This window comes from Panicum virgatum, chromosome 3K, assembly GCF_016808335.1.
Source record: "Panicum virgatum strain AP13 chromosome 3K, P.virgatum_v5, whole genome shotgun sequence".
NCBI classification, from domain to species: Eukaryota; Viridiplantae; Streptophyta; class Magnoliopsida; order Poales; family Poaceae; genus Panicum; species Panicum virgatum.
The window spans coordinates 8,345,092-8,414,783 of record NC_053138.1 but is presented as its reverse complement, the minus strand read 5'-3'; the positions used below and the strand labels follow the sequence as shown (position 1 = coordinate 8,414,783).

At 46.2% G+C, this 69,692-nt stretch overlaps 6 protein-coding genes, 1 long non-coding RNA gene and 1 pseudogene across 10 annotated transcripts; 4 read left to right on the top strand and 4 right to left on the bottom strand.

Moving 5' to 3' along the window:
• The first annotated feature begins 8,491 nt into the window (after positions 1–8,491).
• Positions 8,492–9,468, top strand: LOC120701192 (LOB domain-containing protein 1-like). Its single transcript, XM_039985330.1, has 2 exons — positions 8,492–8,774; positions 8,900–9,468. The coding sequence occupies exons 1-2, from the start codon at positions 8,526–8,528 to the stop codon at positions 9,284–9,286; spliced, it is 636 nt and encodes a 211-aa protein (XP_039841264.1). The 5' UTR covers positions 8,492–8,525; the 3' UTR covers positions 9,287–9,468.
• A 7,141-nt stretch (positions 9,469–16,609) lies between these two features.
• On the bottom strand, positions 16,610–20,699 carry LOC120697306 (tetraspanin-3-like). The gene is made up of 2 exons (XM_039980476.1): positions 19,895–20,699; positions 16,610–17,383 (listed from the first exon to the last, which is right to left on the bottom strand). Exons 1-2 carry the CDS (start codon positions 20,426–20,428, stop codon positions 17,036–17,038), a joined length of 882 nt encoding a protein of 293 aa, XP_039836410.1. The 5' UTR covers positions 20,429–20,699; the 3' UTR covers positions 16,610–17,035.
• Positions 17,812–19,851, bottom strand: LOC120697307. Its single transcript, XR_005684428.1, has 2 exons — positions 18,574–19,851; positions 17,812–18,526 (listed from the first exon to the last, which is right to left on the bottom strand). It is a non-coding gene; the product is annotated as an uncharacterized LOC120697307 (long non-coding RNA).
• Positions 20,700–31,072: 10,373 nt separating the features above from the next.
• On the top strand, positions 31,073–31,811 carry LOC120701191 (low temperature-induced protein lt101.2-like). Its single transcript, XM_039985329.1, has 2 exons — positions 31,073–31,315; positions 31,405–31,811. Exons 1-2 carry the CDS (start codon positions 31,235–31,237, stop codon positions 31,486–31,488), a joined length of 165 nt encoding a protein of 54 aa, XP_039841263.1. The 5' UTR covers positions 31,073–31,234; the 3' UTR covers positions 31,489–31,811.
• A 493-nt stretch (positions 31,812–32,304) lies between these two features.
• LOC120697305 (interactor of constitutive active ROPs 2, chloroplastic-like) lies at positions 32,305–37,893 on the bottom strand. 3 transcript variants are annotated; one of them, XM_039980472.1, is made up of 4 exons: positions 37,770–37,893; positions 36,173–36,229; positions 34,538–34,712; positions 32,305–34,342 (listed from the first exon to the last, which is right to left on the bottom strand). In XM_039980472.1, exons 2-4 carry the CDS (start codon positions 36,190–36,192, stop codon positions 32,705–32,707), a joined length of 1,833 nt encoding a protein of 610 aa, XP_039836406.1. In that variant the 5' UTR covers positions 36,193–36,229; positions 37,770–37,893; the 3' UTR covers positions 32,305–32,704. The 3 variants fall into 3 exon arrangements, with proteins under 3 accessions (XP_039836406.1, XP_039836407.1, XP_039836408.1); XM_039980473.1 differs by lacking the exon at positions 37,770–37,893 and adding an exon at positions 37,043–37,148; XM_039980474.1 differs by lacking the exon at positions 37,770–37,893 and adding an exon at positions 36,396–36,976.
• Positions 37,894–45,227: 7,334 nt separating this feature from the next.
• On the top strand, positions 45,228–47,188 carry LOC120701190 (annotated as a pseudogene).
• Positions 47,189–47,413: 225 nt separating this feature from the next.
• Positions 47,414–54,650, bottom strand: LOC120697303 (E3 ubiquitin-protein ligase UPL4-like). 2 transcript variants are annotated; one of them, XM_039980470.1, is made up of 16 exons: positions 53,913–54,650; positions 53,059–53,169; positions 52,836–52,952; positions 52,544–52,702; positions 52,301–52,435; positions 51,825–51,977; positions 51,622–51,743; positions 50,564–51,527; positions 50,261–50,318; positions 48,999–50,131; positions 48,573–48,905; positions 48,410–48,490; positions 48,267–48,335; positions 48,046–48,174; positions 47,868–47,951; positions 47,414–47,772 (listed from the first exon to the last, which is right to left on the bottom strand). In XM_039980470.1, the coding sequence occupies exons 1-16, from the start codon at positions 54,276–54,278 to the stop codon at positions 47,707–47,709; spliced, it is 4,080 nt and encodes a 1,359-aa protein (XP_039836404.1). In that variant the 5' UTR covers positions 54,279–54,650; the 3' UTR covers positions 47,414–47,706. The 2 variants fall into 2 exon arrangements, with proteins under 2 accessions (XP_039836404.1, XP_039836405.1); XM_039980471.1 differs by having other exon boundaries at positions 50,276–50,318.
• A 3,531-nt stretch (positions 54,651–58,181) lies between these two features.
• LOC120697302 (probable sugar phosphate/phosphate translocator At3g11320) lies at positions 58,182–60,170 on the top strand. The gene is made up of 4 exons (XM_039980469.1): positions 58,182–58,799; positions 59,075–59,178; positions 59,266–59,494; positions 59,650–60,170. Exons 1-4 carry the CDS (start codon positions 58,287–58,289, stop codon positions 59,794–59,796), a joined length of 993 nt encoding a protein of 330 aa, XP_039836403.1. The 5' UTR covers positions 58,182–58,286; the 3' UTR covers positions 59,797–60,170.
• Positions 60,171–69,692: the final 9,522 nt, after the last annotated feature.

Below are 69,692 nucleotides of genomic sequence, written 5' to 3'. Positions count from 1 at the left end.
GATCATACACGTATTAGAAATAATCATCTTCATCGGGATTAGCTGGATCATATGTCTCATCATCATTATCACGCAAGTCGAGAAGTTCAAACCCGTGCTCTAACGGTGGAATTTCATCCTCATTGTCATTGCCTAATTGTAATCACTCAAGTAATTCTAGGTCCTTCGCATTACGAACCTCCTCACCAGCGTCCTCGTCATCAACCATTTCATCATCGTGTACTTCCATTTCGATCACTCCGGTTAAGTCTATCTCAAAATGTCCTTCAAGCCCATCTTCTTGAAAGAATTCCCCATCATATGTGTTTGGGTCTATGTTGTAATCCTCATTATTTGGAATAGGTACTTTACCGTGTGGTGATACCTTGTACACAACGTCCCAACCCATAAGGCGATCGTCAGTTTTGCACGGATATGAGAGATAATAAACTTGCGTGGCTTGTTGAGCCACAATATACACATCGTCTCCTGGATACACTGATGACTGGCGAATTTCGACTAGGCCGAGATGTGGGGTCCGTTGCACTTCGTTAGGATCAAAACAATGGCATTTGAATATGACAGGCTTAAGAGGTTTGCAACCATGAAATGTGAGTTCATAGATTTCTTCAATTATGCCATAATACTCGACCCCATCAAGGGTTGTCGTACAAACTCCGGAATTTGTTGTTCTTCGATTGGGTCGACTCTGCTCGTGGCTTCTTGTGTGAAAGCGATATCCATTAACGTCATAATCGGAATATGACAAGACCCTATAGGCACAACCGTTGGCAACCTGTCTCAACTCGGGACACATAGACGCATCATTTTGGGCCTACAGGTAGAAGCATGATGATTTGTCATACTATTCGCACGGATAAGAAACTTCAAATGTCTAACAAGCATGATGGTTTGTTATACCTTGTGCTTGAACCAAGAAATGAAATCGGGGGCTCTTTGTCCCGCATCGGATTTAAGAAGGACGTCAACTTCCTGCGGGGTTGGATCTCTTCGGCGACGCCAGAATTGTTGAGTAAATTCCCTATATAAACGAGAGGTAAAGGGGGTTGGATGCAGAATAGTTAATACTCGAGGAAATAGTTTGTTGAGAACTTACTGTATGTACGGCTCGACTTCCACTAGGTTCGTCAACACATACATCATGATAGTGTGCAACTCTTCATAGAGCAAGGCCTTAGGAGTCGCACCACTTGCACTTCCAAGTTGCCCTTTGAATAGGCTGAGGTTCGTTTCATTTTCGGTTTCATTGTAACGAGTGAGTGGATTGTGCACGCTTGGAAGGGTTTCACTATAGTATTTTGTTGTGTAGTTCGAGACCTCATCCAGAATATATGCTTCTGCAATGGAAGCTTCTATTTTGCATTTATTTTTGCATTTGGTTCGAAGGATTTTTTGTTGTCTCTCAATCGAGTAGCACCAACGTCCCTGAACAGGCCCCCCCATCCGTGCCTCATACGAGAGGTGCAAAATCATATGCTGCATCGGATTGAAGAAGCCGGGTGGAAAGATTTTCTCCAACTTACAAAGCAACACAGGGGCCAATTTTTCCATTTGTTCAACTACAGCCCGAGACAACTCCTTAGCACATAGCTGGCGGAAGAAATTGCTTAACTCCGCCAGCACTTGCCAGACATGGTCAGGGAGATAGCCTCGAACCATCACTGGAAGAAGCCGCTCAATCCATATGTGGTAGTCATGACTCTTCAGCCCATTGATTCGCATAGTAGATAAGTTCACCCCTCTCCTTAGATTCGCTACATACCCATTGGGGAACATTAAAGTCTGGAACCATTCTAGTACTTCTTTCCTTTGGTGCTTCTTCAGGACGAATTCAGCTGCAGGCTTTTTCCATTTCTTACCATCTTTGGGTGGCAGAATATTCAGTTTTGGTCTATCGCATAAACTAGCTTGATCCACTCGGGCCTTAACATTGTCCTTTGTTTTATCAAGAATGTCCATGATTATACCCCAGAGTGCCTCAGTAATATTTTTTCCGAGTGCGTCATATCAATGTTATGAGGAAGAAGAAGATCATCCATGTAGGGGAGCCTCCACAGGCCCGACTTCTGAGTCCAGGCATGTTCTTCGCCATAACCCACAAAACCACCACCTTCTTTAACCCTCAGCGACTATAACCACTCACGGACCGCGACACTTGACATCATCTGTGGTGGAGGTTCATCAACCACAACACCTTTCGTAAAGTTCTTGATGTCATGTCGGAATGGATGGTCAATAGGGAGGAATTGTCGGTGCTTGTCAAACGAAGAATACTTGCCACCCTTCGCCAACCAGATAAACCTCATAGCTGCCTTGCATACTGGGCAAGGGAACTTCCCGTGCACACACTAGCCGCAGAATATCGCATACGCTGGCAAGTCATACAGGGAGTACATGTACCACACTTGCATTTTGAAGTTTGTCTTTGTAGCTCGGTCATATGTCCATACACCTTCCTCCCAAGCATGGAGCAAATCATCAATAAGAGGCTCCATATACACACTCATATTATCCCCCGGATATCCAGGAATTATCAACGACAAGAATATGTTCTGCCGTTGAAAGATAACTCCAGGGGGGGTTGAGGGGGATAACAAACACGAACCAACAACTGTACGGGGCAGCCGTCATTCCATAAGGATTGAATCCATCTGTTGCCAACGCAACACGTACATTTCGAGCCTCCAGAGCTTTCATTGTGTGACGCCTGTCAAAATGTTTCCATGCTTCACCATCGGATGGATGTATCATCTTCTCAGGACGGTAGCGTTTGCCGTTTTTGTGCCATCTCATATGTTGTGCTGAATCCTCGGTCATGAATAGATGTTGGATTCTCGGTATGAATGGAAGGTACCGTACGATTTTCACTGGGATTTTAAGCTGTTTCTTTTGACCATCACCAGAATCTACCTCCAGCCACCGAGATGATTTACATTTTGTACAGTAATTTGCGTCTGCATGTTCTTTCCTAAACAATATGCATCCCTTCGGACAAGCATGTATCTTCTCATATGGCATCTTAAGACTACGAAGAAGTTTTTGTGCCTCGTACATGCTTTTTGGAAGAATGTGTCCTTCCGGAAGCAGACTACCAAAAACCGTCAACATTTTGTCGAAGCCATCTCGACTAATGCCACACTCAGACTTTAGGGCCAGTACGCGTGCAATAGCATCGAACTGAGAAACATTGGTATGCTGGTGAAGTGGTTTCTGTGCCGCATACAACATGTCGTAATACTGCTTTGACGTAGGCTCTGGCGGTTCCTCTCTAGGTCCTTCTTCGAAGTGTGCTTCATGAAAGTCTGCTAACATGTCTGCGCAACCGGCATCAGCATCATAATCATCAATGCGTTGTCTGACTACCTCTTCTCTAGCACGATGGGCTTCACCATGGCAGATCCACCGGGTATAGTTTTCCACAAACCCATTTGTGATAATATATTTACCCATAGTGAGTTGTGATTGATGTATCCTATTTTGACACTTGGTGCATGGACACGACATTCTACTCTGTCCTCTATCAAATGCCTTTTCTAAAAAGTCATTGACCTTTAGAGCAAACTCAATATACTCGTGTTCGCTCTGCCAGCCCTTGTACATCCACTCACGGTCATCCATCCTTTAACATACGAGCGAGAAATTTAAAAATCGATTTCATATACACGATATCTAACAAACTCTAATAGGTGAAGATAGGTTCTAATCCCACCCGAGGATGCGTAGATATGGTTGGTTTCCATGATCCACTCCTAGCTGAGACAGAATTTCGGCAGCACCTCCCCGCTGCTCTCCAAATACACATCCTGTCAAGGACATTGTGTATCCGGAGAACAACAGGGAGGTGATGCCAAAACTCTGGCACGGATCGGAGTTGACCATGAAAACTAACCATATCTACGCACCCTTGGGCTGTCCAAATGACGTGGACAATTCGAAGCACATACGGTTCCATATATGCAAAGAGCTGCATATTTCGAACCGTATCTCTTTCGAACGGGAGACGCCTAGGTTACGTGAAGCACAAACAAGATAAGTAAATGAAAGTCTGTGATGACTCACCTAACTATCCTGCAAAGTGACGAGTCAAGAACAGTGCCACAACCTCTCCTAAAAAACAACTACATAGTATCAATAATTGAACATTTCAGTTTCAAATTCTGCAAAAATAAAATAGCACAGTGGTCGACAACCAACAAACATGCCTCAGATATATTCCCTTTCATTTGACCTTGAACTTGAAGCATAAGAAACCTAAAATAAATTCATGACCGCCATTAAACCATGTGACACATCCAGCCCAATCTTAATATCATCGCACCCGAGTTGTTGCTTGGGCATGGATATGTCACATGGTTTCATGACAATCATGATAAGCATATCCATAGAACAGAAATAACACACTTCGACTAACACTCATACTCAAGCTCAAGGTCAATATATATATAGCATATATCATCACAGGCAATACAATTTTCTATCCAAAATACTCTCCAGCGGTGGCGAGAGCGGCAAAGTGAGATACAACTAACTACCAACAAACTAACTAAAAGCACTACCAAAATACAGGATGCGAAATTTTTGTTCAAGTCCTCACCTAGGAGCTTAACGGTGAGCGACCTTCTTCTTCTCCTGCAACGGCGAGCGGCGAGAAACGGCCGGCTCCTCTTCCTTCTTCTCCCCACGGCCGCCGCCTCCTCTTCCTGCTCTTCTCCCCACAGCCGCCTCCTCTGCTCTTCTATGTTCGGCCGACTCCTCTTCCTCCTCTCCTCCTCCTCCACTTCCTCCTCTCCTGCTCCACCTCCTGGGCCCGCCGGCAGGGGCGTGTGCCGCGCGCCTCCTCCTACTGGGCCCGTGGCCGGCGGGGGCATCGGGCGGCCGGGGCGTCGGCCGGCGGGGGGTGCGTGCGGCCGGGCCCGGGGGCTGGGCGCGTACGGCCGGGGCGTCAGGCGGAGCTCGGTTGGCAGGGGCGCGTGCGGCCGCCGGGGGCGCATGCGGCCGGGGGCGCATGCGGCCGGGCCCGGGGGCGGAGCTTGGCCGGCGGGGGCATCGTGCGGAGCTCGGCCGGCGGGGGTGCGTGTGGCCGGGGGCGTCGGTCGGAGCTCGGCCGCCGGGGGTGTCGTGCGGCTGGGGGCGCGTGCGGCCGGGGGCGCGTGCGGCCGGGGGCGCGTGCGGCCGGGGCAGGGGGCGGGGCGCTTGCGGCCGGGGCAGAGCTCGGTCGGCAGGGGCGTCGGGCGGAGCTCGGCCGGCGGGGGCGCATGCGGCCGGGGGCGTCGTGCGGCCGGGGGCGTCGGGCGTCGGGCGGCCGGCGGCGTCGGGCGGCGGCGCGTGAGCTCGAGGGCGAGCTGAGTGAGAGAGAGTGAGCGGGCGCAGCACAAGCGAAACGGCTAAGTGTCCGCTTGTTCTCCATGTGTCAGATCTAGGACACACGGCGAACACGGGGGCACACGGCAAAACTTGTGTTCGCCGTGTGTCCTGGATCTGGGCCCACGACAAACTTTTTTTTATTTTCAATTTTAAATCAGTCTATGGAAAAAAATACGGCAAAACACCACTTTGCCGTGTGCCAGGGGTATGGCACACGACAAAGAAGTACTTTGCCGTGTGCCGTATCCCTGGCACACGGCAAACTTTTTTTCTTTTCATTCAAATTTGGAAACATGTTTCACTAAGTTTAACGAAATGTATGTTGCAAAGGATTATTAAATTAACTAAACATATCACTAGAAGTCCTTATTTCAAAATTTTGTATTTTTCTATGTGTGTATATCTCAATTTGAATATTCCGACTTTAATTCTAAGGGTACTAAAAAATCAAAAAATGGCAAACAAATTCAGAAATTTATCATGATTGAACATGAACTACTTTTATGTGGTGTATTGCCCATATAAAAAGTTTAGAACTCAAATTAATACTTGCAAATCATTACGCATACACACAAAACTTAAATATTTAAAAGTATATGGATCTTTTCCGGAGAAACAACAGTTTGTAAGCAACATTTGTGAAAAAAGTGAATAATCCAACCATATTTTTACCAGAGACTCTATATATGATGACATGAGATCATGACAAATTTCATAATTTTTAGTTCACATTTCAAATTTATATAATTTATAAATGTTTATCCATAATATTTCTATTCATGAGCTAGTTCAGTGGTTCGTGCTGTTTACTTTTATTTTGACGTGTGCAATAGGGCCAGCACACGGCAAAACCTAATGTTTGTCGTGTGCCTGTCTCTAGCACACGGTAAACACTAACCTTTACCGTGTGCCTAACTCCAGCACACGGCAAAGGACACGCCGTCCACGAGACGTTATTGAAGCGTCAACGGGTCCATGACGTCGCCGTGTGCTGCCCCGAGGCACACGGCAAAGAGTAAGGTTCGCCGTGTGCAAACCTATGGCTCACGGCGAAGTTTGACGGCGTTGAGCCGCAACCCACGGCCGTTAACGTGGACGGCCGGCCGGCGCACGTGGAGCCCGCTTCACCGTGTGTCGTGGTTGGGGCACACGGCGAACTTAATCTTCGCCGTGTGCCAGTCCGGGAGCACACGGCGAACTTAATCTTCGCCGTGTGCTTTTGTTTCGCCGGGTGTTTCATTTTCTACGCACGGCATATTGACTCTTCGCCGTGTGCCCGAGAAATAGCACACGGCAAACCTTTAGGCACACGGTGAACTCGCGGTTTCCGGTAGTGGCAGGGCCCAGCTTTAGAGGCACGCAGTGCAGTCCCTCCACCAGAAAACTCCTATACGTTGAGGAATCCCAGCTAGACTCGTGGAAGCATGCCGACGAGGCACCGGACGCGTGAAACCCTCTCAGGCGATGGGGAGCCATCACGGTTTAAGAAAGGGAAAAGTCTGTTTTTCAACCCTGAACTATCACGATAGTCCGATTTTGGCCCTTGAACTACGAAACCAGACATCCTACACCTCCAACTAACGAAACCGTTTGAAAAACAACCCTGGCTTAGCCAAAGGTGGTTTTGCTACAGTAAAATTTCCGAATTTCTGGAATTTCACACCTCTCTCAATTAAATAATAAAGAAAGCATAGTTAATATTGTCTAAAAATCATGATATTTTTTTGGGAGGTAGATAAAAAGACAAGAAATCTATTTTGGCTAGATGTGCTACAATAGACATAAAGGAATTTGAATTATAAAATTTTAAAAATAGGTAGAATTCAAAATTCCTTGAATTTTTAGGTCAGCTAAACCTATGATAAAAATGCATTAAAATATGATAATTCATAATTTTTTATTTAGTTTAGTTAGGTACTTTTTATTGGCCCAAGTTCTATAGAAAATTCATAAATTAAAATTTGAGGAATCAAATTTGATTCAAATTTGAGCATTGCGAAGGAATTCAAAAACTTTCATAAAAACTTGGGCCAATAAAAAATACCTTATTAAACTAAATAAAAAATTATGAATTATCATATTTTTATTTCATTTTTATCAAAGGTTTAGCTAACCCAAAAATTCAAGAAATTTTGAATTCTACCCATTTTTAAAATTTTATAATTCAAATTTCATTATGTTTAATGTATCACATCTAGCCAAAATAAATTCCTTGTCTTTTTATCTACCTCCCAAAAAAATATCATGATTTTTAGACAATATTAACTATGCTTTCTTTCTTATTTAATTGAGAGAGGTGTGAAATTCCAGAAATTCGAAAATGTTACTGTAGCAAAACCACCCTCAAAACAGCTTGCTACAGTGCTCGAGGGGGTGATTCGGACGGTTTTGCCAGTTCGAGGGCCTAGGTTACCCGGTTTCGTAGTAGGAGGTTGAAAAACGAACTTCTTGACTAGTTCCAGGTTGTAAAATAGACTTATCCCTTTAAGAAACCCGATGAAGGTGATTTGGGCCACAACAATGTGATTAGGTACTGAATTGAACTAAGAATATCATGTGAATCTGAAATTTCGTTGCACTAGAGCCTAAAACTAGGAGAATGCACACTGGTTGTTGGACTCTGCAAGACTAGAGTGTGGTAGGCTGGTAGCCCCCGATTACTCCTGCTAATGGGGCGGGATTTGACGGATTTTTTGGGTGGGTTTTAATACGGGTACTATTGGATGGGTGGAAACGGGTGACACTATAAAACGGGTTGGGGCGGGTTGGGTTGACGACACAAACAGGTTGGAATGGGTTGGGGCGCTATGGTAGTAGATCGGCGCGTAAGTCGCATATCATCTTTTGTCGTGACTTCGGATTGGGGCGGGTTGGGGCATTGGGCCGACGGGGTGGGTCGGGGCGGGTGGTAGTTAGAGCTCTTGAAATATGGGTAGGGGCGGATTTGGGGCGGGTTCAACCTGGCGTACCCCCGATTGGGCCGAATCCTTGGTGCCTAACTGGCAGACCAATGAGTCATCAGTCATCACCCCCTGCTCACTGCTCAGCTCTGCTCGTCTGCTCGTAGCTAGCTCTCAGTCCCTCTATAGTCTATATATACACAGGTTGCCGCCAAACTTCCAAGGCATCTCCCTCTACCTCTGTCGCTCACACGAATCGAAATGGACTCCTCCAGCGACACAGCTGCCACCGCCGCGCTGCCGCACGGCGGGGCCTCGACGCCTCCCACGTCGCCGCCGCCGCAGCAGCAGCCGGCGGTGGTGCTGAGCCCCTGCGCCGCGTGCAAGATCCTCCGGCGCCGCTGCGTCGACCGCTGCGTGCTGGCGCCCTACTTCCCGCCCACCGAGCCCCACAAGTTCGCCACCGCGCACCGCGTCTTCGGCGCCAGCAACATCATCAAGCTCCTCCAGGTCAGCCACCAGGCGACCACTCTCTCTCGCCATTGAAATTAATTAATCCTTGTGCTGACCGACTGAGAGCGAGCGAAGCCATTATTGTTGACGCCTATCGAATAATGGCTGTGGTGATCGAGCAGGAGCTGCCGGAGGAGCACCGCGCCGACGCGGTGAGCAGCATGGTGTACGAGGCGAGCGCGCGCATCCGCGACCCCGTCTACGGCTGCGCCGGCGCCATCTGCCAGCTGCAGAAGCAGGTCAACGACCTCAAGGCGCAGCTGGCGCGCGCCCACGCCGAGCTCGCCGCCGCCCGCGCGCAGCACGCGCACCTCCTCGCGCTGCTCTGCGTCGAGGTCGCCGCCGCGTCCTCCCCCGCCTACTGCGCCGCCGTCAACTACCCCTCCGCGCAGCTCGTGGCCGCCGCCCCCGCGGCGCAGGCAGACGCGCTGTACGTCGTCGACGGCGGCAGCGGCCTGCAGCTGCAGGCCAGCCCCGTCAGCTGGGCCGACGAGCCGCTCTGGACATGAGAGGTCATCAGCCCGAGAGCGAGCGCAGGGTGTTCGATCGGTGTCCAAGTATAGTTAATCTAGCTGATCCTCCGTATATGCATAAGTATACAGTTACATATACAGTCCATATGTGTACGGGTGTATGATTTAATCCTTGTCATAATTCCAAAGTTAACCAAAGGGTTAACGTGGTTGGGGTTCGAAGAAGCAATCCCACCCCCCCCCCCCCCCCCCCCCCCGAATTAATGAGCTTTCGTTTCATCTGAAACTTTCCTATACTCCTGTACCGTGTATGACACTACCACTACTCTTAACATTATTTCTGTGTATGGAAAGGTATGCCATGATTCCTACTTGGATGTCTATTAACTCTGGATAGAATAATTAAGGCCACATTAAGATTTGGTTCGCAATTGTGCAGAATTTGTTTATTACTATCTAATAGCTAGCTATAGCAACTATACATGGTTTTTGAAAACAAGCAAAGGTTCATCAGACGTATGCTGAACTTGTAAAAGTTCGATTTGCCAATCATTGGGACAGGTGCTGTTGCTTGTTTAACATTTATGTTTCTTGGCTACGGAATGATTCCAAATTCCAAACAATTGTTATATTCAAATTGAAGGACTACTACCTAAGAAGCTATTCTATAGCTACTCCTATATATATAGTATGTTCTCTTGTGCAGAACTGAAGGTACACACACTATTTTAAACCTGCTCATCATTGGCCCGACGTACTAAACGATTAATCGTTGGAATGTGAGAGATTGAGGCTACCAATAGTTTAATATGGAATCAAATTAATCCCTAGTAGCTGTGCTCAACTGCTCATCCGAGTGTGCTGAAATGTACGAGCTAGCATGCCACATAGTACTACATGTAGTACAGAACTAATACAGATGAATCATATTTTCAGTGAAAACGCGTGCTTTTTTCAGACATATACTTGGCCTTGCATTAGGTATTGCTTTGTTTGGCCCGCGTCCCTGATGGATGATGAATAATATTATATTGTCAAACAACTCAATATATACACATAGGTCTCAAGCAATAATAATAATGCAGTTTACATCATGTATTAATTGGTCAAAACAAAGTGTATGACGTATGCCACTAGTATAATCTGAACTAGGAAGACCACCCGTGCCGGCTAGATGTTATCATCTCTAGTGCTACATTTGTATTTTTTTTATTTTTTTCTATTTGTTACTTGTGCTGCTACTTTTTTTATATATAAGGTTACACTTTTTTTGTGAAGACCGGAAGACGCTGGGGAGATTAATCACCAATGATTGCAAGACACCGGCGCCGAAGAGAAATCAATCTATGACTTCAAGACGCCAGAATCAAGCACCTGAGAGGCTACATGGTTGAAACAACTTCGATGAATCATAGCCGATCAAACATCAGTGGTTCGGACGGCTATCGCCACGGTGACCGTGGATGCTCTGCTTGTTTCCGCGTGACTGGGGACAGAACTACGCTGGCGAGACACGTCCGCTGATGTCACCAAAATATTTAAAATAAGTAAAAATATCTCCTATATATACAGACATATGATGATACAATGTTGTCTCCTAGCTAGGTGACTCACGCAATCAATACAAAATCTCCTAGCTACGGTGCGTATTTTTATTTTAATTATTCAATAATGATAATGGTGGATATTTTTTTAATTAGACATAGGGGTATTTTAGACCAGTTTTTATCGCAATGGTAGTGATGGGTAATTTTTTTCTTTTTTGTTTGATTAACGTGAAAATTTATAGACCTTCAGAGCAAAGGTGAAGGCTCCTTTTGTTAACCAAATAATAAGATAATAGATGGGTTAGAAAGCTACGTAGCTAGGAACAGATTACCACATTAGTAAACATGAATGAACCTGTAGCAATGTAGCTTAATACTAGCTACTAGTAGATAGCAGAACACATGCGTTGTACACTGACCTAACTTACTTGATTAAGATTTTAAACTATAAACAAATGTAAAAAAAAAACTCCTCCAGCACAAGTGGGAAGTTAATCTACAGGGACCTCTCCTTTGTCCCTGCTGAAAATAGGACTCCTAGCTGCTAATAATTAGTTACTAGGTCTCATGCAAGTCCAATTTACAGTCCTTAACCTCTTTCAGTTACGTCTAATCATATAGTAGGACAATGGGTAGACAAGAGAAAAAAAAAGTAAATTACAAATGAAGTTAACCTAACTAACGGCCTTATCCGGACTGGACCAGATGCATAGCAGATGGTTCCAAGTCCAGTGCCAAACTAGCTAGAGCATGTACGTGGCACATGATCCAGTGAAGTGATGCTCATCTAAGAGGTGTACCATAACCATATGCAAGATGAAGATAAATCCTAGTTGGTCAACTTCTATATTTGTACCTAAAGTTGGCCCAATCGGAAATGTACTGTCTTGCAGCAAGTTTATCTGCTGACGCTGGCGCAATATTTCAAAAAAAAAATCTGCTGAGGCTGGGCAGAAGTATTTCAGTGGTCTCTCCGTCTCTGCATTGGCTGAGATGAGAGAGACTAGCTAGGACTATTTGGCCCTGGCCATTTGATTTGAGTCCTTGACATGGCTTTTGAATTATGACAGCACGCAACTGGACGTAGCAGCAAATGGTTGCATTCGTGCGATGAAATGTCAGGACAGGTACTGCTATAGCTGGAGCGACAGCCAACATTCCTGTGCTTTCAGGTTTGAGCCTGCTGCACAGGAGGATCGAAGCTTCTCTCTTCATGCCCAAGCTGACACTTGAAACTTGGCTTGGCTCCATCTGCACCTGCCAAGCTATGGTCCATGGTCGACATGCGACTGTCGGCATGGAAGCCGAGAAGCAGATTTGCATGGCGCCCATGCGTGCCGCCGTTCGTGATTTTTCGGTTCACATATCTACAAAATAAGTTGATGGAAATCGGTTTGTCGTCTACCAGGAGACATATAAAGATATCTGAACATTTTAATTTGTCATCTGATCAGCGTCAACAAGAATAAATGCCCAAATGCCCGATCGGCGCTTGTCTGTTCATAGGAACTTCGCCGAGGCTCTGTCTTGAGAGGCTGAGAGGTCATGCTCCGGCCGAACAAAGCACTGGTCCTCATGTGGAGGTCATTCAGGTTTCAGCATAAGATCAAACATCAAAAGTTCACAACGATGTTGACAACAATGAGATGATCTTTTTTTTTTGCTTTGTTTACATCCAAACTAGAGTTCAAAGTGTTGGTATCTAGTAGTACACTTACCCTGAACAGAAGGCTGAATCATCTGCTTACTGGGCGTTGCCATGCAGATGCAGTCGGAGTGAAACTCAGGTATACACGAAGAACGCAGTTCACATACTCGAAACCTGTTTAGGATTGGCAGAAGCAGAACGTATTATAGAAAGGACTGCATCTTTGAAAATCGAGAGATTTCCGGGTCCCAGCAATTATGTATAATTCACAGCGTTATCAGAATAATTCTCAGTTGATCGTCCTTGCTTAGTTGTGATCACACAGCCTGTTGAAATGTGACCAGAATGTGCCCAATAGAGTGCTGCTGAAATTGCAGTGGGCAAGCATTCTAAATGCTTGACTTAAGAATCTACTGCCCTACACTAAAGCAGTTGTTTAGACCATATGTTAGAAGAACAGGGGGGAAAAGGGCAATTGGGGTAATAGATTAATACTAGGACAGACTTATATGTAATTGGGTATCAACCACATGCATGACAGCATGAGCTAAGGGCAGCTCCAGTGTAGACAAAAAACGAACCGTGGGCAGCTGAAACCGAACCAACACACTGCGGCAAGCGAACCGTGTGTGTCAGAATCTGAAATCGAACTCCAAAGACGGTTCGGCTGTTGGAGAATTAAAAATGTTAGATGAGGCGGGCAGAGGTGCGTGCATGCGCCTTGTACCCAGATAAAGCAAACTCAAAGACCATTCTTTATTCATTGTGGGTCCAAAAGTCGATGTTTACACTGTGAGACTAAGAAGTGCAAAAGCGAATCGAACTCAGTACTGACACGTTCTGCCACAGTTCGCATACAACACTAGAGATGCTCTAACTTAGCACCTAGCAGAGATGCGTGTTGTACATTGACCTAACCTAGGTTCATCGTCCTCGCTAGATAAGGTGGTATGCATAAATTTGTCTAAGCACTGAAGCACAAGTGGTAAGTTCAAAACTACTGGACCTGGTTATCCTATCCTAATAGAAATGAGTAATTTAAAAATCCTGCATTAGGTACTTTGTACTAATTCTTAAACGTAGCCATAGCTCGTTTACTGAAAACAGATTGCCCAGCTACTCAGAAGCTGGTTTTCAGTCATGATGTCTAATCATAATAGCTGGTTCATATGTGGTAAGGAAGAAAGCAAAGAACAGACAACCTAACCAAATTGACACGGAATACTGACATACTGTACTAGCTTAACCAGCTGGAGAGAACACATGCATGCGTGCAAATGCCTCCAAATCCAGTGCCAAACTCCACATGAGCCGCGCGATCAATCAAATTGGCAGGAAAAGTACCGCGTGCACGCGCCGCAACCATGGCATTCAGTTCAGATATTTCTCTTATAAGGAGGTCTGCTCTAAATCAGGGGACATCCGGACATGGCATTTCGTCGTTCAGCATCTGCTGAACATGGTCAGCGAAAATGTCAGCATCTTGTCCAAGCCTTTGACTCGGAGCTAGAGAACAAAGAAGCGCGGATCATGAGGGTGCCGGGTTTTTCTGCATGGGATCAAAGTGACGCGTTTGAACCGGAGAAAGGAGCCACCTCTCCCTCTGACCATCGTGCCAGAAATGCTGTTGCTAGCCTGCTTGGTTGTGACACATGTCAAGTGAACACCACTTTAGTTTCTTGCACATTCACATGGGACAGTCTCCCTGTCTTTGTTTGATCCACTCCTCGTCTAGTCATCTTTATCTGGAATCATTCACAGCTCATCATGTGGTTTGAATGGGTTTCCGGGCAGGTTTTTCTCCATGCCAATTGAATTTACCAGGGGTGGGGACATGCTAATGATCTGTTTTTTCTGCTGCCTGATCAAATCAGTCACCGCATTCTCACTGGCATGCATGTTTGGTTGACGTGTGTGTTGACCCTTTCAGAACTTTTTGGATGGGCGTAATGGTAAAGTGAGATGCTTTCTCTAGAATCCTTTTTTAGAATGGTTTAAGCAGTCAAGTTTTACACTGAATACTTCTTGTTGACAGAACTCGACTGTGTGAAATTTGGCTGCGGATCCTGTTTTTTTTTTTCGCGAACATGCCTGAACACGTATTTCATTAAGATCTGCGGGTCCTGTAAATGACTAGCAGCATTGAAGTTTGTATTTCTCTGGTGAGGATGACGATTCCTTGATTAATACTTCCGTGATCTGCACTGCTGGATTTCGCGGTCGGCGCTAATCTGCTACTGGACGGAAGGGCCGACCAATGATGCATCTACATCCTGGCCCTCCGCAGATCGTCCGCTCCTGCTGTTAGGGACAAGAGCAAGCAAGCGGATGACGGCATCAGGGCTTGGGGTGCTCCAGCCGCGTCTTGTTCCTGACCGGAGCTCAATGCCGCGGCGCAGTCTCAACTCTCAAGGCGGAAATGGATGGTGGCGGTTGCGTTGCTACTGCCGGGCGGCAACGTAGTATGTATACCCCACCCAGGCAAGGCATGCTGCTACTGCTAGTGCTAGCTCGTTGTCGCCAATAAATCGGGAGACGGGCCAGGCTTTGAGATCGAAAGCCATCCGTGATCGAATTAAAGCAACTAAGACTCTCTATTTTTTCTTAGGAAAAAGTTCAGATCGTAAAAGTCCGATTTACAACCTTCAACTATGAAACCGGACAACATAGGTCATCCAACTGTCAAAACTGGACAAATTTGGCCCCTACGATGGTTTTGAAGGTGGTTTTCCATTTTGTGAGAATTAAAAATATTCAATTTTACACTAAAAAATTTAGAAGAAATCTATTTTAAGTCAAAAAAATATGAAATGGATATCAAAAGTTTTCTAAAAATGTAATATATCTATTGTCACATGACTTGTGAGCTATTCAGATCTATTTTTTATGTTCATAATATTTGGTTGCTTGCAGTTATGCCTATTATTTTTAATAACTAAGATTCAAACGGAGCAATAATAGATATGTTACATTTTTAGAAAAAATTTGGTACTAGTTTCATATTTTTCTGATTTAAAGTGAATTAGTTTTGATTTTTTAGATCTAATTAGATTTATTTTATTTTTTTAGAAAATACAAAACCACCTCAAGGGCCAAATTTGCCTGGTTTTGATAGTTGGATGGCCTATGTTGTCCGGTTTCGTAGTTGAATGTTGAAAATCAGACTTTTATGATAGTTCGAGAGTGAAAATTGGATTTTTCCTTTTTTTCTTATTGTTAGAAATGCTAGAAATAAAGATTTTGATAGAAAAATATCCTCCAACACCTTCTCTAAGTGGTTATCCAAATGTTGCCATCCTCCATTCTTCATTTCTAGCTAGCCAAAAATAGATAATCGAAATAACTTTCTAGAGTGTATTTAAAATATAGAAAAACTGTTAGCGAGTGGAAACATATAGAGAACAATTTTTATAAAAAAAACTCTCCAAATGACAATTTAGATAGTGAAATTTAGAAAGACTCTTGGAGATGCTCTTAAGCTGTATCAGGAGTTGCATGCTCCAAAATACAAACCTAATAACAAGCCCCTAGTTTAGTGTTTAATTTGCATCAGATTTTTTCAGCATCACCCATCTACCCTAAACACCCATCTATCCAGATCCAGCCTCAGATATCTGGATATATGGAAAGGTCCATATGGAAATGGCCTAGCTTTATGGGCCACAAATTGATTTGCTTGTGGGTTTGTTTGATTGCACTCAAATGGTTTTGTAGGCTGAAATGAAGGCCCACATAGTCCACACTCACTGACAATCTGCGCAACTGCAACAGCCATCAAATACCATGCAGAACCCCCTCAAATAAAATAAAATAAATCAAATACCATGCAGAAATCTTGAGGAAAATCTTGGAAAATGTCTCACAAAGCTCAAATAGAAAACGAGCCCGCAGCAGCATGAGCAGTCTAACATTTTTGTGAAGCATCATACTGTGAGCTCCAGTATTCGCCATATCAAGGAAAACAAAATGGTTTTGTAGGCTCCCTCAAGGAAACAAAAGAAGTATTGGGGGTTCAAATGAAGACCCACAAAGTCCCTGGCCTAGCTGAAAATGGCAACCGCGTAAAAAATATAAACCATCTTATACCGTGCATCCACCGTCGAGGCTTGTTAAGTTTAAATTGACACAACATATATATACTACGATCCTGGCCCTGAAAACGACTGAAACATTCAAATTTTGCGACCGTCATACTGAAAGCTCCAGTTGCCATACAATCTTGAAATTCAGAGTACATTCCATCATGGTACCATCGTAACACTATCTTCTAGAATGCAGAAGATGACAAATTCTTCTAGGAAAGATGACATAAAAATCTCCCATACAGAACAATACATTCCTAAGTGAAGTACTCTTGTTTCTTGCAGATCCCATCTTTTTTGCACCCAATACATAATAGACCTACCCTAAACACTAAGGCAAGCACAAAAATAAACCACTTAAACTTTTTGATAAGCGAACTCCTTCCCTGTTCACCACCCAAATGTAGTTGACCCCACATTTCAGTAAGATCTAACAAAGGCCAAGCCATAGCACCACCCAGTGTGGTCATTTGTACAAGGCAAAAACTTCCGAACCTCCCACGGCAGTCTAGAACTGGAACCTGCTCGGCTGGGACTTGGTCATCCGCGCCATGCCGATGGGCTCATCGTTCTCGATCCTCTTGGCGTTACGGAACGCAGCACAGCCAGCAACATAGACGATAACGAGAATGATCAGCACTACAATGTTTAGGATGGCCACCTTGCGCCAGCTCTTCTTGATGCCCGCCAGGACACCCGCCTTGCACGAGTTACACTGGAAGCAGAGCGTCTGCTGGTCGTTGCTCCACCTGTTGCAATCCGGATCGCTGATCGCCGGGACACCGGGATTTGGTGTCCAGTATGTCTCGTTATTGTAGGTGAACCCACATGATGATGGTGGTTTGCAGCATCCAGACTGCAGTAGTCAATCATAATGGATATTAGTATTCTGAGAAATCACATGGCTATCAGTTGCTCTTAGAGAAAAAGAACTCAACCATGAAAACAGAGAAACTACTTTTACCAATTACTCCCTCCATTCTATTTTGATAGTCCTATTTCATCTTGGTACAATTACCAAGAAGAAGAACCTTATCATCTCCTTAGTTACGACTCCTCGGTTTTGATGTTATACTAATATATAAACTAATCTTTTTTCTAGAGAAGTTACTCTGCACAGGAATCAAACGGCCAACCATACTATTCCCAAGATTTCAACTCAAATAGGACTATCAAAATAGAATAATTCAATTTTGAAAATAGGAGTATCAAAAGAGAATGGAGGGAGTATGAGCTTGAAGACAACTCATTAGCAAGAAACACTCGGCCTCTGAACTCAAAATCTTGCAGGCAGTAGATCATTTAAAATTTAGACATAAAAATAATAGTGTATCTTCAAGAAAATTTACATCAAACAACAGTTGAAATGAACACCAACATATCTTGAGAAATCGCACAACAATCTGTTACTCTTGGAGACAAAGAACTTACACCCGTAAATTCATAACTAGTTTTACTAACTAAACGAAAGCATATCATGAAAGGATTATGTTGTTTAAGATCTTGATGCCAGCTCATAGTCCTGAAATACTCAGCCTCTGAACTCAAAAACTCTTGCAGCCAATTAAACATTTAAAATATGTCCAAGCCTGTTTAACTATAACTTGAAGAACCTACTAAATGTCCTTATATGTGTGCATGCACAAGAAAAGACAAACTAACAACACAGCAGAACCAACCATTTAACAAACACTTGGTGGTTGCCTGCCCACTGCAATGGATATCTATTACACGGTTGTCACAACTCACAAGCCCTTGCACTCAACCCACTGGCCTACTCATTTTATATCTGACATGGACAATAGGGTATTCTGTGTCTCACTATAAACGCAACACATAATGTAGAGTGTCATCTCTACAGAAACAATCAAACAGCTAAAAGGCCAAAGACAATAGATATTTGCAAGTAATTTTTGAGGCTGTAAACCATGAAAAGAAAAACAACAAACTGGGCAGTTAGAAAAGACAGCATAGAGAATACGGCTCAGAAATGTGACACCTAGCAACTGGCTTCCATGGTCCAATTCCAACTCTGAAATGTGACACCTAGCAACTGGCTTTTGGCCGTTCTGGTCACACTGGTGTATTTGGTAGGACGCTGAGAGAGGCCCTGATTCCTCAATCATACAAATATTGTGGTCCTCCGTGTCGTCTGGTATCCAAAAAGATGAGGAAAAAGCTAGGAAAATGACATTATCAATGTCCTCAGCCTCACCACTAGACACCAGATTCTACTTACCACAGCAATAGCGTGAACTCCTACTCTCCTAGTGTTGCTTGTTCATTGCACTGCAGTGGTAACGGAAGGAGGAAATAAATGACATACAACATGACTCAAATTGGCCAACGATTCAAGGGGATACTTACTGGCGAAATGTCTTAGATGTACAGTTTAGAGGTACAGATTTGTTCGATGAGAAAAGGACACTGTCGTTCGGGCATATTGTTCACATTTAGCGATAAGCTATCCCCATCATGGTTAGTATGGATGATAAACTTGTTTCCTCATACATGAGTTGAGTCCAATCAACCAAAAGTTTCTGTACTTAACGGCACTGGCTACAGAATTATCGACGCAATTACTTTCCATGATGTAAAGCGAATAAAAGGATTGCTTTTGAAGAAAGGTATATGCTGGAATCGAAGGGGCCGACATGTCAGTAGCCCTTCTAGCTGCTTTGCCCCAAATCAGGAACAAGCAAAAGGCCCGCCGAATTAATAATTTCTGAAAGGTACAGGCTGGTGCGTGAACAAATAAATACTGAAGGCCATGACTTGAGAAAGGGCGCTGCTGATAAAAAGGGCAAGCAAAGTTCATCAGATCCACACTGGTACGTGGTACCGAGTAGAAGTAACTGGAATATCCTACGCAACCTTTGCAACAAGCAATCACAGGTTCAGGAAGAACCTGCAGTAGATTATTTACCGTCTTCAAATATTGTTTTATGTAACATTAAAAATCAACAGTCTTTGCACACAAAAATGCAGTCTTCGTTTCCCCTAAATTACATAGAGCAGCAGGAGTGAATAATGGAACTAAATCGCCGAATCATCGCAAAATCCTAAGTTTTTTTTTTTTGGACAAGCAAAATCCTAAGTTTTATTGCTCCAGAACTCGTAAAATATCCAATCTCTGCACTCCAGAGCATTAACGTGACTATACACGCTCTTATTCGGTAACCGAAAAAACAAAGCCGCGATTTTTCCGCCTCAAATCACATGGAAAGCAAGGCTGGCAGGAACAGGACGAATCTTTTCTGGGGAGAAAGAATGAAAGAAAGGAAGGAAGAAGGCGAGGAATTTGTGTGTGTGTGTGTGGGGGGGGGGGGGGGGGGAGGGGGGGTGGAGGACAAGAAACGGCGGTTACCTGAATGGGGGAGAGGTTGCGGGCGTAGAACAAGTCGGGCGTCTCCGGCACGCGCATGCCGGTGTTGGGGTCGCGCGCGTATCGCCTCATGCCGGAGCAGGCGTGGCCGTCGCGGAGGCAGGCGCTGATGGTGGCCCAGTACTCCGGGTCGGCGACGCGGTCGCGGAGCCAGCCGCTGTAGTCGGAGAGCTGGTACTCGAGGAAGCGGCGGTTCATGACGACCTGGCCGTCGCCGCGGTCGGTGACGGCGAAGGCGAAGACGATGAAGAAGAGGAGCGCGAGGACGACGAAGAACATGGCGAAGAGGTAGAGGCGGAGGAGCCAGGTCTGGCGGTAGCAGGCGCCGGCGAAGCCCATGAGGGAGATGACCATGAGGACGAGCCCCACGATGATGATGGGCCACTGCAGGAAGCGGATGCAGTCGGTGGAGTTGGCCCGGGACGCCAGCCAGATGCCGCCGCCCAGGATGGGGATCGAGATCAGGAAGGTGATGAAGTTGACGATCCCCAGCACGCTCGTGCCGCCACGCAGCATCTTGCCCCTCCTCTCCTCTTCTTGGCTGCCGCTCTTCTCTCCTCCCTCCTCTTCTCCCCCCTCCTGCTCTGCTTCTCTTTCTCTCTTCCCAACTGGCTAGCTGCTCCACCAAGTGATGTGCCGTTGCCTGCCTTGTGTTGTGCCTTGCGCGTGGGAGAGGGAGGGGCCACAGGAGAGGAGAGAGTGGGCTGTTGCCTGTTGGGTTGGCTTTAAGCGAGGTCGAGGAGGCTGGCTGGCGAGCTGTTGTACGGGGGGAGTAAACGGGAGGAGTAAGGCTCTCTCCACCAAGAGACCCATCACGCTATTCATACCCATTTTAGGTGCTCTACAGTTAAAAAACTCCCTCCAACAAAATAGGTAAAGGGAAGATCCAAAAATTTTGGGTAACGAGGAAGAGGACAGCCAAATTTAGCGCTCTCTCTCCTCGACCCAAATTGGCGTCGCGTGGGGAGCGGCGGCGAGGCGGGGGCGGCCGCCGTCGACAGTGAGGCGCGGAGCTGCGGGGATGCGGGCTCCCCCAGGCCATCGGGGTTGAGCTCCCCCATGGCGCCGGGGTCGAGCTCCCCTATGTCCGCGCCAAGGTCGAGCTCGCCCAGGCTGCTGGGGCCGAGCTCGCCATGGCCATCACCGCCGCCAACAGCGAGGCGGGGAGCTGCTGCCGGCCGGGGTTGAGCTCCCTCATGGCAGCCGAGGTCGAGCTCCTCCAGGTCACCGCCACCGAGCTCGCCCAGGCCGCCGGGGCCGAGCTCGCTATGGTCGTCGTCGCCGCTGACCGTGAGGCTGCTGCCGGCCGGTATTGAGCTTCCACATGGCGGCCGGGGTCGAGCTCCCCCAGGCCGCCGGGGCCGAGCTCCCCCATGGCCCGGAGACGAGCACACCATGGCCGTCGCCGCCGTCGAACGCGAGGTGGGAGAGGGGGGCCACCGCGCTGGGCAGCTCCTGCGCCGGGCAGCGCCCTTGTCTGCCGCCGCCGCCGCGCCGAGCAGGCTCGTGCCCGCCCGCGCCGCACGTAGGAGGAGGAGGGAGGGAGCGGAGGGAGAGGCGGCGGCGGGAAAGGGAGGAGAGGATTTTGCGTTCGCTGTTGGAGATGACGAGATTTTGGGGCGCAACTCATTTACTGTGCATATGATTCAAAACATGAAATGGGTCTCTTTTTTGGGTCTTCATTGTTGGAGATAGCCTAGCAGGGCAGAGAGTCGCGGCAGGTAGGAGTAGGGGAGGGGATTCGGGATTTGACGAGCGCTAAAGCGGGTTTGGCGAAAGCGAGGCCATAGTAGCCACATGATTTCCTTCCATCCGCAGAGTGATCATGAACTAACGGAACTCGTCCATTCTAATGTGAAGTCGAACGATCATTGCAGCTGCACGTCTCGACGGACCATGCTTTGGTCGGCGTTGATGTGACGCTCCATTCTCCAACTTTTCCGTGGCTGATGAATGAACTGAACTGAACTGACAACAACGTGATTGGATAAGTTAGATAGATCATCAGCCAGGGCACTTGCAGCAAGCAAGAACAAACAGGAAGGCTTGCAGCAGCAGGAACAAAACAAACTGAGGCTTGTTTGAATAGTGAAAAAGTTTGGATTTTAGTATTGTACCGTATTTCGTTATTATTTAATAATTAATTTTTTTATTATGAATTAATTAGCATCATTAGATTCATTTCGTATGAATCAGGTAGACTGTGTAATTAATAATTATTTTTTTAATTATATTTAATATTTCATATATGTCTTCGAAAATTCGATGTGACAAGGTACCGTACAAACTCTTTTGGAACTAAACGAGAATGCCCTTCCATCGGGAACAAGGACAAAAATCTACGCAACAGATTCTGGTGCCGGGTTCAACGTCCTGGAAATCAGCTTGCTTGCTTCGCTTCCCGAAAACCCGTCCCGTTGCAACAAAGGAAGTTCTCTCATCCGATCTGTATCAGCACACTGGATGGGAGCCGGAGGGCTGGAGTGGTGTGAGAGAAAAATATTATTGATTGGTTGGTGACTGAAAGCTGGTACTAGAGTGATGTGAGAGAAAAATAGATGTTGGATGGACCGGAGACTGCTCGAGCTACCGAACAACTCCAGCCTGCTTTTTGGGTAACTGTAGCGCTGCTCCCTGTTGCTGCCCCCTGGCCGTCCCTCATGGGCTGCAGCTGACATGACGCCCTCCTCGTTTTGTGAAATATCTCTGGATTAAGCAACCGCCCCATGTGGCCTTTGATTCCTTAGGCCCTGTTTAGTCTCGATCCATAAATCTCGTAAACGAAAAAAAATCACATCGAATATTTCGACACATATATAAAATACTAAATGAAGTCTATTTATAAAATTTTTACATGGATGAACTGTAAATCGCGAGACGAATCTAATGAGCCTACTTAATCTATGATTTGCAACAGTAATGCTACAGTAACCATCCGCTAATTTGAATTAATCATAGATTAATTAGCATCATTAGATTCGTCTCGCGATTTACAACCCATCTATGCAAAAAATTTTGTAAATAAACTTCATTTAGTACTTCAAATTAGTAAGATTATTTCGCAAAAAAAATTGCGTTTCAACTAAACAAGGGTCTTAATTTCTCTTCACACCATTACGGGATGGGTGTGCCTGCTTCAGAAATCAAAACCTCGCAACTTGGATCAACTAACTGCTTCACCTGGAAATGACGGAGGAGGAAGATGGGCCTGCATGTGCAGTCGACTGACAGAAGCATCAGAGCAACGTATCTGTCCAGGCAATTGCGTCTTCCTCCGCTTCGCGTTGAAACAGTTGGCATCAGATTGGTCGACAAGGAAACGTTTGAGAAACTCCTCAAGTCGCTAAGAAAACAACCACTTGATTGCGCGTGTTGGTGCAGTGCAACATGGGCACCCTACGTCCACATCGTAGAGTGGACCCCACTGATGGCCACCGGAGTCATCTTCTCCCTTTTCTCTAATGCAAAAATGTCCAGCTTAATCGTGTTACAGAATATACAAGTTAGAGCATGTGGCTCACGCAGATGAGAAGGACGGTTTAAAATAGGGATGGGCTTTCTTTGGATTTCAATTTCAAATTACAGTGGGGACAACACACACACGGATAAAAAAAGAAGAAAAAATATCATGTCCTTTCAAAAAAGAAAAAGAAAAAATATCATGGGGACATGTAGTGCTATGCTTTCGGCCATTTGCTGAAACATCCATGTCATGTAGATCTTTGGTAGGATCAGTGGGATTCTCTGAATTTAGAGAAGATATCTCCGTCCAAAGTGAAACTCAAGTCGAATTTCTCGGAGAAGAACAATTAGAGTGGGATCATCAAGTACGCGAGATGGGAGTAATACATTTGTAACTAGCAGATTAGGATGTAACACGGGCCAAATAGTAATGAAGAACTAATGCGTGACGGTGGCTTCCTGACTGCAAGTGTTGACCAATCCATTTATTAGTAAATCTGCTCTTCTCTTCTCTATTAATGAAATAGGCACAATCTCATGCCTGTTCGTTCAAAAAAAATTATTAGTAAATCTGTCGAGTCAGCTGGTACTTAAATACGGAGTATGCTCCGTTAAGCTAGTGTCACTAGGTACGGGTAACGATGATTACAAGTGAGGGGCGTAAATGACTACATCTACATGCATGCATTACTTTTGCATTCCCTCTTTGGCCAACGATTTTCATTGTAAAATATTAAATGAAATTGTATTAAAATTTGTATTTGTAGAACTATATTTGCGAATGTATATTTGTTGAGAATAAAATGTTAAACGATGAACTTAAAATAAAACCAATCATTAAAAACTGAGCAACAAAGTACTCTACTTGCTGGTAACAAATACCTGGCGCTTTGACCAAAATATGGTCACATTTTGACCATCGGTACTTTCCAAGGTATCTACTTAAGTCGGAAACACAAGAATCGTATGCTTAAGTGCTTCGTAGCTAGCAGTTCCTTAGGGCACTAGTGACAAGATGATTATACAGATTAGTGTTTCACTATTGCTTCTTCTACATACTCGGTCAACTTGGAGGAGGCCGACTTAGAACAAACCTAAAAAGTGTACTATAATTTACAATACAATAATAGAGTATTCACAATATTCGATTCAAATTTACAATAAAAAGTGACTTAGGACCCACTAGCCGAGTTGGTTAGTTGGGTTCAATATAGCACCCCCGCAGGTCTGGAATTCAAACCTCAGTTGGAGTGAATTTCCGTTTCCGTCTGTGAGTTAGAAAACCTCCTTCGATGTGTTTGCCGTAAGGTTTGGCACTCGCACAAGAATGGGTTAGGATTCGAGAGGTTTCTCAGCCAGAGAAGCCGGGTTGAAAAATGGTGGGATCCGTTCACCCTGATCGAGTAATAAATATGACCTTAGGCAACTAGATGATTATTGTAGATTAGTGTTTCGTGATGGCTTCATCATTTCATGAAGCGCGACGTTCACCCAGTTGAGTCTTGAATAATTACTGCCTTGCTGGTAAGCATATTTAAGTACATGTATACAAGTCCAATAAGCTAGTGGCAGTGGTGCCGGCAAGTAACAATGATTGCATAAGTGACGAGGTTAGCGGGGTAATCCAAATCCAAACCACCGAGACATGCATGTGGTTTGTTTAATCGCGTGACGCGCCACCAGTTGGACGACACGGCGACGCGCCTGCCCACATCATCGCAGGCGCAGTAGTAGTGCGCAACTTGGCAGCTGCCTTGCCGCAGCCGGCCGACAGCGCCACGTGTCGATCTAGCTACACATTAGGACGACACAACAAGTTGACCAGAACGCCCCTGCACGTAAAGAAAAGGAAACGGCTGTGCCAATCCGTTCCGTTCCATGAGGATAGATGGATAATGTGGTTGCTCTCTGCTCCATCCATCTCTCTCAGTTATTTCGGTCTGCTTGCGCCGAGGCATGGTCGGCACGACACCGCCTTCTGCCTTGACTACTCGTGCACGAGGGTGGTTACAGTTACAGTCGGGCCGTCGGCATCGATGTATACATGTACTCCGTACGTACGTAGTACTACTTCGGATGCTTGTTTTTTTATATGATGAAATAAATTAGAAAGATGGTAGCATTATTTACGCTAAATTTGCGACTGGGTTCAGGTGAGCACAGATCTTCGGAAAATCGAAGTGGCGTCAAAAGAAAAAAAAGAAAACGAGAAGAACTGAGGCAGCTGGACGACCAGTAGCACAGACCAACAGTGAGGAGTTGACCTTTGATGGCGCCGGCATGGCCTCGTGCATGCGCGTATCGATGATCCATCACGGCAGGTGTACGAGTATGGAGTACCAAGTTGCGAGTGAATCTTTCTTCATCTTCTTCTTTTTTTTTGAAAATAAGTGAATCTTTCTTTAGCCTTGTTTTTTTTATAAAACGTTTCTGTATTTCTAGATAAGGAAAACGTACATATACTCGTACGGATACAGAGACGTACGGTAAGGATACAGAGACAGCTGTCCCAGCCGAACTTCACAGAAGACCCTAAAAGAAAAAGAAATTACAACGAAGCCCCTAGGATCTCTGCGACCCGAAGATGCCAGAAATCCTCGTCGCCGGCCACCATCGTCGAGAAAGACCTCAGGCATGACCCCGAGCTGGAAGAGCCCCATCGCGCGCTGGCTTTGAAAGGAGTCGAAGTAGACATCCATCACGAGGGATGGGATATAGCCGTCGGTGGTCGCCTATCGACCGGGGCTGCACCCCAAGCTCTTCAGCTCATGGACCACTACTCGCCATTGACGACCACCGCCGTCGAGGGAAGCTTGAGCATGGTCCAACCACCAAACCTCCACGAAATCCGCCAGCCGCTCTGCAGCCTTAAAGCAAAAGGGCCACAGTCCCGCCACCTGCTGGAGACAATGAAGCTCCGGGCCCGGACACCCGTACAGGGGACTCACGGACGAAGCAGCCGCCGTCGCCGGCCACGCTAGCAACACGGCAAGAACTTGCGAAACAGGGGAAGAAAGGATTCGTTCCCCTATCGCACCAAAAGAGGAAGTCACTGACCTCCCGAAGATCTCACCGGAGACGACGCCGTACTCGCCACCATCACCGGAGATCGACTGAAACTGGAACCTCCCAGAAGCGTCGCCGTCGATGACGCCGAAGCTCTGGAGGACACTTATTCGCCGATGAAGTTGCCGTGCCGCCTCCACCGCGAACCCAAGCTCCGCCGCCATGAAAGCCGGCGAGCAACCCTAGTAACAGCAAACTAGAAACTAGCTACCTTACTATTTACATCGGCGAGCCAATCCCGCTTCCCCCTCCTCTCCGACGCTCAAGAGCCGCCGGAGAGGAGAGGGAAGCCGCCGGATCCGCCCCCGGATGCGAGTCGCCGAGAAAAACGCCTTTCCGCCCGCTCTTTACTGTAGCATGGGGAAAGAAGCCTTGCGAAGCTTTCTTTAGCCTTGTTCGGTTGGCCACGAGCGAGCCCGGCGGAGCGCACAGGGTCCGCGAGAGATCAGCCACCCCAGCGGATCAGCTTCCGAACCTTGCTTGCTTCGTAACTGTAACTCACTGGCACTGTACGCCGTCAGCATCAATCAACAATATGTACATACAAAATTGGGGCGTCTATTCATCGCATTTGCAACTACAAACTATACTATCGCACAAGTCTATTAAAAATAAAAACAGAAATTGTTCCGGAACAAAATAAAATGTTCTAAGAAAGATAAGTTTTGAAACAAATAAAAATATTCCAAAAAAATTTTAGAGATGAAAGTTGTTCTAGAATAAATAAAAATATTTTTTTAAAAATATTATCTAAGTATAATCTATGACTTCTAATCACACGTGTGATGAATAGACGCCACCCACAAAATCCGCAGTGAAAAAGAAAAAGCTCGGTGGAAGGGCCAAGGGTTACAAGTACGTTTGAGCTAGGCGGCTAGCTGTGAAAAAAGTGAAAAGAGAGCAAAAAAAGCTATCTATATACTCTGCGTGTTTCTCACGCACAGCTAGCACGGGAAACCAACTCTGTCTCGCTCTCTAGAAAAGTTTGAGCAGAAAAAAAAAAGGTCGGCAAGTATACGATGCATCAGTGAAAAGCAGCATCCCTAGGACCCTAGCTAGCCCAGAGATGCTACATATGGCGATAGATCTCTCATCTGTCTCACCAAGGATTCCTCGTGGCAGCAGCGGTGGTATATGCAACCGCGTACCTGCATGATGCAGTGCTTAATCTTGCGATGATCAGGTAGGAATTGGATTAGACAGGAAGGTGAACGATCGTGTGTGCAGATCTTTATCTTAATACAATAGTGTTAAAAGAAGCCACCACGTTCGTCGAGAGATTCTAGAAATTTTCACGTTAATCTAAAACAGAGAAGAATTTGCACCATTAGATTTTATGAAGATCTAACGATCCAGAATAGCCCAAAGAGTCCTTGCCGAATACAATTACTAAGTAGCTGAATTTGGAAATAAAAATTAAACAAAAACTAGGAATCATATTCAGAATCTAACGATCCAGAATAGCCCAAAGAGTCCTTGCCGAATACAATTACTAAGTAGCTGAATTTGGAATTAAAAATTAAACAAAAACTAGGAATCCTATTCAGAATCTAACGATCCGGAATAGCCCAAAGAGTCCTTGCCGAATACAATTACTAAGTAGCTGAATTTGGAATTAAAAATTAAATAAAAACTAGCAATCCTATTCAGATTCTACATAAGGAGGTAGAAGTGTTCGGCGTCCAAATTCACTTTACCATACCAAAACCAAATCCCGTCTCTTTAGCATATAAAAATAGAAATGCATGCATATAACCTCAATTTTGGTCACGTGGTGTTGCAATGTAGATGGAACTACGTGATGTTCAATAAAGAAGAACTACGTGCACAGATTCCCTAGAGCTAGACACGAGGCAAAAAAAACATAAGAGTCAAAAAATGAATGAATGAATTTGCAAGAGCACTGGAAGATGTTTTTTTAAGAATTAGCCAAGAGTTAAAAGAAGACAACTTGGTTTTCCAGCCGCAAAAAAATTCAGAATCACTGTATGGGAGTAGACTTGATCAAGAGCCATCCGACCTGAAGAACACAATCCAACCCACTCCAAAATACCCAACCCGGTCAGTGTATTGTACGTAGGTTAGGCTGAGATTTGTAGCACACCATAAAAACCAAATCACACACGTGCCAAGGTTTTCTTACCCAAAATATGAAAAACTAGAGCCAATCTGAAAACTATATGCACGAAAAGTTGGGTTTTACCTAACCTAGCTAAACCCGGCCCAATCCGAGCACATGTCGAGCCACACTGATGCCATAATGCCTAGCCTGTCGGTCGATTAGGATTCAAACTAAAGGAAAAGTGATGGCTATTTTTTGTCAGATCCAACCCAACCAATAATTAGGTCTATATAGAAGTGGGATGCTATAACCAGAAGAGAAAGTATGAACTACTTTAAGCTAAGGAGGTGGTCAATAATCATGTGTTCGTGCCATTGATCATTGGATATGGACACATGGTGGGCATGGTGATAGGGAGGAGGAGCAATAATGATGGTAGCAGCTCGTGGGTATAAGAGCATCTCTAGAAAATTACTCATATCTCTCCCTAATACTAAGAAAAAAAATTTGTTGGTTGGAGATGTTTCAATAGATTACCAATTCAATTTTTTTCTTTATGATAACCAAAACACACCTCGGGTTTACATAAATAACGTCAATATTTTTCTCTCTACTGTATCCACCAGTCATTAAATTTTGGTAGTTTGCAACCATCACAAAAAAAACTTAAAAATAGTTATTGATTATAAAGAGAGGAAGTTTTTTTGGTTACAAGATTTGAATAATCTGCGGGAGATGCTCTAAGTGCTAATCGTTGGGTACAAGCAGAAAAAGTGCTATAGACTGAGCCAAACTTGAGTGGTGGTAAGAGAAAGCACATTAGGTAGCATAAAGATACTGATTAGAGTATGCCCTAATCTGAGCAGAAGAATTTTAATTTTCTAACTTATCCTGATTATGAGCAATTTTCATTGTAAAATAAAAAATATTAGATAAATAGGTACAAGTCTAGGAACTCCAAAATAATAAGGTAAAACAAGTGGACAACAATAATAAAGTAATTGCAACAAATGCTTTTCTAATAATCATAAAAATATTGATGTTACAAGAGGAGAGAGCACTGAGGTGAATAGAATGCTATATATAATCATCAAAATGTTGGAGCCCCATAAAATTAGCATCTAAATGAATTGGTGTTCATAAAATTGGCAGGGTGTTCTAAATTTTCATCTTAACGGTGGGTAGTTGAACAAATAAAAATAATAGAATGCAGTGTTGCATTATCTAATGATCTATATTAACCGAAATAATCTATGTCAAGTACGATTAGTAATAGCAAAAGTCAAAACTGTAAATAAAAAAATAATAGATGACAAAACTCCAATCTAATGTGATTAATATATATTTCGACTTCCACTGAGATTGGGAAGCAAATTATTATTTCTGTAATCATAGATAAACTAATATTCAGTGTTAGCACAAAAACGGTAAACACTAAATAGTCGGACATCTACCATTTAGCTATTTATTTGGACTAAATGACCATTTAAACACGTTAAATAGCTATTAAACAGAATAAACAGTTGATATAACGAACAAGGTTAACCACCGATTAGAGTTTACACGGTGTGTAAATGGGCTAAATAGTCGTAGATGAATAGTGTTAAATTAAATTAATAGGGAAAATAGTAATATTCTTTATGAATTTAGAAAAGTAGTCAAATATTATAACTAAATAATTGAGAAATAAAATTAAGAGAAATTTTCATTGATATTAGAAGCAAATTATTTAAATTAAGATCCCATGGAGAATATAATTATTTTCACTAATAGTCTACCACGTCAATTGAAAAAATATATTTATAGTATTCATGTCAATCTATTTAGTAAATAGATTTTATAATAAAACTATTGAGCTACATGTTCATCTAGAAAAACTAGCTATTACCACATTAAATGGTGAATAAATAGAAAAATGAACAACATCGATAATAGTAGGTTTGTGTTATAACTATTTAATCTTTTAGAAGAATAGATGAGGTATAGAAGATTAAAATAATAGATTGGATCCATATATGGATATTGCAACTCAGACCCCCCGAGTGGCAATTAAAATCTGTGTTGAATAGAATTGAAGCAACTCTAATTTGTATGGAAACAAGAGGAGAAACAAAATAAAGTTCAAGAAAAAATGTTATATTAAGTTCAATAACCCAAAAAATATGTTTCTACATAAGTACGTACCCTTTATCCTGAAAAATGAATTCATGTTCCAAACCATATAATATGATGATAAGAAGAGAGAATGTCTTTGTCTGGGTCACTTAACAAAACAATGATATTAAAACAATAATGACAATGAAACAACTAAAAAAAACCTTATATTATTTTGCTTCTAAGTGAAAAACCTAAATTTTAGTGTGAAAAAAAAACTAGCTACCCGCGCTATTTGCACGGGCAACCTTGCTAGTTAGACAAGAATGAGCGTGCAGGCATGGTGTTTTGGCAGCTGGGCACGTGTCCAGCAGGACAGGCCATGTGTCGCGCGGGTGAAGCTCCGCGCTGCCACGTCTTGTCCCTGCTGGCAGGTTTTCCTTTGGGCCGGCTCCGTTTTCTGATAAGGTCCAACTGCCTTCAGCTGTGAGCTGAGCGGAGGGCGACTTGATCTTGCTCGGCTTCTGCACTGCGTGCACCACAGGCTTTTAGCTTGAACCTGTAACTCTACTAGTGTTATTGACACAAAGAAGAAGAAGAGGAAGAAGAAGGAGAAGGAGGCTGCAGGAGCAACAGCGATGGGGTCGGAGACGTTCCTGGAGATCCTGCTGGCCATCCTGCTGCCGCCGCTCGGCGTCTTCCTCCGCTACGGCATCGGGGTCGGTTTTACTCCTTGTGTTTCTTTGATGCAGCACGGTCGCTGCTAGCTTCTTGCCTTCAATTCGATCCCTCGCTTCTTTGGTCGCAGGTGGAGTTCTGGATCTGCCTGCTGCTCACCATCCTGGGCTACATCCCGGGCATCGTCTACGCCGTCTACGTCCTCGTCGCCTGATGACGACGACGAGCAGATTCAGGCCGCCGCTCTGGTCCTTCTACCGTCACATTTGGAGCCGCCTGTAGACTTTGTATAGCATTAGCTGCTGTTCCTCTTGTCCCCGGACCCAATCCATCTGTTGTGCCAATGGATTTGGGAAACTATGGCAAAGCTTGATGAATGTGCCAGCCAAATTTTAAGTCTGTGGTCATCTTTTTTCAGACATGGGATTTGTAGTGTACTGCATCTGGTGGTGCAAGGAGATGCAAGTAGAGATGCAGTGTAACGTTTGCTTGTGCCATGGATGAATCAATCGTGCCAAGTGTTCTTCTACTGCAATAGTGATACAATCGCCGGCAGTTTTAATCTCACTCCTTTTTTTTAGAATAGTTTTTTAGAATCTCACTCGCGCGCGTATTCTGTTCTTGCTTTTCGAGCGGCCCACTGGCCCAGCTAGGGAGCGACCGGGAACACCCCTCGGACGGATGCCCTGAAAGGGGGGGGGGGGGATGGGATCAGATGGGTCAGTTGAGCTCTTGTATTGGGCCTTGCTAATGGTTGTGTTTGATAATTTAGTAATTTACCAAATTTAGTGACCGAGTACACGAGGAGTTGAGAAAATTCGAATCCAATTTTTCTTTCCGTCTTCACGGTTATGAATGGTTCTCGTTTTCGTGTTCACTAAAACGCAGGAGGAAACAGTCTAAATCAAGTCCTGCTAAACACAATTTTCCGTTTTTATTAAGCCTGCATATAGGTCGTCGCTGTAGCCCAACTCCATTCAAATTCATCTCGATTAATTGCTGAATCACCTTATCAGCGGCGCAATGAAAATGGTACTATGCAACAAATCCAGATTGCTGACCCAAAGGAATCCATACATTACATAATAGGCAGCCCGAAGCAGCTGCTCCTTAACAACTCAACCCAACGTTCTTTCAAGTTCACTTGCAGCAGCCAAACAGGATGATCATGCCACAATCAACTAATCATGTTCTGCAAAAGCATTATCATCCCTTCTGCATTCATCAGCTTACTACTACTGAAGCCTTCAAAAAAAGCTTACTACTACTGTTACCACATCCGGATTAGCAGCACTACAAGCATCGGTAGCTAACAACCTCTCTGCTGATCAGTATTACACCTCGTTCTGGCTGCTGTTACATCTCATCTTTCGGCTACCTGCTGCAGCACCTTCACCCTACCCTACATAACCTGACACGGCTGATCCACCTCACTTGGGGCTCTTCTTCCAGAGCCCGCTCATCCTCCGCAGCACGCCACCGCTGTTGCGCCGCTTGGGCGACTCCTCATCAACATCATCCGAGAATGGGGAGCTCATCAGCTTCCCGCCAATGGAGTTATTGTACTCGGGCTCCAGTGACCCGGTCCGCTCCACCGTCCTCCCGATGCTGTTGTTATCCCCACCGCCGCCGCCTGACAGAGCAACTGCAGCCGCCTCGGCAGCCTTGCGCCACTGGTCGGACTGCACACGCAGCCGGCGCAGCTCCGCCTCCATCTCCCCGCTCGCAGCCTGCACCGCATCCAGCTGCTCGGAGGCCCGCGCAGCGCGCCTGCTGCTCTTATCAGCCTCCTCGGTGACCAGGCCCAGCCGCATCCGCACGTCCTGCTCCGCCGCCTTGGCCGGCTCCAGCTCAGCCACCGCCGCCTCGTACTTCTGCTGCAGCTCCGCCTCTGCCCTGCCAGCCTGCGTCTTGAGGGTCTCGTTCTCCTCTGCCAGACTCTGCAGTGCGTTTTCCTTGTCCATCAGGCCTGCCTTCAGTTCCGCGTTGTCCGTGATTGACCTCATCAACTTCGCCTCCAGCTCAGGCTGAATGGTGTCTGGCTTGTGAGGTTCCTGCTGCATTTTGCCCGCTGCACAGGCTGCTGCCATTGCTTCCATGAGGGCATCCTTCTTATTCTTCAGCTCAAGCTCAAGCTCGCCCACTCTGCGCATGTACTCAGCCTTCATATTCTCCAGCATCTCATATGCCGCCTTCGTCTCAATAGTCATCCGTGTTTGCTCCTCCTGGTACCTTATCTCAGCCACCTCAAGCGCAGTACGCAAGTGCTCGATCTCCTGGTCAGAACTTTCACAGAACCCATTGGCATCAGCAGTGGTTACCACATTCTTCAGAGATTCAGGCTCAGGGTTGCCAAAGCTGACATTGGTATTGGCCATGTCCTGTTCCTTCTTCAGATCTTCCTCAAGCGATGCTATTCGAGCCTTAGACTCATTGAGCTCCATTTCCCTTGATCTCAGGCAGTCTTGCATGCGGACACCCTCAGCTATGAGCGAGTCAATGGTGACTTTTGCAGTCTCCAGCTGGTGCTTGGCCTCATTTGCTATGGCATTTGCCTCAGCTGCAGCCTTGTCGCTCTCACCGACAGTTACCTTCAGGCCCTCGATGGTCGCTAGGCGGATCTCCATCTCCTGCTTTAAGCCCTCGATCTCAGTTTCTGCATACTCACATTGCCTCGCACGGGCTGCATCAGACTCTGAAGTGGCTTCCAGCTGCTGTTTCAGCCTCTGAATCTCAGACATCGCTGAGCTTAGTGCAGTGGCATCTACTGACTGCTGCTTCTGCACAGCCTCGAGTTCTGACTCCCAGGCACGGTCACGCTCCTGTGAGATCTTGCGCAGCTCCTGGAGACGGGATTCCTCTGCTGCTGAGGACTCATCAATCTGGTGCTGCAAGTCCTCCAGCTTCGCAGTTGCAGCCTGCTCTTGCTTTTTTGCTTCCTCAGCCTCCTGCTGTGCGTGTCGCCTCCGTGCCTCCGATGAGCTAAGCTGCTCCTTGGCCTTCTTCAGTTCATCTTGCAGCTGGCTGACTTTGGACTCCAGTTCAGATAGCCTACTTGGGCGCTTCTTCTGAAACAGAGAGCAAATTATGCGACTGAATAATTCAAAATGAAGCATACTACAGACAATTCTGTAGTTTCTATGATGAACAATATACAAATGTTGGAATAATCAATCAAAATACAGACATTTCTCAAATAAATAGAACGATAATGTTAAAAACATAGCGAAGAAGAATGTGCTGGTTGCAAGACATATCACTACCTCAGTAACTGGGCTTCGTGGAGACCGCCGCTCAGTGACCTTAGGACTCCTGTCTGTAGGTGTTCTTGTCGGGGTGACTCCTGTAGAATCAGTTTCATTCCCTCCAGTTTTGGCCACACGAGATGCCCGTGGTGTCCTTGGAGACGTCCTCTGCGGGGCATCTGAGAGCCCATTCCTGCAGATCTCAAATGTGAATACCTAGCATCCAAGTCATGATCTAAAGAGCATCTGAACAAATTAATGACCTAAAATAGGGTGAAAAATACTTTACAAACATTGAGAGGGAAGCCAAAGCTTTTATCAATTACAATTATTCCAAGCACGTGTAGTGAACGCTCCTTAATGTACTATCACAATGAGTGCATATGGTAAAAATATGGCTGCTGGGAGATATGTAAACATCAAGTCCAGCTACAACTAAACACCTTCAGATTCACCAGGTCCTATAACTTATCTTGGAATTTGGAATGTGAGGACCTGGAACCTCAATAGGTCCAACTGACAAACTAAATCCAGATAATACAAACATTAAAATCTGTTGCAGGCCCTTAATGCACTGAAGGAACTGTCAATTCAGAAAATAACCAATGTATACTGTGCATGACAAGATGCCATTATATATTTCTTTTTTGTTGAACTGCAAATGTACTGAAGCTCAACTGTTTCACTCTTAATAAGATGGTTTATATCAGCAGATTCACGTAAACATACAATGACAGGAAGAAAAACGATTGATGTAAAAGACCATCTACTGTTTTGGACAGTGAGTGGTAAGAACTTAGAAGCATGCGGTTTTTGGCAAAGACATGGATACAGTTCAGTTATTAACCTGCTCAAAGAACTAATTAAACAGTTCTATGACATGGATACGGTTCAGTTATTAACCAAACAAGCTGCCCAAAGAACTAATTAAACAGTTCAATAACACTACAACAGAAGTCAAATAAAAGGATGGATGCCTCTAATATACCTATACTTCAATACAGGGTTTGCATAGCTCACTGTTTGAGAAAAAAAATCTTTAGTATCTGTGCAGAAGACGACCCTGAATTCACTTGTATGCATTGTATGCAAAAACCAATGTAACATAAATGCAATGTAGTACTAGTCAGTACATTCAACAAATCTGCTTGCTTGGCAGGTCAGTAATTCAACTCTTAGCAAAATGGTACCTAAGTACTTATATTGGTATAGCCTATAAGGCTACAAGGGTAGCATGTCGCCCTCAAATTCTAGTACAACTTAGCTCCATGGCTTCACTAAACCAATGTAAAGAACAAGACATCCAAGCAATATGATACTTGAAATTAAAATTGGTTATTTGTTTTCCAATTTCCAAAAGTGGTACAGTTGCAAAATGCTGATTGGATTAGCAGAAGAAATAAAGCAAAATTGTACTAGTTTTTGACATGCGCCTAAAAATAATTTCGTCTGCCTAGACCGCATCGGCCCCAGTGCAAATAGACCCTTTAAATACAAACCAGGTATTAATCCTTGGATGCTCACTGTCTACTGCGCCAGTAAACAGGGTCACCCAGAAATGCACATGCATGTGCAGAACTGCAGTTGTTCTTGGGCAATCGCGAAAAAGAGAAATAAATAACCCAAGAAAGTTCCAGCTCATCTAGAGCTAACCTTGTTTTTGAAGTCTGCATGATGAGATTCCTCACCAAATCCTTCTGCAATGGAATGCTGCAAGAAATAAAAGAATAATGATAAGTGAGTAAAATATTGCATACAGGCTGCAACTCAGGACATGAATGCAGCATCCTTAAAAGCAAATATATATATATATATATATGGCGTTAAGTGGCATATCATCATTCAATAAGCTGAAATCTTTCTTTTCAAAACGAACCTGAAAACTTAGCTACCAAAATAGGTCAAAAAGAAATGGACGTGGTGCATATATCTGCCTCGGCACCCCTTCACATGAAATTAAAAAAAAATGCACACGGTCCACACCCTATATCATCATTCAAGAAGCTGAAATCTTTCTTTTCAAAACGAACCTGAAAACTTAGCTACCAAAATAGGTCAAAAAGAAATGGACGTGGTGCATATATCTGCCTCGGTACCCCTTCACATGAAATTAAAAAAAATGCACACGGTCCACACCCTATACAGGGACCCCAATCCAAGGACTCTGGTGGAGGGAATCCAGGAAAGAGCAGGAACCCACTTCCACAACAAACCTTATAATATTGCAAGCATTACCAAACTACCCTTGATTCGACCAGCCTAGCAGATATAGTGGTGAGGGCCAAACTGGGGATTCTCTCCAGGAGGAGAACAATAATGGCAGCCTTACATGGACTGGCACAAAGTAAACAAGAAAAGGCGGGCGAAATTTCGAAGGGAGGAGGCGCTGTAACTCGCACAGTTTTACTGTCTCAAAAAAAAACCCCACAGAAGATGGATATTCATGATAGATCCTGAACTGGGCCTGCCCTCATGTTTGTGTGGTTGTGGAGTGGAGAAATGCATTCATTGAAGGGCACGAACCACTGGAGAAGTTGAGTGCAAATGGGAGTCACCGGCGGATGCAAGAAGCGAGGGGCACAAAGGGAGGGCTAAAAGACGGAGCATTTGAAGAACTGTTGAAGGTCTGAAGCCCTGTGTGCGTTTCCTGTAACGCATCTGTTTGCGGCTTAAAGCATTATTAACACTGTACGAACAGTACTAAGGAAGAGGCGTTATCTGCATGCCTAACGCATTGTTTGCGGATTAAAGCATTGGTATTTCTACTGTACCGGCAGTACTAAGAGAGATTTAATTAGCAACTGTTTCAGTTGCCGAGCTGAGGAGAAATCCTACCCCACTTGCTTGTTTCAGCCGTTTGTGGCCAGCAAGAACAGAGCGGAGGAGAAAGAAAGAGGGGTGGAGTTGAACAGGGAAAACAATAACGGATATCAAACCATTTCAAATCAAACGAATCTAGAAAGGGGTGAACGAAAGCAAGGATGGCAAAGCAGCAGGCTTTGTTGGTCGTTCAAACTAGCACACCCCAAGCCTCTCTCTTCCCGGTTCCCATTCGCCTTCCTACTGTGTCTCGCCATTTCCGGATTTCCCTAGCACACTACAGTACCAAAACCAAACAAAATCGAAACCCTATCTCACTCAGCCTCTCCTGTCTCAGATCGATGATGCGAGCAAAACTAAGAAGCTGCATTCCTGCACCAGAAAGAAATGGATGAATCGAAGGGGGAAGCAGCATTGCGAGGTGCCTCACCTCCGCGTCCTCCAAGGCTTCGTCGTCCTCTCGCGTCCCTTCTTTGGGCTTATCCTGCTGGCTGCAGCTGCTGAGCGAGTGAGCAGCGTCTCCCTTCTGCTGCGGCTGCGACTGCGAGATGAGGGCCCCGTTTTGGGAGGGCTTCACATGCGACTTCGGGGGTGTTTAGATTGAGGAACTTCAAAAAAGTCCTAGGGACTTTTTAGTATTTAGAAGTATTAAATAAATATTAATTATAAAACTAACTGCAGAACCCTGGGGCTAAACTGCGAGACGAATCTAATGATGTATCTTAATCTATGATTAGCGAATGGTTACTGTAGCATCACTGTAGCCAATCATCGATTAATTAGGCTCATTAGATTCGTCTCGCGAAAAAGCACTCAGCTGTCAAAAAATATTTATAAACAGATTTTATTTAATAATATAAAATAGTAAGATTCCTTTTGATGTGATAGGGACTTTTGGAAAAAGTCCTGGAGCCAAACAGGCCCTTCACGAGCGGCTTCAGTGAAGCGCTCCGAACATTTGTTTTTTAACCGGTTTCACGTGTGAAGTCGGTTCTGAAGTCATCGACGGTTTACACAGGTAAGGTGAAGCCATGAAATCGTGGCTTCACGCAGCTTACACATCAATCTAATAAGTGAAGCTGTTTTGCCAAACATTTTCTAAAACAGCTCCAACTCCACCAAAGAAGTCGCTCTATTTGAGGAGCCAGAGCCGGAATTGTTTTTGAAAGAGTCGGAGCCCTGCCAAACAGGCGCGAGGTCAGGTCTCCCACCCACGCTTCCCGGTTTGCTTTCGCTTGCTTCAATGGCCTACTCGGCTACTCCTATGTGGGTGAGGGTGGGGTGGGGAGGTGGAGCGGATGCTGCTGCGGCCGCTGCGGCTGTGCGCCTTCCTGTGTCGTGGGCGTGGCCCGCCGCACGATGCCGCCGCGGGGCACGTGTCTCGGGGCGTGCGGGAACCCAGCGGCTTCGGGCCCACGCGGCAGCGACCGGGGCCTGGCTCCCCGGTCAGCTTCCTTGGGCCCTGGTCTCGAGGGCTCTGCTGCCGCTGCTTCTTTCGTCCACCAAGCCGAGGCGGGTCTTGCCCCGCGCACCTGTTGTAGTGCTGGCAGGTGGGGCTTTTGGTATCGGGCCCACTAGTCAGTCTGCTCCATACGACGAGTGCCTGGTGCGGCCCACGAGGGGTCCGCTCCCGACAAGAACTGCCCAGTCAAACGGGTATCTATCGCGCCACTGCCCCTACTACGTGCAACGAAAAAAATGAAAACTTCTAACAGTGTCTTCAGAGGTTTTTCATATTTCTACACGGGAATGAGTTTTTGTGAGTTATCTACACTAAATACTCCTAATTAGTGGTCAAAGAGAATTAAATATGAATAACTGATAAAATCTATTCCACAACTTCGGATGAAAATGCAACAATGTCGTGCTACAATAAACAACCTCTAATATATCCAAAACTACCAGAAGCAAAGGCAAGAACAACACAAGCATTGGATCTTGACTTAGTAACATTTCCTAGCTCAGTTTTGCAATGGTAGTTAGTGCATCGTGACTTCCAAACAAACGCCCCAAGCCTTCCGGAGCTTCCAAGTTCAAACAAAACTAAACCGCAAGCATCCTAGCCACAACAATTATGTACAGCATGCGCGGTAGCTGATTCCTTGAGACAAGGGGCGGGTAAAAGAGGTTTAATTAACTGAAGCTGAAGACAAAAACAGGATGAAGACAAGCAAGGTACAAGGGACCATAGGAGAGTGGGGCCCACTAGATGAAGCGTGCAGATGCCATAGCCTGTGAAAGGTCCTTCTTTGGTACTTGTTTCGAAACAGAAAAGATCGGGTTCTTTCTTTGTTTAGATGAAAGCAACAATCCATTTCCTCGTGGGTGTTGATTCTTTTTTTTTCTTTTCAAAAGTTATCGTGGGTGTTGATTTATTCAGAGGGCTTGCGGCTAAGCGTAGCATCTAGCAGCAAAAGCTAAGGGATTGAGCTTAGCAGCTGGCAGCAGCACACATTGATCTGCGCTGGGAACACTGTATTAGTGCTGACTTTTAGCCGGCCCGTTGGATGATTGGTTGATTAGCAGCTATCCATAGGTGGAGGATGACAGGCAAGGTTCCTGAAATCATGGATCATCAAGTATCATCAATCAACTCTGTCTCTTAAACATTAAGGAATTATTTGGTCTTCTTTTTTATATAAAAAAAAGGAAAAATGTTGTTATTTTTTCTTCTTGAGACGTAAGGGAACTGGAGGTCTTGCGGGACTTTGCCAGTTCATGAGCTATTTGAAGTGTTCCCGTGTTATGTCAGAAGAACTTGGAAACTATATTCGCAAAAAAAAAACTTGGAAACTGCATTTGTGATGGGGGTGGCCGGGCGCAACACAAAACGGACCCACCTCCAGAAATTCCCAGGAGACTTGAGAGAGCATGGTAGAGAGAGCATGGTAGAATTGAGGCCCACAAAGCCCATCCGTTCCGTCTCCGCAAACCGCAACAGGCCCAAGTTGAAAAGGTCCAAGTAGCCCAGCCTTGCAATTTTTGCTTCGACTTTTGCACAGAGATGAGACGATTGGAGACTACGAGAGATGCCCAAGTAGACAGCTTCCCGAACCGTCGTTCCTCTTGCTACAGTAAAGACCGGCGACTTCTAGGCGATTCGTGGTCTCCTCCACCGAGGCACGCGCAGAGCGGCTCCGCCGGCGGCGTGCGGCCACGCAGGGCGAGCTCGGCCGGGGGGCGTGCCCCTCGCGGAGTGAGCCCAGCGGCGGATCGCGTCTCCTGCGGGAGCTGCACAGCGATGCGGCTTCTACCCATCGTGGGTGTTGGCCGGCGCGGCGTGGCTCCTGTAAGAGTTGGCCGGCGGCGGAGACTACCTCTACGTCGTGGACCTCTGGTGAGAGAATTGTTCATACATATAGATGTAGTTTGTTAGGTTTGATTAGGTTAGGGTTAGGTTTCCTCTGTAGCTATGTTCCAGATGCGGAGTCCAACTTCATGCCTTCCTCCGCGGCGGCGACGTCGGCTTCAGCCCGGTCTCTGGCGACAGTGACCGACGATATTCCGTTCGCCGTTTGGAAGTTTGGCATCATCTTTTGGTCCCTCCATGATTTTCCTGGTGGCGTCTATGTCGATGATGGTTGTGCCCACAATGTCTATCGAGTTGCCAGACTTGAAATCAACGACATGGTGGCTGCTGGAACCTGGAGGTTTGGAATACCCCTTACGGGTTATGTCTACCAGCTTGAGAAATCGGGTTGGTTCTCTTTTCCCACCGTTTCTGGTGGTTTCCTTCCCACCGTTCGGGATGTTTCGTCGTCTGGTGCGCCGGGGGTTTGGTCGATTGAAGCGCCAGATCCCTTTCTATCCGGCGATGTGATGGCCTTTAGCCATCTTGTTCGGCCTGTTCGTTCAGCGTTCAAAAGGCATGTTGGCGTCTCCGATATGCTACTCACAGTGCCACTAAAATTCTCTGATGTCCTTCATCGGGAAGGTGGTCGGCTTCACGGGCGGCAGCTTCGACCGTCAGCGACGGTGACAACCGGGAGGAACTTGCAAAGACTATATTATATTTTCTCTTACTTTCAGAATTGTCTTTGTAAGTTATGGGGTGTAAACTATCAGAAGTTTATATGAATATAATCCCGGTTTCTCAAAAAAAAAAGAGAGATGCCCAAGTTGTATTTTTTTTCATTTTTTTAGGATCTTTCGGGTAGTGCGGCTGGGACAGCTCTCTCTGTATCCTTTACGTATGTGGCTGTATTCGTACGTTACATCTATGTTTTCCTTTCCTAGAATTATAGACACGTATATTATCAAAAAAAAATTCTTCGTAGGTTGCATAAAGAGTCTGCAGCGCAAAAAAAGTAGCTGCCTCTCTTATCTCTGCCGCAGCAAAATCAAAAGCAAGCGCTGCGTTATTTAGAGACAAAACTCAAAATTCCAAAACTATCGGCACATATATGGAGTATTAAATCTAGATGAAATAAAAAAACTAATTACATAGTTTGTTTGTAAATTACGGGACGAATCTAATGAGCCTAATTAGACCATAATTAAACACTAAATTGCTAAAGTAACACATGCACTAATGACAGATTAATTAGACTTATTAGATTCGTCTCATAGTTTACAGACGGAATCTATAATTTATTTTGTAATTAATTCACATTTAATACTTTAAATATGTGCTGGCATATCTACTGTGACATTTACGAGGTAAAACTTTTGTATCTACCACAACAGTTGTTGGTGGCTTTCTTCCTTGCAGTGTTTTACAGACAGAATCTATAATTTATTTTATAATTAATTCACATTTAATACTTTAAATATGTGCTGCCATATCTGCTGTGACATTTACGAGGTAAAAATTTTGTATCGACGGCAGCAGTTGTTGGTGGCTTTCTTCCTTGAGTGCCAGTGCGAGATGTGATCTCCAAGTACAGCATGGGGCAGCAACTCCACTGCCACCTGCCAGTGCCAGTGCCAGCCAGACCCCAAACCAGGCCAAGGGTGTGTTTAGATTCTTGAAAAGTGGGAGAAAAAGGCCCTATTTAGTTGTCCCTAAACGCAAAAAAGTTGTAAACGTAAAATTCAGCGAAAGAATCTTGCTAATTTGAAGTACTAAATGAAGTTTATTTACAAAAAAAAATTTCATGGATGGGCTGTAAATCGCGAGACGATTCTAATGAGCCTACTTAATCTATGATTTGCAACAGTGATACTACAGTAATCATCCGGTAATTATTGATTAATCATAGATTAATTAGCATCATTAGATTCGTCTCGCGATTTACAACCCATCTGTGCAAAAAGTTTTGCAAATAGACTTCATTTAGTACTTCAAATTACCTAGATTCCTTTGCAAAAAAAATTTACGTTTACATGTAAAGGGAACTAAACAGGGCCAAAGTCACATCGGACACTGTAGCATTTTCATTTGTTTGTGGTAAATATTGTCCTACCATGATCTAACTAGGCTCAAAAGATTCGTCTCGCAACTTACATCAAAACTATGCAATTAGTACTCCATGCATGAATCATTTGCTATATTTAATGTTTCGATGTGATTTTGATGTGATGGAAAGTTTGGATTTTGTGGGGGGTTTTTGAGATCTAAACACACCCCAAGTGGCAGGCACAATAATGATGAAGCGGTAGTCAGAGGGCATTTAGTTCCCAAAAATTTTCACCTCAAAATTTGTGCCTTCCCCTTTGGACACATGTATGGAGCATTAAATATAATTAAACAACAAAACTAATTGCACAGTTTGGATGTACACGACGAGGCGAATCTTTTGAGCCTAATTAGTGTATGATTAGTCATAAGCGCTACAGTAACTCATATGTGCTAATGATGCGGTCAAAGGCCTCAAAAGATTCGTCTCGCGATTTCCAGGTGAGTTCTAAAATTAGTTTTTTAATTAGTGTCCGAAAAACCCTTCTGACGTCTGATCAAACTGTTGATGTGAAACTAAAAAATTTTGGTTCGGGAACTAAACGGCCCGTCAGGAAAAAGAAAAATAATGATGAAGCGGACATGAGGTTAAATTTGCACGTAAATGATCTTCTGGTGTGCGTGTCGTGATCGCGAGTGATACGCAGCCAGGGCCGTGAATGCGAAGCGTCTCTCGCTGGAATAACACCTCACCCTCCCGATCGCCTTCGCCTCGCCTGTGAATCATCACAGCAGCCGATAATGTTCAGATTTCAGAAAGCGTCACCTGACGCCTCTCACTGAAGTATCAAGCGTGCGTTGTTGCCATGGGCTCGCCTGCACTGCAATCAGGAGATGGACACGGGAAGATGCTGTTGGAAACTTGGAATGGAGATGGATACGGCGAGGGCGGTGTGAGTGCTTTGCTAACCGCCAGCTCTGACAGGCTGAGATGGCAGGCAGTTTCGGTTACGAGGGCCTCTCTCTCTCTCTCATTTTTGCTTAAAAATCCCTCCACTATTCGTAATTACTGTGTTAACGACGTTTCCATTCCATCGGTGCACATATAGAAGTACAGATAGATAAATGGAATCCACGGCACTCCACTATTCGTAATTAATGTCTTAATTAACGGCGTTTCCATTCCATCGGTGCACATATAGAAGTGCTGATAGAATCCGCAAGCAAATATCGCCACCAGCCATTTACATGCAAATGCTGCAGATCAGTCTCAGTGGGAGTATCATCGACACAGTTATCTAAATTGAAATTTTAAAAACTGTGCCAGTGGAGAGTCATCACCATAACACTCCTCTCACATTTCATGACACTTCTTTCTTCTCTCTTCTCATATTATTGGTACATGTTAGCAAATTTAATGTCATAACACTCTTATGACCCTAACACTGAGACTGGCCTCAGTATCACGTGCACTACTAATTACTAAAACGTTCCTACAGTGCCGCCCCTAATTTCTTTTTAGCTGAAGGGTGTTTGTATTGTACGTACATAAAGCAACCAAGAAAGGGAAAATAAACCACATTTTTATGCTAATGTGCCATCAGCAAGGCAAGTAATGTTTTTTTTTGTCCCATTCCTTGGCATTCTTGAACGACAATAGAGAGCAGAAACGGAGACGGGCACAGCAGAGCAAATCGGTTGGATAAAGCAGATACTTCTGAAATCTGGAATCTGCAGAACAAAAGCAACTGCTGGTATCTCTGGAGCAAAAGAACGAGAGAGAGAGCCTGCCAGTTTTCTTGGTTCTTTGGACGAATCTCTGTTAGGCTGTGTTTAGTTCCCACAAAAACTTCAAACTTTCCATTACATCGAAATCACATCGAAACATTAAATATAGCAAATGACCCATGCATGAAGTACTAAATATAGGTAATTAAAAAAACTAATTGCATAGTTTTGATGTACGTTGCGAGACGAATCTTTTAAGCCTAGTTAGGTCATGGTAGGACAATATTTACCACAAACAAATAAAATGTGCTACAGTGTGCTATAGTGTCCGATGTGATTTTTTCTACCTGTTTTCTAGGGATCTAAACACAGCCCTAGGCATTGAGCAGGAGAACCGAGCCAGAGAGACGAAGATGCAGCCAAGTCCAAGCAAAAGCAGCATGTTCTTTGAATTCGAAATATGCATACGTGGGCACGAAGCACCTTGAATTCATGCTGTGCATCAACCAATTTGTATGTTGATAGTTGATAAAAAGGTGCAACAAACATTTCATCCCAATACCCACAATCACACCAATTGCATAGTTCTTGCAGTTTCGAAATATCTTGCACTCCTATCACAACCAAAATACAGAGTCGACACTACATAAAAAAAAGCCTATTTTCCAAAAGGAAAACTACTAGTACTCGAATGGCAGAAAAGGAAAACTTACCATCTGCACAGCAGATTACGGAGCGACAGACTGTGCTCATGCAAGAATCCTTTTTCGCCAAACCCCCCAAGCCTACCCACAATCACACACTCCACCCACCACCACAACCTCTCTTCTCCCCTGCTACTGCTTGCATTTCCATCCGCCTCCGCCTCCCAAACCCCCAACACCAAACCCCTCCTCATCCTCCCCCACTCCCTCGCTGGCTTCCGCCGTCCGCCGTCCCGGCGTCCTCTCACCCCGGACGCCCGCTCGCGCAGCACCGGCCCCGCCGCTCGGTAAGCACCGTTCCTTCTGTTTCACTCAACCGTCCGTACGTTTCCCACCCACCTTGTCTCGAGTCCCGACTCCCGAGAAGAGGCGGCCGGAGAGGAACTCGCGCCACGCGAGCTGATCGGTCGTTCGATTCGTTGTCTCCAGGCGGATCGCACGCCATGGCGCCGTCGCCGGTCGTGGCGGAGGGCGACGCGGCGCTGCGCGTCGAGGTTTCCCCCAAGAACGCTGCTTTCGGGGAGGGGAGCACGGTGCGGCGCCCGGGGAGGCTCCGCGTCATGCACCCGCTCGTGGCGGAGTTCCTACGGAGCCCGCGCCGCCTCGCGCGGCCGGCGAAGAAGCCGGCGCCGGCCAAGGAGGCGGCGGCCGACCGCCCGCGGTACGGGTGCGCGTTCGAGGACGACGAGGACGGGGCGCGCGGCGGGGCCGGCGTCGCGGCGCCCGGCCGCCTGGTGTGGGGCAAGGTCCGGCGCCACCCGTGGTGGCCCGGCCAGGTGTTCGACGCCGCTGACGCGTCGTCGCTCGCGCTGGCGCACCGCAGGCCGCGCCGCGCCGCGCTCGTCGCCTACTTCTGGGACAAGACCTTCGCGTGGAACGAGGAGGCCACGCTCCGCCCGTTCCGCGCCGGGTTCGCGCGCCTCCCCGCCCAGAGATGGTTAGCCCCGTTCGCCGCCGCCGTGGACACCGCGCTGGACGAGGTCGCGCGCCGCGTGGAGGTCGGCCTCTCGTGCTGCTGCTGCGGCGCCGGCGGCGGCAAGGGCGAGGCCACCGCCAACAGGCAGGTGATCGACAACGCTGGCGTCCGTGAGGGCGCGTACGGGGCGGCGGTGGACGCGGCCTTCGCGCGGGGCGCGCTCCGCGGCGAGGCGTTCGTCGGGTACATCTCCGCGCTGGCCACCGCGCCGCTGGCCGGGGCCGACAATGTCGACCTCACCATCGCCACGGCGCAGCTCAAGGCGTTGGACCGTTGGAGGGGCTCGACGAGGGGCCTTCCCGAGTACTCGGTGGTCCACGGCATCGATGGTGCTGCCTCTTGGAGAGCCAAGAGGAGAAGATCGCCAACAGGAGGAGGCGATGGTGATGGTTCTTGCAAACGGAGGATGTCAAGGAGGAGCAGCGCCAAAGGAAATGAGACCCGTGATGTCAACTGATCATGATCTTCAGCCAGTTTGGGCCTGTCGAGGAAGTCAGGGCAGAGAACTCGACTGCTCTGGTGATCTTCAAGAATGGCGAGCATGCTGATGAGGCGTTCTCAGCCACTGCCGAGATCAGATCCATCAGCGCGTCCCTCATCAGCTTTCGCCTCACCTATTCGCTTCCAGCTGCACCATTTGATCCTCTACAGAGCATGTTGTTGGATCCCCCGCCTGTTGAAGCTCTTCAGTAGCTATTTACTCAGGTAATTTCTTCTGTTGATATATGAGAATGTAGTTTGCTTAGCACTTCATGTATTACTGCACTTTGACAGTAATAATTGCAATCATATTTTCAGGTCATGGATACGAGGAGGCAGTGAATTGGGTTGCTCATTCATCCGTACTTCAAGGTTTTTTGGAGTTGCTAGGTGATGGTAGTTTGTTTGAGGAAATTCTCGGGATCGTAGGAAGTAGTCAATCAAGTTGAATCGTTTCTGTTTTCACAGACCAAGCAGTGAAGTGGTCGCTTAAATATTTACCAGTATCATCCTTTTCTGGCTGTTGTCTACACCGTGACATTTAAATTATATGCTACAGATGATGTAAAAACATCCAAGTGCTGATGTTTTATGCTTCTAAGGTTATATATCTGGACTCAATGTTGTGGCCTCTTAGTGGTGTTCTATTGCCTGTTTTTTTTGACCTGTTTGATGAGAATTCTGATTATAAGCCAGATCGTCTGTTTGTTTGTTTGAACTATCTGATGGCGTGCTATCTTCATTTCGACATCTGAAATCTGGCAGAATACATACTTACCATGCAGGTTTTATACGCCAGCCAGTGTCATTAAACAATATAGTTAGATTCAGAAGAAACTGTTTGCGTATTCTTTGTCAATCAATCAATCATTAGCAGCAATGCAAACCCAAGAGCGTTGGGTGCAGTAGTTATATACATACAACTAAATAACATATTTGGGGAGAACATTTGAGTTACATCTCTAGCGACTAATCCCCAATCAGAAAAATCTCAAATCAAAATTTTCTAGTAGTGGCTATTTACATCAAGTCAGTTTACACGATTCTGTCTAAATCGCCAATAATCAATGGCTATCTACCCCTCTATAACGTACATTGCTCTTCCATCACCTTGTACCTTTATGCCTTTTATTATCTTGAGTCATGACAAGTGAAAGGAGCCTAAACCCTCTGTAATTGCATATTTGAGCTTCTCTCTCATTATCTCCTGCCGTCAAGAAACAAATACCACCAGGAAATAGTTCTCAGTTTTTCAGGTTGACAAAAACGAGATCTCAAAATGATTATGTCCTTTTACAGTACCTTCGACGAGTAAGGAGGGAGCTTGATAAAGTGCCGGCAGGTATTGACACTTGGCAATTCGTCATCTACATTGCCATCACATTTCTGTGGACCAAGATGCATGTCAGATGAGTATTCATTGAAACATAAGGTTTGTGCCCTAGTGGTATAGTTTGGTATGCTACAAAGAAATACAAACCTTGCACACTACAGTGAGCTTGGGATCAAGCAAAGCTAGGCCACCAAGTGGGAGTTGAGGCGCTCCAGTAGTGAATTGAATGAAAGCCCGCTGCTCCTCTCTTCCAAACTCCCGCAATATCTCCAGGAACTGCAAGTTGTTTATAATTGAGTCCTTAACTAGTTGTTTAGAGTTCAATAAATGTAAAATTTGACAGGCATTGGCATATCTGTATTACTTACAGTAATAATCAATGGACTGCTCATGTCATAGCCATGCTCAAAGTCCATGTGATCCTCAAGGTTCTTTAACTGCACGAAGAAATCAAAATTAGAACAATTCGAGATTTTGTGCACAACACAATTGAGTGCAGAAAGGCACGTACAGCCCAAGCATCCTGTTCACCACATAGTATGCATTCCATTTCCTCCTCAGTAAACATTTTGAGGGTCTTGAGGGCAAAAATCTGCAAGTGGTAGATGTAAATCAGTACTGTTGTCTACGGAGGAGGGAGGAGTTTATCTATCTCCATTCCACGAGAAACAGACCTCGTTAATTCCAGATTTGAAAGCCTCTATCTGCTTAGCAATCCCGCACTTCAGTGTTGCATCAACAACCAAATATACATATTCCTCTAAACTGTCAAGTGTCACCATCTTTTCCGAGCCTCCAGGAATAAGTTCGTATTCAGGACTTCCTGGAAGAGTGAAGTCAAGGCACAAATCCTCCAATTTCACGTTTTTATAGGACAAAACAGCGGTATGGTTAGATGTTCTTGAAGATTTTTCTAGAAATTTCTTCTTGTTGACAAGTGCTTGAAACTCTATTAATGTCTTGCCCAGCTCTGGATCAAATGACGCGATGTCATATATATCGAGCTCCTAAAAACAATAACACCATGATCAGAACAATGGAGATGGAAAATGAGGGTTGTGGAAGAGGGAAGAGTCACGGGTGATTGCTCAAAGAATTACCTTGTCAAGCATGATCTTGTAAAATGCTTTAGAAAGTGGAATGTCCAGGATCCTTCCATCCAGGACTGCTCTCACAACAAGATGCCCCAGAAGCTTGAATTTCTGTAGCACATTAGAAAATTCAATCCCTTGTGTGCCTGACGGCGACCACGGCTTCGGAAATAGCCCAAAAGAGGCATGAATGAATCTATCTTCACAGTTGTCTCCTCTCCACATTCCAAGCCCGGCTCTTTGGAGTTCATGGCTAACTGTAGTATAGAATTCGAACGTTGGACCTCGCCCAGTCCCAACCTCTCCTTCAAATTCCACCTCAACGATTCTGCAGCTTGGATCATGGTTGGTCATCATTGATACAGCGCCTTCAAGGCTAGCACTTCGGCTTACTCGATACTTTTTAGTCTGTGGAGGACTCTTGACCTGGTCTGAGTGACCGCTAACTTGGTCCAAGATATTTTTGACCTGGTCTGGAGAATTGTTCACCTGGTAAGTCATGAATGAGCGATGTGCAGTCAGGCAAAAGTACTTCCACCGTGTGTTGAAGGATAATAGGAAGGGGCAGGAATCGATCAGATAGACACACCACGAGGGTATGAGGCCACCCTCAAACAAACTATCCTGCATTTGCAGCTCTAGCTTATTCGTCAAAATGCTGCTCATGAACTGATGCTGTGGGACTGGATAAATTGCCACCTTCAGATCAATATCTTGTATAGTTCCTTCAGCAAATTTCCTTATCTGTTCGTCCATCAACAGTGGATACGAAAAACGGTTCAGCCCTTCAAGAACTTTCAGCATGAACAAGAGATTGTACGATGGATCGGACACATCCAAATCACCAGGAAGTTTGCCAAGAAGTATGGCTGTGAAAAAAGGGTCCTTTAACCATGCTTGCTGAAGGTTTTCTTGCACGTGCGAAACCTTAATATCGTAGGAACTCTCCGAAGGGATCTCCTTGCTTCTGTTTCTCTTCCTATAGGTTATATTGTGTTCTTCATCCCAGAAAGATGGTTCAATCGAGATATCAGATTGTCCCTTGTTCATCAAACGGAGGATTGACTCAAAAAATGTAGCAGATGGTTGTAGTATCACGCCATTGTACAAGAATCTCAGTTTTGAGGATCTGTTACCATCATCTGGATAAGAAACAGGTGTTATTTTATCTATATTGTTACCATATCATAATCAACAACAAGTAACCAAAGTTATTGCGCTTTACATCCGCATACGTTAAGGAAATTGACATGAAAGAGAGAGATTTGTACCATTTTTGGACGCACCTAATTTTGTGCTCCCATTTGCTTCGTTCTCCTGATTTGAATTCTGTAATCATAGCAACAAGAGGGAATTATTAAACATTGTATAGGAAATCATATGATATTGAAAATAAAAGTGAAAATATGCAAGATCTGTCCATAAACGATACAATCATCTGCATGTAAATGCATTGGTATGATAAGAATTATTCAAGAGGCACTCTAAAAAAGAATAGTAGTTCAAAAGAATCAACCCAAATGTTTTTTTGCATTAATATTGAGGAAATTATAGTTTGAGCAGCACTGTGATACCTTGGGTGCAGGTTCCTGATCAGTTCTGCAAATTTTAGGAAATAGAACTGGTTCAATGGCATCAGGTGTTGAGAAAAGATCGACACTGAGAACATCATTGTAGTTGCGCAATTCCTTCTCCCTCTGTGACCTCCGGAATTTTAATTCCAATGACGCTAGTTCCTGGGTCTCAGGATATCGCAGTGGAATCATCATGCTCTCACGTGTACTCTGTTCATCAGATAGCATTACGGGAAAACTGTCATAGCACATGTGCAAGGTGTCTAGTAGCTTCTCCACCAAAACCCCAAGAGGATTAGCTGAGCTGTCATTGGGAACAGTGAGAGCCAAAGAAGCAAATTTCTGCAGCCGACTCTGCACCTCACTAAGATGCCCTAGTAGATCCTGTCCACCACTGAGATCTGTATTGCAGTATGCCCCGTTTGAGAGATAAATTGACAAACATTTTATTGATCCACTCTGTGCAAACTCAAAGGTAGAAGTAACTGGCAGTTCATCTGACAATAGTCTCCTTGAAAGATCAGACAATTGTTTGCAGCTATCTTGATTTTCAGTGGGGGGTGTTGCGGCATGAACATTCAACCTAACAAAAAAGTCCCTGAAACTTTTAAGAGCAAATCCAAACCTATGTGGAGATCTTTGACTTCCTTTCACTGAGAAGAAGCTTCTCTTTATATCTTCTGCTAGTTTCATGACAGCATTGTTCTCAACCCTACATGCCTCGCCAGTCAAGGAAGACTCCAGGTCAAAGCAAAGGCAACTTTCATTCATGTTGTTCTTTCTTTTCGACTGGTGACTCGAGTTTTTTTCTTGTGATACTATGGAATCAATTGAATGCTTAACACCCTCCTTAGTAAAGGTCTCGAGGAAAAACTGCTGGCGTTTCTCCAGGAGGGTCCTTGAAATCTTGAGTGCTTGGAATATGATGTGGCGATTTCTCCGGGCCAACAAAAAAGTAAGGAAGCTGATACAAAGACAAGCGATAAAAATGTTAAATAGGAAGCATATTTCAAAGGTCAAATCTTACTAAAGAAAATAATTTTGTGAGGAATTTTCACCTCGAGAGATTTACAGTATTCTGTAACTCCATCAGGAGACTAGGTGTGCTTAATTCAACAATGTTGCTGATGGCAGCGACACAGTTGTAGCAAATTGATGATAATGCAGCACATTTTGCAATCTACATTGGACAAACACGCAAGTCAAGGGGAAGTTCTGTAGACACCTCCTCCAGTAGAGGAACTGAAAAGATAACACATACCTGTACCATAAGGGCAACAATGCTGGAAAGCTGGTTCATGTATGTACTTTGTCCCATGATGACATTCTTCTTTCCAGTGACTAGTTTAGCATGTTGCTCAGATGCTCCAAGAGGCTGCATAAGCTGGTAAATGAGCTCCACAAGCATCTGCACCTGCAGGTGGAGATTGAATAATGTGAGGAGATTCACCAAGATGCTTGCAAGTACTCGGCATCCACATTACTACTGTCTTGTGATATACTGATATTACATAAATACTGTGTATCGATAAACTTAACGTACATGGTTTCCTTTTTGCACTCTCTAAAAGTATATGAAATTATAATCTGATTTTTTTAATAAAAAAGAAATATGTGACACATGATGTTAACATTCATGCGTGGAACTTGTCAAGTTAGTCCATAAGTTAAAGGCACAAATGTGCATGACCACAAAATTCCACATGCTAAGTAATGCAAAGAGAAGAAGTGTGGTACCTTATCATTATCACGGTTTGAGGAACTGTAGTAAGTTATCATCTGCTTGAAAAATTCACAAAAATCCAACTTAAAAAGAGACTCCACGGCCTTTTCAGAGATAGAGACAAGATTTTTAAGCAGCCCAAGAATGCCCTGTCAAACATGTTCAATTCAGACATGAGTCCTCAGGTGCTAAAAGCTAAACAATTGCAAAGATGGTAATGACCAAGCGAACAAGGTAGGAAGGATGCTGCAACATACAGTTAACGTGTCATCACTGAGGCTCTTCCACCCCTCGTTACCCATCAAGCTCATCGTTGCCTCAACCACATTTGTTTCGCAGAGCTTACCCATGTGTTCAGCATTTTTGGAAACGCCAGCAGCGACCAATGCCATGCAAGAAATAGCGGATTCAAGAATCTAGCATCCACAATGATCAACAGCCCATCAATATAGTTGCCAACTTGCCATGGAAGAAGAAACAAGAATGAACAAATAAACAGAACTCAATCCTTTGCATCATATATATATATATCGTCCTCAACACTCATACCGTCTTATCAGAAGACTGCAGGAGGTTGCACAGAGCAGGCACGGCCTCCATGACCGTTGGCGCATCCTCTTCATCGTAATCATTGAAGATATTCGAGACGATCTGGAGTGCCACTTTCTGTAGCCATTTCAGCAAACAGTTGGTGAGCATGGGACATACACAGACAGACAACGGACAATGCAGAACCAGAGCAAGCCGCAAAACATACGCTCTTGTGCCTTACCTGCTTGTTCGTTGAAAAGAAGTCGAAGAACTGTAGCACAGCTGCTGCTACCCCACGTTTGAGGCACTCGTCGGGGCATTCTGTAGATATGGCGTCCAGAACTCGCAAGCACTGCCAAAACAAGGGATGCCTGTTTTTAGCACCAGCTTGCAACATATGAGCAGCAATAAAAGGGGAGGGAAAACAAATAGCTTCACCACCTAGTAAAACCTCACATGATCACAAGCAATTGAATACCAAATCAATGGAGCGTAGTTTTTTTTTAAAACAAAATAAAACAGGGAGCGTAGTAAACAAACGCATCGCAGTACAAAAACTACCTTGCTTTTCATAGAGCCAGTAACACCTAGTAACTGCATCCAGTTTATGCGCACGGTGAATCTGCTATGTATAGCAATTTTACCACGCGGTTAGTGAACAGTGTGTATAAACTACGAACAACCTTCCAGTCAATTTTAATTCCAAATTTGACCACTGTGCAACCACTACACTACGGCCTTGACACTCATCCAGTCATCCTGTAAATATTAATTGCAGTCTCCACTTGGAATAAACATGGAAAGGCTCAGAAGTGGGAGAAAGGCCGTAGCAGGACCACACACACACAGTTCGAAACTTACCAAATCAAACTCATCACAATTCGCCCAGCAACCCCAGCAACAGATTGATTACAGCCGAGGATATTAGCATTAACAGATTGGTATGACTAATTTAGACGAGGAAACTAAATTAAGAGAGTCCACCAGCCAATGGTCAAGACAAGCAGACAGGGTTTAAGCAGAGGGATTTAGGCTTAGGCTTAGGGAGCGTGTTGATGATGGGGGCTTTGGGTACGAGGGGAGTAGTGCACCAACCTCCTCGGCGAGCTCGATGCAGTCGACGGTGAGCAGCCTGTCGCGGAGCGCCTCGACGGCGCCGTGCTGCGCAAAACGCTCGGCCCACTGCGGCGCGCCCTCGCACGCCTCGGCCATGGCGCGCGCGGCCAGCAGCGGCACGTCGCCGTCGCCGTCCCCGGAGGCGGAGGCGGCGACGAGCCTCGGGAGGCGCTTGGCGAGCGGCGCGGAGGGGAGGGCGAAGATGAGGTCCGGCCCCGAGAGCGCGAGCACGTCGCAGAGCGCGGCGAGCGCGGCCGCCGTCTCCCCGGCCCCCGCGCCCTCGTCGGCGATCGCGGCCAGCGCGTAGGCCAACACCGCCACCCCCGCCTCCTCGGCCACCTCCATGAGGGGGCGCCTGGCAATAAGCTGCACTAGCTTCCTGTACCGCCGCGCCGCCGGCTGCTGGAGAGCTACTAGACTAGGGCACGAGCGCCTGGTCGGCCGGCGATGTCGTTGCGATCGGTTGCGCCCCCGTCGGCTCGCGCGCGGCTCGTGGCGGCGGTTGGTTGGTTTGGTTGGTGTGGGTAGGGTATCCGGGTGGCACGCGCGAGAGCTTATATCTCGGCGGCGGGAGGGGAGAAGGGCAGCGGACCCGGACTCCGACGCGAGCCGGTGTCGCGGTCGGATCCGCCTGCCGCGCCACAGGGGCCGACGAGCCCGACCGCGACACGCCCACGCCCCGGCGCCCGTGACGTCGCCGGGTCACGGCCTCCGGCTCCAACTCCGCGCGGTACTACTGGCTCGCCCGCCGCGTCCGAGTCGGACGGAGAGGCGTGTTCGTGTTTAGTTTTGTAAAGTTTTTGAAATTACTTTTTTTTATTTAAAATATTAAATATAAACTAATCACAAAATAAATTACAGAACTCGTCTATAAATCGCGAAACGAATTTAACGAGCCTAATTAATTTATCATTAGGAATTGTATACTGTAGCAATTTAGCGTCTAATTAGGTTCATTAGATTCGTCTCGCGATTTACAGACAAACTGTGCAATGTGTTTTTTATTTCGTCTAGATTTAAATCTCCATGCAGGTACTGGAAAAAAATTGAAATTTTGATTTTTAAAACTAAACACGGCGTAAGCCTGCAAATAGGCACAAAACCAAATCATATCTACACCAATTCATTCTCATAAGAGAAACTAATATTACCTACACCATTCCAAACCACCACTACTACAAACAAATCCAATCCAAACATTTCAGCTCATGATGTAATAAACTATTAGTTAAACTATGATTACAACCCAATAAAAACTTATTTCTCCAAAAAAAAAAGTTTATAGTGTAGATTTTGCCACACTGTTTTGCACAGAGTAGCTGCTAGTTATACCGAGTCATCTCCAACAAATTTCAGTCAATTTCGATAAAATTTTATAGTGTGAACGCGAGGTTTTATTTTTAGGGTCCGGTTCTTGACGTGGGACCCACGTATAATTCTAGTCACACTGCTTTGCACATAGTAGCTCCTAGTCATACTGAGTCATCTCCAACAAATTTCAGTCAATTTCGATAAAATTTTATAATGTGAGATTTTATTTCTAGGGTCCGACTCTTGACGTGGGACCTACGTGTAATTCTAGTCATGTTGCTTTGCACAGAGTAGCTTCTAGTCATACTGAGTCACCTCCAACAAATTTCAGTCAATTTCGATAAAATTTTATAGTGTGAACGTGATGTTTTATTTCTAGGGTCCGGCTCTTGACGTGGGACCCACGTGTAATTCTAGCCATGCTGTTTTGCGCAGAGTAGCTCCTAGTCATACTGAGCTATCTCCAACAAATTTCAGTCAATTTCGATTAAATTTTATAATGTGAACACGAGATTTTATTTCTAAGGTCCGGCTCTTGACGTGGGACCCACGTGTAATTCTAGTCATATTATTTTGCACATAGTAGTTCCTAGTCATACTGAGCCATCTCTAACAAATTTCAGTCAATTTCGATAAATTTTTATAATGTGAATGTGAGATTTTATTTCTAAGATCCGACTCTTACAGACCGACATTTATATATAATCATACTGTTTTGCATAAAGAATCCATTTCAGCCCACCTCAAACCGCTCCAATCCATATTTACATAGAACCCACCCCAACTCACCCCATTAGTTAATACAACCCATTTGAATCCATCCAAACATAATTCATATTAAAATCTAATCCATTAAACCTATTTCAACCCAAAATATTATAGCAGGCTTAACGGAGACCGACGGGGAACGTGCCACGTCGGCGGGTCCACGTGGAGCCGTGGGGTCGGGCGGGTCCCGGCCCTGCCCGGCGGCGCCCCCCAACCCCAACCGGACGGGCGCCGCGGCGAGGCGACACGTGTCTCGCCGCTCGCGGGCGCGGTGCGTCGTGCTAGGCTCCCAGCTGGGTCGTACCGTACGGCTCGGCGCGCGCGGGTAAGGATGGATCTAGACATCCGAATTCTTAGAAAAAATTTGATATTTTAAAATAGATATGCTTAAAATTTTATGTTAATCTTTTTTTATATTATCAAGCATATTATTACACATAAGAATAAAATTTTGTATAGATTTTTTATGTATTATTTGCTCCCTACAATTAACAATTAAAAAGGTGAAAAAAGATTCGAATCCGTATCCGATCCGTATTCGAATTTTTATATCTATTATTTGAGAATATATATGATAAATTTGAGGTTTAGTTTTTATGAATCTTTACAAGATCAATATTAAATACAAGGCTATGAATTTACATAGTAAATTCTATATTTTATTTGTCCATAATCGAAGAAAAATGACCAAAAATCTGACATTCGAATAAACATCCGAATCCATCCTTACGCGCGGGGCCGATGGCGACCGTCTGGTGGGCCCGGACGATCGGACGCCGTCGTGACGTGCTGACGGTGCGGCTGGGTTTGCCGGTGACAGTCTTGCTTTGCCAAGGGGGAAAAAGAAAAAGGGTAAAGGTAGGCCACCACTCTCGGTATAGGATAAGTAGCGAGATTAGTAGCCCAAGTTTGATGTTGGCCCAGCCCAACAACCTTCCGAACGCGGTTATGTATGGCGTTTACTTCCTATATGCTGGCCCATGAATTATTCACATTGTTCGGCAGACTGGAGCTGGAGCTGGAGGCTGGAGCTGGACCTGGACCCGAAATAATCACTCTCTTCTGTTGGTTGAATTAGTCGAAATCAACTAGCTTTTCCAGCAGATTTTCTCTCACAGAACACTATTGAATTAGCCGGACTTAGCCAACTTTTTCACCAGCCGAACAGGGTGAATGTGTCAATTGTTTCTTTCAAAAAAGCAAAGTAATATGTCAACTGACCCACGATGACACGATCAAAATCAAGCGGCTTTTCCAACTTACTCTCTCGTAGAATACTATTGAATCAGTCAAAATCAGCTGAATTTTATACAATAGAACGGAGTAAGAACTGGACTCATACGGTCCTCAGAATGATGTTTCTCCTTCTTGAAGGAATTGCCTTTTTCCCCCCTAGGGCATTATTCCTTGACGTAGACGTGCACGGCCTGAACCCGCTGCCATAAACCCACAAACAATACGAATAAAAACCCGAACTTAAATGAATAATAAATGAATAAATAAATAAATAATTTTTTTCAGCAGATCGTGCCGCTGCGTGCCTCGCTTGTCACTCTCACGCCCCGAATCCACAACTGTTAAATCAATTCCGATCCCAGTTGCCATCGTGTCGTCTCTTCCAGGCCCCTGGCCGCAGAAAGTCCGTACGGGGGCAGGCGTAGACTAGCCCCACGCACCCGCCGGTGCACGGCGTGGCCCCGTTCCTCCTCCCTCGGGTTGCTCGCCTGCTCGCGGCGCACGGGACGCCGAGGCCAAAAGCTGACCGGGCCAAACTGCCAATGTTCTTACTACTCGACTAAATAAAGAAAAATAAAGCTAAACCCCTTCCCTGAGCTTAACCGAACGTATAGTACTGTAGCGTGCCAACGTCTAGGGGTTGATCGTTTGGTCAACCTGAGCTTAACCCAAACCGAATGTTTTAATCGCGCAGGTGAGAATCTGAGCTGCCACAGGCCCACAGCCCGGTGAAAAAAATCCAAAACAAAAGAGACCCGGGGCGCCGGGCGGGACACGCTGTCGGATCCTCTGTTCAACGGCGCGGCACCATCACGGCACGGCGCGCCACGTGTCCCCGTCGCCCCCCTTGCGAGGTCTCGGCCCCGACACGCCATTAGCGCGGCGCCAACAACTACTACTAATCCGCAGTCACGCGTAGTAACCTGGCTGCAACCCCTCCCAAAGCCCGCGGCGGCAGCAGAGCAGGCCAGGCCAGCGCCTCCCACCCATCTCCCCCGCCTCCGCCCCCGCCGCCGCCGCGCCCGGGTCCGTTCCGAGATGGGGCAGGAGGCCCACCACCACCACGCGCTCCCCACGTCCGCCGCCGCCGCGGACGCCGCCGGCGCCTCCCCGGCCGCGGCGGCCTCCAGGCTCTTCACGGCGGGGCTGGTGGCGGCGTGGTACGCCTCCAACATCGGGGTGCTCCTCCTCAACAAGTACCTCCTCTCCGTCTACGGCTTCCGATACCCCGTCTTCCTCACCGCCTGCCACATGTCCGCCTGCGCCCTCCTCTCCAGCCTCGCCCACGCCTACGCCGGGGCCGCCCCCGCCCGCCGCCGCTCGCGGGGGCAGCTCGCCAGGGTCGCCGTGCTCGGCGCCGTCTTCTGCGCCTCCGTCGTCGCCGGGAACGTCTCCCTCCGCTACCTCCCCGTCTCCTTCAACCAGGCCGTCGGCGCCACCACGCCCTTCTTCACCGCCATCCTCGCCTACGCCGTCGCCGCGCTCCGGGAGGCATGCGCCACCTACGCCGCGCTCATCCCCGTCGTCGCCGGCGTCGTCATCGCCACGGGGGTAAAGCCGCCTCCATCTTCTTCGATCTATTCCGTTCTGATTTGTTTCTCTTCCCCAAACTGTACAATGCCGATGCAGTTCGATCAAAATTTCTCTTTCAGAAAAACGATAAATGGACCTTTTTGCCTCATTCAATGCATACAGCCATTGTCGATTATTACATCATCATTGTCAATGGCATGCAGTTCGATCAGTACTAACTAGGAAACCAAACTGGAATTGCTATGAACTCTCTGACAGTTTCACATCTATCTGCAACATGCATTGTGTTTCAGGGCGAGCCGAGCTTCCACCTCTTTGGTTTCATCATGTGCGTCGGAGCCACGGCCGGAAGGGCGCTCAAGACCGTGCTGCAGGGGATCTTGCTATCATCAGAAGAGTAATTTATCGATAATGCCGTATATCTTCAGGGATTTCCTGATCTGCCACATCAGGCTTCAATTCATTTCATTCTCCATACCTGCAGGGAGAAGATGAACTCCATGGACCTCCTCCGTTACATGGCACCCGTGGCCGTCATCCTGCTGGTTCCAGCAACATTGATCATGGAGCGTGAAGCATTTGGTGTGGTGGTCACCCTCGCACGGGAGGACCCCAATTTCATCTGGATCCTGCTCTGCAACTCCTCGATGGCCTACTTTGTGAACCTGACGAACTTCCTGGTCACCAAGCACACCAGCCCACTCACTCTTCAGGTGATTCAGTCCTCCCCCTTCCAGCACTGCTATGCTCAGCAGCTGCAATCCTGCCTGTTGCTTCGCACGATCCTGGAATTTTCCAGGCAAACTGGAATGCAAAGTTACATTGCAAGAAATGATGCAAATGTATTGACATGCCTAATCGTTATCAGGTTCTTGGGAATGCAAAGGGCGCTGTCGCTGTTGTGGTCTCCATCCTGATATTCAGGAACCCGGTAACATTCATGGGGATGCTAGGCTATGGGATTACAGTCGCCGGGGTTGTTCTGTATGGCGAGGCCAAGAAAAGGAGCAAGTGAGGGCCCAGCCTGGTGAGAAGCTGCTGCCTCTTCTGTGTCAGCTCCTTCACGCCTGGAGATGCTAAGTGGTCTGAGCTGCTCTGATGGAATCATGGTGATGGTATGTGGAAGACAAGCACATCGGTCCCTTTTTTTCGCATGGTCTGGAGTTGCAATTTGAGCTGCTAAACTGTAGGAATCTGGGATGTCCAACTTGGCGTTTGGCTTCATGTCATCGAGATGTATTTATCCTTGTAACAATATTTATGTAGATTCCAGATGTACAACCAGCTGTTTGTACAGCTTATTGGTGCTTACCAGAGAATACAAACATCATGATGATCATGTTACTTATTCCTAGTAAAAGGTTGCTTCAGTTGCACCAACTGCTTCAATTGCAGTTCATGCACTCCACACTAGCCATTCCGTTATGCCTGAAAGGTGCTATTCTTCCATTCCAGTTTTTCAGCATCTGGTTATGCTCGTTGCTGCTCCTTCTTTGTTGCTCCTGTGTCAAATGTTGCGGTAAGATTTTCTTCTTGCTGTGAATTGACAAAGATCCCGCCGTTTTATTTTATTTTATTAAAAAAATGAGTCGATTGAAAGGAAAATCGTGACTCATTGCTCGCTTACTTCACATATCAGCAGGCAGCAGTTCATATGTGGATTCAAACTCCAGTGCATTGTGACATTCTGACAGAGGAAGACGGCCGTTTCGAACGCTTGCGGCAGAACAAGGGGCCGAGAGACACCGAAGGCCATCGTCGTCGTGCTTCGCCGTGCAGCCATTGAAACTGATGCTGTTAAAATAAGGAGAAAGCAAAATAAAACAGCATCTCACACCTTGGCTCACCGTCGGGGGGAGGGAGCACGACGGAGAGGGGGGATCACGGCACGCCGGCTGCCGGCGTACTCGCGGAGCTCCCCGACGCCTCCGGAACAGGGAACGGGAGAGGAGAACGCAGGCAACGGCCGGAACGCGGCGGCGCAGCCACCCTGGGGTGGACGGTATTCCATTTGCCGTCCACCCCCTGGGTCCATCGTATCCGTCGGATCGGATATGTGAGGCCAGGATTAGCGTTGGTATTTGTTAAGGGTCCAGGGCGCCTCCTCTCTTCCTCCCCCTCCGGCCTCCACTCGCGTGCTCGACTGCCGGTTCCCCCTCGACGACGCCCTGAGCTCCCCGGCAGGCGGGAGGCGGACCGCGGACGCGCGGCACAGGGATTTCTCGATATGTCAGAATCAAGCTTGAGTTCTATTTCGTATTTCTTAAACACCTGCAGGGAGAAGATGAACTCCATGGACCTCCTCCGTTACATGGCTCCGGTGGCTGTGATCGATCTTGCTGGTTCCAGCAACATTGATCAAGCAACGCGAAGCATCTGGCGTAGTGGCCACCCTAGCACGGGAGGACCCCAATTTCATCTGGATCCTGCTCTGCAATTCCTCCATTGCCTTGCCTACTTTGTGAACCTGACCAACCTCCTGGTCACCAAGCAAACCAGCGCACTCACTCTTCAGGTGATTCTGTCCTCCTCCCCTTCCGGCATTACCATGATCTGCAACTGCAAGAGTATGCAAGAGTTTATTAATTTTTTTTGTTCTGATACTAGTCCTATGAAAGGTTGTTCCACATTGAACCCATTGCTTCCATCACAGTTCGTGCGCTCCACACTAGCCATTTCGTTATGCCTGAAAGTGGCCTTTCATGGATATAGAACTGCAGACATAGTTTGCTTCTGTAGTCGGTGTTCTTCTTCTTCTTCCATTCCTTTTATGAGCACCTGGTATGCTCGTTGCTGCTGCTTGCTTGTAGCCTCTCTTGGGCCCAGCGCCCTTTCTCTGTTGCTCCTGTGACTAATGTTGTCGATCGTATGATTTTATTTGAAAATCGTGCGCGCCTTGCTTCGCGTATCAGCACATATGTGGATCCAAATTAAACTCCGGTGCATGTTCGTCGACGCAAAGGAAGTGTCAGCGCGACTTCTCCATCATCCCTGTGCCAGAGGAAGGGTGCCACTTCGAACGCCTAAACTCTTGCGGCAGAGCAGCAGGCCAAGAAACACCGAAGGCCATCCATCGCCGTCGTGCTTCTCCGACATCTCCGAGCAGCCATTGAAACCGTTGTCGGAATAAGGAGAAAGCAAGCCCTGCACCGGATAGTCAGCGGGAGGGAACGCACGGCGCGAGCCACGCCGTCGCCAGCGCCGCACGCTGCCACTGCAAGGCACGGCTCGCGCCGTCCTCTCAGTGAACGCGCACGCGGCACTGAATAGCGCTTGCTCATCGGCGTCCGAGAAGAAGAGGTCCCCTCGGTGACGTACGGGAGGCGGCGGCTCTGTCCCCGTTAAGCCGTTGGCGCGCAGCCGGGGGGAGGAGCACGACCAGAGAGGGGCTCGCCGCACCGCCGGCGTACGCGCGGAGCTACCGACGCGGCGACCCCTCCGGAACGGGGAACGAGAGGGGAGAACGCAGGCAACAGCCGGAACGCGGTGGCGCAGCCACCCTGGGGGTGGACGGTAAATGAAATACCGTCCACCCCCTGGGTCCATCATGTCCGTCGGATCGGATATGTGAGGCTAGGATTAGCGTTCGTAATTGCTCAGGGCGGTTCCCTTCCTCTCCCTCCGCTCGTGCGGTCGACTGCCGGTCCCCCCCCCTGACGTCCCCGGCCGCTGGGAGGCGGAGGACTCACAGGGAGGTTGTTGGTGCTTGTGGCCGGACACACCAGCGGCCGGCGGGACAACAAAGGCTCTCGTCCCCATCGGACCCGAGCTTCGAGGCAGCAGCGGGGGGGGGAGCATATCAAAGAGTGGCGCCCATGGCTTCGGAACTCGGCCGTGGTCGTCCGGCGCAAGGAGCACGGCGTGGCGCCCGCCTTGATCTCCTCTCCTCGGCCAGCGGCATCCAGCACGCGGCGATCCCGAGCCGCACCTCGTCGCGCGTCCTCTGCGACGCCGGACTCGAAGCGCGCGCACCGTCGTCTTGAGGAGCACAGCCGCCGTTGCGCCACGGTACATAGCTGTAGGTCAGGGATGGGTTCACCGTGCCCACAAACTTCACCGGGGCAGCACATCCGGATCTGCAGTAAGGTGAACGAGACGGCAGAACCGGAGAGCGCAGGGAATGGCTGGAACGCATTGGCGCGGAGGCGACGCGCGATCCGTAGGGTGGACGGTAGACGAATGAAGCAACGACAGCCCCGGGCGGTAAATGGAATACCTTCCGGCTCCCTGCTGGGACCCGGGTAACCTCGCGTCCGGGATTAGCGTTAACAGTTGCAAGGGGTGTTTCTCTTCGTCGTTATAAGTGCTCGACTGCCGTTCCCATTCGGACCAGCGTCGAGTTCCGGCCAGGGTTCACCTTACCGACGGTAAAGCGATTTTCGCCAACTAGCGGTATCGGTAAACCGGCGGTAAATCGCAGAAAACCGCTAGAAACCGCTCGAAATGACAATTCAAATTCAAAAAATCGGTAACCGTTGTTTACCGACCGGTAATCGATGTTTACCGACCGGTAACCGTCGTTTTTAACCGGTAAACACCGTATGACTTTGGAAAATTAAAAATTTTGGCAGCATTTCACCGTAATTTTGTAAATTTCATTACTGATGGTATATATCAAACAATTATATAACATTTACACATACATAGAATAGAAGTTCATATCCATAAAAATAGAAATTCACATCCATAGTCCATATAGGTCATCACAACAATAGTCCATACAAATCATCACAACCATAGTCCTCACAAACCATCATTGTCAATATATATAATACATAGTAGTGGTTTCCGGTCCAAATGAACAAATGAACAAATGAAAATATATGTACATATTTGAAATATGAACACACATATATATACATATAGCTAAAATGAACAAATTAACATCCAACTACCATGAACAAATGGATCCATATAGCTAATATGAACACATGTTTTTGAATATAGCTACACAACAAACATCTAAAAATCAATGTAAAATCAAGAAATACTCACAATGCAGTGGTTTCCGGTCCAAACGCGCCGATTTCCGCTCGGAAAACGCCGAATACCGCTCGGGATTAGAGGATACCGCTCGGGATTACCGGTCCGAAAGTTTTTTTATTTTTTTGAGTGCCTAAATAGTCAAATATTTGAACATGTTCTATATTAGAATGATGTATGTCATCTCTACTTTCTTACCATATTTTTTTCCTTTTTTATTTCAAATATTTTTGAAAATTTTAAATTCGGGCGAAATTTTTCGAAATTTACCGCCGGTATGGGTTGCCGCCTAGTAGCGGTATCGGTAAAAATCGGCGGTAACCGGCGGTTACCGATCGGTAAGGAAAACACTGGTTCCGGCAGCGCTCCGCTCCTGCCGCTAGTTCGTTCGAGCGCTCGCTGCCCGCGCTCCCAGCGCCGGAATGAGCTTGCTGGCCATGCTCGCGATGCCAGCTCCCGTCGAGTGCTGCGCCGCCCAACGAGGTCGCCCAAACAGAGGTGGTGGAGGAGGCGACGGCGTCCAAACCAGGCAGAGCGGCGGCGGCGAGGTCGCCCATAAGACACGCTGGAACTCGACTTCTCAACTTTTATATAGACATTTGTCTTTCTCAACTCGACAAATTGAGGGCGCAGCGCATGTACCATTTGTCTTTCTCAACTTCTCACCTACCTCCATTACAACACAAATCTAATTTAGAGACACTTTTATATAGACATTTTATAATTTATCTTCACAAATATGTCACAATGTATTATAAAGATATTTTTTGTGGCACTTTAGAAAGCGTCACATGTATCGAGATACTATTTGAGGCATTTTAATTTGTAGACATTTTTTAAGTCATTTCATAAAGGGAAAAGTCTGTTTTTCAACCCTGAACTATCACGATAGTCCGATTTTGGCCCTTAAACTACGAAACCGGACATCCTACACCTCCAACTAACGAAACCGTTTGAAAAACAACCCTGGCTCAGCCAAAGGCGGTTTTACTACAGTAAAATTTCCGAATTTTTGGAATTTCACACCTCTCTCAATTAAATAATAAAGAAAGTATAGTTAATATTGTCTAAAAATCATGATATTTTTTTTGGAGGTAGATCAAAAGACAAGGAATCTATTTTGGCTAGATGTGCTACAATAGACATAAAGGAATTTGAATTATAAAATTTTAAAAATAGGTAGAATTCAAAATTCCTTGAATTTTTAGGTCAGCTAAACCTATGATAAAAATGCATTAAAAATATGATAATTTATAATTTTTTATTTAGTTTAGTTAGGTACTTTTTATTGGCCCAAGTTCTATAGAAAATTCATAAATTAAAATTTGAGGAATCAAATTTGATTCAAATTTGAGCATTGCGAAGGAATTCAAAAACTTTCATAAAAACTTGGGCCAATAAAAAATACCTTATTAAACTAAATAAAAAATTATGAATTATCATATTTTTATTTCATTTTTATCAAAGGTTTAGCTAACCCAAAAATTCAAGAAATTTTGAATTCTACCCATTTTTAAAATTTTATAATTCAAATTTCATTATGTTTAATGTATCACATCTAGCCAAAATAAATTCCTTGTCTTTTTATCTACCTTCCAAAAAAATATCATGATTTTTAGACAATATTAACTATACTTTCTTTCTTATTTAATTGAGAGAGGTGTGAAATTCCAGAAATTCGAAAATGTTACTGTAGCAATACCGCCCTCAAAACATCTTGCTACAGTGCTCGAGGGGGTGATTCGGACGGTTTTGCCAGTTCGAGGGCCTAAGTTACCCGGTTTCGTAGTAGGAGGTTGAAAAACGGAGTTCTTGACTAGTTCGAGGTTGTAAAATAGACTTATCCCTTTCATAAAATGTCAATACAGATTATTAGGGGCAAGTTTGAGACACTTTAATTTTTGACCTTAGCCTCGTAGAGGCACATGTTGAGTCATTCCTTTTAATGTCTTGAGGCATATGGGTAACAATTGTTGTAAAATTGAAATGGCTAGCAAGTTGAGGATTATGCAATATGGTGTGAGGTCTTAAGTTAGAAGCTTCAAAACTTGTTGTAAGTGCCTCCTCATTCAAAGATACCGGATGTAGTGGCACCTCTACGACATAGTGAAAAATGACTACAATTACTAGAGATAATGTAAAATGTCTCTAGAAGAAGCCAAAAATAATGTCTCTACAAGCATGTTTTGTTGTAGCCCTCTGCTAAGCATGACGTCGCCATCATGTTGCTGGCAAGGCCTACACGTCCGGCCAACCTCTCCGTCAGCGGTGTTTCAACTGCTACCTCGACCCCACCTCCACCGTAGCCGTCGTTGTAGGCGAGGTGATGCACCCAACGTTCCGGTGGAGGCGCGCCATGTAGGGACGTCGAATCTTGTTGCTGGCTCACTCAAGAGGATCCAAGTTCGAGTCCAAGACGGCATACATATTGGAAGAACTCAGCGCCGTCAGCTGCCACTAGAGCAGTCGTGGAGCGCAAACACTAGCACATACTTGTCAGATGGCAGTAATTGCCACCAAGCTTGTGGCCGTATTGTTCCCCGGAGCTGCGCTAATGTTGTCAAGCACCTCTAGCTTGACAGCACCAGAAAAGCATGCGACCGACATCCCCTGCAACATCTCGGCACCATACAACAAGCGGAGATTATGTATGTGCTCTCGCTCTAGCTCTCAATTTCATTGGATTTAGTCTACTCCAACATCTCAATTTAATCTAATATATATTCAATCAGGAAACAACATGGTTCCTGAACGGCATATATATATATATATATATATATATATATATATATATAGGAAATAAAACATAGAAGAAGGTGAGATGGAGGTGTGACTTCAAATGGCTCCATTTCCTTTTCCAACTGGTGCAATATATATGCATTCATGCTTCGCGGTGATCGTACACATGCTATTTCTGTTTCTAGCAAACTAAGTGTGAGTGTCATGCCAATTTTCTACGAGTCAAGCACGCACGACCCTTTTTTGTTAGAGCACTTTATTATTTGCTCAATGATTTGAGGAGGGATAATCGACACACGTGGATGCAGTGGGAAGACCATTTGAACCTGAATGGACATAATTTTTTTTAGGGGTAACGGGGGAGAGGATCCCCAGCAATATATTGCTGGAGCCTCTTGCAGGCTCATTAAAACAGGAGCATTCAACAGGGATTACATGGGAGGTAAAAAACAACTATTTTCTAAGGGTTTACATATTGCATTGGAACAAAAGTATCATACCAGGCCTCAGCGACAACAATTTCTAAGAGTTTACATACTGGATCAAAAGGAAGTACACCATGCATGCCCCAGCGAGGCAGCGACGTTCTTGCCTTTGTCGCGGTAGTCGACAACTCCAGAGACGAGCTTCTTCCTTGCAACATAGCAGCACGCGTAGGAGCGATGGATCATGGTTTCTCAGGACAACATCGTGCCTGTGGATCCGGTGCGGGCGGCGGGGTTTGCTCTCTGGCGACCGCCGACCGGCATGGTGCACCGGTAGCTGAGGTGGCCGCAGCCTCGGCAGCGCCGGCAGCGGACCGGGTCCCGGCAGTCGCGCACCTGATGGTCGGCGGCGAGGCACCGAAAGCAGCCGTTGGGGGGAGGAGAGCGGCGGGCGGAGTCGACGCTGGGGTGCGTGGTGGTGCTGTTGGGCGGCGGATGAGGCGAGCAATGCAGAGAGGTAGGATTTCGGCGCGGGGCGCTGGGGTGCAGTGAATTCAGATGGGACACGGCCTCGAGCTTGGGGAGGCGGGGGGGGGGGGGGGGGGTCAGGTGTGCACCGGCCTCAGGGCGACATGTGCTAGCTTCCTCGAGGGGGGCAAGTCAGAGCGTTGGGGGGCAGTAACGAAGGTGCCTGGCTTCCTTCTAGCAGCTACAGGGGCGTGGGTGGTAGTGGCAGCCAGCTTGGGCAAGTGAATGTCCGCCTGCCCTCGAGCCCAACGCTGCTGCTCAGCTTGTTGTGCAGTAACTGCGCGCGGCGCTCCATACCGTGGAGTAACTCGGTGTTTGGTAGGCTCGGCTTCGGGAGCATTCATGGCGTCGTCAACCTCCTGCGGCAACTGAAGCACAGCGCACATGGCGAGTTCGCCGGAGGAGTGAAGCGAAAAAAGAAGACCGTTGAACCGGAGGCTGCCACTGTCAGGGCCTCAACCCCAGGCGTGCCGGTTGCTGACAAGTCATCATGGGCCAAGAGCAGGCTACAGCGTACCAAGAAGCCCAACTCGCAAGTCGTCGGCCCAGAATGGTGTAACTGATCCAGCTAGCGTGTTCCAGTGTTGTACGCCTCTGTTCCTTTAAGTGCTTCTTCCCCGATGGGATCGATATGAACTCTGTAATAGGTTAGACCCTTGGCCGGCTTGCGGAGAATTGGACGGTGGTAATCACCGTTGTATCGGACCTGTTACTAGTTCATCCGTATATCATCGTCGCTACCAAATCCCCGTTGTTACATCTGGTATCAGAGCTCACATATGGTTGTTGTTGACAAATTATCCAAATATGCACATTTTCTGCCTATAGCCATCCCTTTACTGCCTACAAAGTGGCTATGCTTTTCATGGAACACGTTTTCAAACTGCATGGGTTACCTGAAGCTATAGTCTCTGATAGAGATAGAGTGTTCACAAGCACTTTGTGGAAAGAACTTTTTCGGTTATCTGGGACAAACTTATTAATGAGTAGTGCCTACCACCCACAAACTGATGGCCAGACAAAACGAGTTAACCAATGTTTGGAGGGTTATTTGCGATGCTTTGTTCATTCATGTCCTACTAAGTGGAAAGATTGGTTATCTTTGGCTGAATTCTGGTACAATACTAGCTATCATTCTAGTTTGGACAAGACCCCATTTGAAGTGCTTTATGGTCAGAAGCCGCGGCATTTGGGCATCGATGTGGTGGACTCCTGTTCAGTACCTGATTTGCAGGAGTGTCTGTCCCAAAGGAAACTCATGATCCAATTGTTACAGCAACACTTACTCAGAGTACAACAAAGGCAGAAACACCAAGCAGATAAACACAGGTCAGAGAAGTTTTGAAGTTGGGGATCTGGTCTTTCTTAAGCTTCAACCATATGTGCAGTCTTCTTTGCAAAAGAGAGCCAATCATAAATTGTCATTCAAGTATTTTGGACCGTATCAAGTTCTAGAGAAAATTGGTGGTGCTGCATACAAATTGCAACTCCCAGCCTCTGCGTCGATTCACCCAGTGTTTCATGTGTCATTGCTGAAGAAAGCTATTGGTGAACACGATCAGGTCAGTGGTGAACTACCCATTCAGACTGATACTTTACAATTTCCAGTCAAACTGCTCGACAGGAGGGTACAGACCAAGAACATAGAACAATCTCTCAAGTTCGGGTCCAGTGGTCTTCCTGGCCTCCTGCATTAGTTACATGGGAAGATGAAGAAGTGCTGCGTGCCAAGTTTCCTACTGCACCGGCTTGGGGGCAAGCCGTGTCTGAAGAAGAGGGGGATGTCAGGGCCTCAACCCCAGGCGTGCCGGTTGCTGACAAGTCATCATGGGCCAAGAGCAGGCTGCAGCTTACCAAGAAGCCCAACTCGCAAGTCGTCGGCCCAGAATGGTGTAACTGATCCAGCTAGCGTGTTCCAGTGTTGTACGCCTCTGTTCCTTTAAGTTCTTCTTCCCCGATGGGATCCGTATGAACTCTGTAATAGGCTAGACCCTTAGCCGGCTTGCCGGAGAATTGGACGGTGGTAATCACCGTTGTATCGGACCTGTTACTAGTTCATCCGTATATCGTCGTCCCTACCAAATCCCCGCTGTTACAGCCACGAACGAGGACGACGTTCGCCACTTTGGGGTTAGCGAGCCTAGCGCGAAACACCAGCGGGCAGACTCTGTCGCCAAGACCCTAGCGGGGGGGCGCGGCTAGCATGAAGCTGAGCAGGTTCGAGACATACGAAGCA

Coding starts and splice junctions, on each gene's coding strand:
- LOC120701192 (XM_039985330.1), top strand. CDS start 8,526: ATGGACTCCTCCAGCGACACAGCTGCCACCGCCGCGCTGCCGCACGGC. Junction 8,775..8,899: donor ACATCATCAAGCTCCTCCAG/GTCAGCCACCAG, acceptor GTGATCGAGCAG/GAGCTGCCGGAGGAGCACCG.
- LOC120697306 (XM_039980476.1), bottom strand. CDS start 20,428: ATGCTGCGTGGCGGCACGAGCGTGCTGGGGATCGTCAACTTCATCACC. Junction 17,384..19,894: donor GCAACCTCTCCCCCATTCAG/GTAACCGCCGTT, acceptor TGACTACTGCAG/TCTGGATGCTGCAAACCACC.
- LOC120701191 (XM_039985329.1), top strand. CDS start 31,235: ATGGGGTCGGAGACGTTCCTGGAGATCCTGCTGGCCATCCTGCTGCCG. Junction 31,316..31,404: donor TCCTCCGCTACGGCATCGGG/GTCGGTTTTACT, acceptor CTTTGGTCGCAG/GTGGAGTTCTGGATCTGCCT.
- LOC120697305 (XM_039980472.1), bottom strand. CDS start 36,192: ATGCAGACTTCAAAAACAAG. Junction 34,713..36,172: donor ATGCAGACTTCAAAAACAAG/GTTAGCTCTAGA, acceptor TGAGATCTGCAG/GAATGGGCTCTCAGATGCCC. Junction 34,343..34,537: donor CACGAAGCCCAGTTACTGAG/GTAGTGATATGT, acceptor TCTCTGTTTCAG/AAGAAGCGCCCAAGTAGGCT.
- LOC120697303 (XM_039980470.1), bottom strand. CDS start 54,278: ATGGAGGTGGCCGAGGAGGCGGGGGTGGCGGTGTTGGCCTACGCGCTG. Junction 52,953..53,058: donor TCTTTTCAACGAACAAGCAG/GTAAGGCACAAG, acceptor AAATGGCTACAG/AAAGTGGCACTCCAGATCGT. Junction 48,906..48,998: donor ACAAGATCATGCTTGACAAG/GTAATTCTTTGA, acceptor TATTGTTTTTAG/GAGCTCGATATATATGACAT.
- LOC120697302 (XM_039980469.1), top strand. CDS start 58,287: ATGGGGCAGGAGGCCCACCACCACCACGCGCTCCCCACGTCCGCCGCC. Junction 58,800..59,074: donor GCGTCGTCATCGCCACGGGG/GTAAAGCCGCCT, acceptor ATTGTGTTTCAG/GGCGAGCCGAGCTTCCACCT. Junction 59,495..59,649: donor CCAGCCCACTCACTCTTCAG/GTGATTCAGTCC, acceptor AATCGTTATCAG/GTTCTTGGGAATGCAAAGGG.